Source organism: Microcaecilia unicolor, chromosome 8 (assembly GCF_901765095.1).
Source record: "Microcaecilia unicolor chromosome 8, aMicUni1.1, whole genome shotgun sequence".
In the NCBI taxonomy this organism is placed as follows: domain Eukaryota; kingdom Metazoa; phylum Chordata; class Amphibia; order Gymnophiona; family Siphonopidae; genus Microcaecilia; species Microcaecilia unicolor.
This window is the reverse complement of record NC_044038.1, coordinates 44,400,517-44,472,605: the sequence shown is the minus strand read 5'-3', so window position 1 is coordinate 44,472,605 and position 72,089 is coordinate 44,400,517.

Below are 72,089 nucleotides of genomic sequence, written 5' to 3'. Positions count from 1 at the left end.
GTCCCTTCTATTACCTCAGGGCCAAACAAACAGTTAGCTGACATGTCAGTCTTGGTGTAGGTCTAAATGCCGACATCCATATGCATGTATTTCCATTGCAGTTATGTTCTTAAGAGATTCAATTAAAAAAAAAGAAAAGAAATTGAAGCATACCCTGTCATTCAGCATATACCATGCCTATAGCATGCTCTGTTCCAAATTTTAATAGGCTGTGATTCTAAACATGTGAATTGCAGCTTTTCTAAAATTTGGCTTCAGTGAGAATCTTCGCTGTTTCATCAGCAATATGAGGTCACTGGACTACAAGGAAGTATAAGTCATGCAGGGAAAATGACAAAATGCTGCATAGATCCTGTGGCACCAGGCCTCCACTTTGTACCTTTTCCACTTTCTACCATATGTATATTTAAATGCTTACATTAATCATTGGAGATGGTTAACTTCCTGATTAGAAAGCTTGGCCCTTTATTCCTTATCTAATGTTATAGTCTATGTTTCAATAAAAGAGACACAGAAAGTTGCAGACACATTGCTCATATACAGGACTCAATTTATAGATATTTGTCTCACAATTTATGTTTAAGGCAACAAAATAACTTTTATAGTTGGGGTCTCAATCCTTTCAAAAAGCTATGCTTCCTCTTATGCTATCATCTCGCTCCAGTGGCAGCAAAGAATCTAGTTAATCCCTTCTTACACTTCAGTGAATAAGCAAATGTGTTTGCAAAAGGAGTGAGCATAGAGCCAAATGTTTTGTTTTTATGATTTCAGTTTCAATTTACTTTGTTCTTTTTTTTTTTTTTATCTGTTTCATTTACATTGTTCATTTACATTTGTTTTTAACACATGCTATTCTTTTTACTATATACGTGTTTATACAGATACTAGATGGTAGAACATTCGTTTAACATTTAATCAAACATCAGCAAACACTGAAATGACAGAAAAGACAAAGTATTTTCCTATGTTTGATTTGGTATCAAATGGGAAATGGCATAACAAATATTGTTGAGCTTAGAAGATATCAAGTCCCTAAGGTACAAACAGAACTGATGTTCTGTTACACACTTGAGTTTTTAAAATCCTTATTAACATTCATTTTGGGTCTCATATTGAGCCCAAAGTTGTCAGTGACTTTTTAAGTGCTGACTGCTGTGGGCAGAAATAAACCAAGTTATTCAATTCCAGGCCTAAACCAGGCACCTGCATTGAATATCCAGGTCAACGGTGGACGCTGGAAGTTACTTGGGTGCCAGCTAAAATGTATTTATTTGAAGTTGACTCATGCATACCCAGATGAAAACCCAAATAAAGTTAGAGCAGCATTTTTGCTGCCCTAACTTTATCTAGGGATTGGATAGCGAACTGAAAATCACCACTAACCAGGTATTGGCTCCACCCCCAGCATGCCCCTGTCCTAATTGGATAGTGTCTTGGTGGTCTCCTCAGATTTATAGTAAGTAGCATTATCTTGTTATGTGCCACTGAAAATCCACAGATTATCCAGTCAGTGGGAGATAGCTGGGAAGTAGCTCTCATACCTCGTTATCGTCCTTTAAATATTGGCCTCTTGTTTTTATGTAAAAGATAAGTCTAAATTCAAATTGATTACACTGGCTCTTATTTGGCAGCCTGCACCTAGGGTAGTACCACGTGAGTATTGCTAAGGGTCGTGGCAGCCTTTTTGAACCCAGAACAATAACATAGGAGATGATGGCAGAAAAAGACCTGCACGGTCCATCCAGTCTGCCCAACAAGATAAACACACATGTGCCATTTTTTGTTTATACCTTGATTTGTACCTGTCTTTTTCAGGGCACAGACCGTATAAGTCTGCCCAGCACTATCCCCGCCTCCCAACCACCAGCCCCGCCTCCCACCACCGGCTCTGGCTTAGACCGTATAAGTCTGCCCAACAAGATAAACACACATGTGCCATTTTTTGTTTATACTTTGATTTGTACCTGTCTTTTTCAGGGCACAGACCGTATAAGTCTGCCCAGCACTATCCCCACCTCCCAACCACCAGCCCTGCCTCCCACCACCGGCTAAGCTTCTGGGGATCCCTTCCTTCTGAGCAGGATTCCTTTATGTTTATCCCATGCATGTTTGAATTCAGTTACCGGAGGCAAAGGGGAGTGTTTCTGCTTCATTCCATTGGACCTCTAGGGATTGGTTCTGGTTCAGATAAGTCCAGGGGGTCAGAAATATTTGCAGGAGGGTGCTTCAAGGGGGTGGGTGTCTATTCAGTGGGGGGTAGGTGGTGGCAACCACTTTAATATAAGTATGACCCCCTTAAGAAATCTTCCCAGAGGCATTGGGCCATGCACGAGCAGGTTGATGTTCCCAGAGAGCAACATGGTTTGCAAGGTTGATCACAAGTTCTTGTAATCATTTACTGTGGATTCATGATCTTGAGTTCTGAAACACAGAAAAGAAATAGGATCTAAATGAAGAAAGCAGGAAACAGCATAAACACTAGTGCTTTGCTTGCCACATGTCCATTTCCTGTAGGAAAGTGAGACTTCCCTTTTACCAGCTGCGGTAAAAGGTGGCCTCGGCACATGTGAAGAACATGCACCGATGCCAGCGCAGGTCCCATTTTGCAGCAGCTTAGTAAAAGGGGCCCTAAATTATGTGTGGGTACCTCAAATTCTATAACAACATGAATAAATTAAAGGAATGCCCCTGATCCACCCATGACACTTCTGTAGCTTAGCCCCATTTTTGGACTGAAACGTAAAATTTATGTGTGAATCCTTCCTGGGATAGAGAGGGGGCGTGTCAAGATGGCGGATTGACTGGAGGTTGCCTCTCTAGCTCCTGAACTTTTCTATGGTGCAACGTTTTTTTCTTGCTCTATTGTTTTCCCTTTTTTGCCTCAAATGCCGCACACTAAGCGGAAAGGAGCGGTCAAGAGCCTACCGGCAGCAGCTCCGGAGGCCGCTCTGTGTCAGACGATGCTCGACAGGTACGCCACCAGCACTCCACGATTTGCCGGCTCGAGTATTCCCTCAGTGAGAGATATAGGTGGAACGCCGTTCTCACAGGGAAGTACAACAACATTGTCCTCGCCGGAATTAAATCCTCCACCTTGCCCAGCTGGTCTCAGAAGTGAGCTGGAAGGCCCGGAAGTGTCCGAAGTTGGCATGAGGGGAACTCTTTCTGCCGGAGCTCACACTGAAACGTTGGGGAAAATTACTAACATTGAGCAGCAAGCTCACGAAGCGATAACCTTAGAATCTATCTGGGCTGCGATACAAACACTCACAGCAACAGTTGCACCAATCGTGAGTAAATTAGACACATTGACTATCGCTTTTGAGACTTTTAAGAAAGATTCAGAAAAGGCGAATATAGCCGTCCAAACGGATATCTCTAACCTTAAAGTAAAAACAGATATGCTTATCAAGGACACATTAATGATACACCGAAAGATCGAACTTTCCAAGAGCTTTAGAATTAACAGTGGCTGCAATGTTTAAAAGATATTTGATTGAAGTGCTTCAATATTCCCCAGACCTGATTCCTCCTTTTAGCAAAGTATATTACCTTCCTGACTTAAAGCGTGGAGAAAAATCGAAAGAACTTGATGGTTTACAAAATTTGACTGATTTTCTTGAACAGACAGATACTATAGCCCTGGAAAGGAAAACTCTAATAGTCTCGATGGTGTTTGAACAAGACTTGAACTCCTTAATGAAAATATTTTTCAGAAATTCAACAAAAATGTTTCTTGGTGACAGAATTTGGATCTACCCTGATGTGGTGAAAACCACTCAGGATAGACGTAAAGCCTTCTTATCACTTAGAGAAGACACACGAAGTTTGGGGGCTAAATTTCTTCTTTCTTATCCCTGTAAATGCTTAGTAAATTACCTTGATAAGAAATATGTTTTCTTCGAACCTGTGTAACTGAAAGAAATTTTGCAAATGAAAAAAGTTACCAGTTAGTATTCTGAGAAGAAAAACTTGGATTTATTGTTAATATGTAGATATCTCCAGGCCTTCTTTGTTATCATTCTATTTCTTCTTTTAAAATATATACCACCGATGTTTCTTAACGCCCCTACTCCTATTTTCTTTTCTGTTGTTTGAATTAGGTGGTCTAAGAAAGAGTTAATATTTCTTCATGTTGATTTCTTTAAATAATTTACTCTGATTTTCTGTTGCAAGATGTAAATGCTTGTATTTAAATTGTGAAATTTTAAATAAATAATTAAAAAAAAATTTATGTGTGAATCCTGCGCCTAAATATAGGCACAAATTTTTAATTAAAGCCCATTAGAACCAATAATTGCTTGCTAAAATTCCAATTATTGGCATTAATTAGTTTGTTATTCAATTAAATTGCACATGCAAATTTGGCACACACCCAAATTTCCACACGCAATTTAAATCACCATTTATAGATTTTGGAGGATAATGCATTTTATAAACTGCACTAAATGTACATACCCCCATATTTTATATATGGTACCTTAACTTCTGTGTACTAATTTGGCAGCATTGCCAAATTGCGCATACAACTTAATTGGTTAACAAGCCATTCAGTGCTGATAATTGGTACTTAACCAATTAGTGGCACTAATTGGCTTTAATTAGAACATACATGCACAACTTTCTAGGCATATTCTACAACATGTTGTGCATAAATTCAAATGTATGAAGTCAAAAGGGGGGCGTGGAATGGGTGGGTTGTGAGCGTTTCAAAAAACTATCCATGCTATTATGAGGATACACCCAATCAGCACCTAGCTTAGGTGCAGGTATTTAGGCCTGGTTTTAGGTGATCTAAATGGGTGTGCTTACATTTTTGTCGCAAGAATGGTGCGTGCTCATATTCTAAAAACTACGCCTATCTTTAGGTGTAGATTATAGAATTACGCTAACCGCATGGTTTTTTGGATCCAATTTTTAAGGCGTCATTTATAGAATTTGGCCAATAATCTATAGTCACACACTATTAAAATATTTGATCTCAAATTGCATTCTAAGAGAGTTAAAAACAGTTCTGCTGTACTGCAGATGATGTAGCAATGTTCATGTTTTGAAATATTGTGGGTAATCTAAATATATACAGCTAAACAGGAAAAACAAAACTAGTTCCAATATGAATAAATGATCTGCTACTTAATATTTCAGTGTATTTGTCAGGTTGATAACATTAGGCTCAGCTGCATTCAATTCTGAACCTTGCAATATCTGAAGTTTGATATTGTGCCTCACTAAATTTAATACATAGACCACAGTAATGGAGGAAATCATTTTAGCACCTGGCAGTTTGTTATGCTGTATAAAATTGACTGCCCTGCAAACACAATAGTGATAATAAAAATTGTAGTCTAGAAGGGGAGGGGGAGGGGATAATGAATTTTGCAGCCCCAGAAAAGGTCTAGATAGAATGTATTGAGGGTTTTTCTTTTTTGCCATTTGGATGCAGATCAATAGAGCTTTGCTAATAATTTGTTGAGAGATCATCTTCCAGGAACGCGGCATTTTACTTTAAAATTTCAGTAACTGTGAATGAGACATTGCCATAATAACAATTGATAATGTATTCCCACAAAAAAATATCTACCTGCTATATTTTAACTATTCCATACACACAGAAGTGAAGGACAGCTCTATAAACTGCTCCATTTATGTGTGCAGTATGCATATACATGTTTAGAATCACGTGTATGTGCAAACATACATGTGTTAATGACAGTATTTGCTTATGCATGTATTTGCGTAACTTGCAAATCTACTTGCAAAAAGGTTAAACTAGTGTTCTAGAACCCGTGAGCCTAAATTCCATTATAGAACAGGCACCTAACACATATACTCAGGGCCCCTAAATGGAGGCGCCCAGCTGTGGTATTGCTCTCTTATAGGGTACTTTGATAAAGTAAGAGCTAAGCAGTTATATTCCAGTGTCCTTTAGCTGAATTGAAGCCCCATTTTGCAAAGAATGTCTAGGTATGGGTATGGGTCGTGCATCTGATATATCACCTTTATTTAACGATTTATAAGTAGGAATTAGGATATTCTGGTTGGGCAATTCATAGTTACTCAATTATTTTATAAAAGTTTCTGCTGAACTCAACATCCTTTGAAATATTTATATATATATATATATATATATATATATATATATATATATATATATATATATATATATATATATATATATATATATATATATTGATGTTGGTAAAGGATAGTAATGTGGCATATGCTGGGATTACCAAGACAACTATTTCAAATATTACAAAACACTGCCACTCGTTTGCTAAGGGGCGGCATAATGTGGGGCTTTACATGTATAAATACATGTACAGATGCTGATTTTACAACATACATATGTATTTCCCAGCATGTACATGTGTAAATATGAGATTTCACTGGACTGTACATACAAGAGAATCCAATTAAGAAACACAGAGGGGCATTTTCGATATGATATCTAAGTCCAATTTGGGACATTTTGCACAAAACATCCAAACTCCAAATAGGAAAGAAGGTCATTTTCGAAAAAGAAAAATGTCTGTCTTTTTATTCGAAAATACTATTTCAAACAAGGTTTTGTGCTTTGGACATTTTGTTTTTTTGGTCCAATTAAAAAAAACAAACAAACAACAAGTCCCCCAGACATCCCAGGAGAACAATGGAACACCCTAGAGGGCACTTCTGTGCACTTCATAAAAATGCTCCCAGGTACACATCTCACCTTTGCTCTCTTATGTTGTCCCATGAGCCCTCCAAAACCCACCCAAAACCCACTGTCCCCTACTGTACACCACTACAATAGCCCTTATGGGTGAAGGGGGCACCTATATGTGGGTACAGTAGAGTTTTGGTGATTTTGGGAGGTGTCACAGTTTCCACCACAAGTGTGACAGGTTTAGGGAGATAAGGACCTGTGTCTCCCACTCCATAGTGCACTGCACTGAGCATTACACTACTCCAAGGACCTGCTTGCTGTTCTAATAGATCTGGCTATAACATCTGAGGCTGTCATAGAGGCTGGCAAGTCATACTTTCATTCACATAATTTGGTGGTGGAAGAGGGTCAGTGATCACTGGGGGGGGGGGGGTATTGGGGGGTCACCCCTGATTCCCTCCAGTGGTCATCTGGTCATTTAGGGCACCTTTTTGTGCCTTATTTGTTCTGAAAACAGGTCTAGACTGAAATGTCTTAGTTTTAGTTATGGACATTTTTGTTTTGTTCCATTACGGCTGTAAAATGTCCAAATGAAAGGCATGCCCTAATCCTGCATTTGAAACACCCCGACGTGCCCCCATGTGATTTGGACACACTGCAGACAAATTGCATAAATAAACACCTGCAAAATATGTTTTGAAAATACCAATTTGGACATTTTGAGAATCCAAATTAGAGACAATTAACATCAATAGTTGATTGATAACGGCCAATTACTGATTATTAACAGCTCATTAAATTAGTGCGCAGATCTGAGGATTTAACACAATTTTGGGTGCCCACATTTTGGTGCCATTTATAGAATCTGAGGGTTTTTGTATTTTATAAGGTGTGCATGTCAGTGGGAGATACACTGATGTCCCGCTTAAGCTCTGCCCATGTACGTCTCCTCACAGATGGGCGCGATGCCACTTGCATACATCCTTCTAGATTAGCGCTTAAAGTAAGTATGTAAATGGCAATTAAGGCACCATTCATTCGTGCATGTGGTGTCTAACCACTGGCACACAGTTATGGGATTCCCCTTTTAATATCAGGGGACGTGTAGCTAGTCAAGTGTGATGATCATATTTTGCCATCTATCCTGCAAGATGTTGGGTCTCGGTTCCTTAACTGGTGTATGGGATTACACATGGTGGATATCAGTTTGCATACTCAAACATGTTTAAACATTCAACTAATATTATCATAAATACTCTGATTCACACACTACTACTCCCAATTATTTTTCCAAATACTATAGTTTCTAATAGGCCACTTCTAATAATGGCACATCCCCTGTGTAAGCATGTTGAAGCAAAATCAAGATTCCTCCTATAATAGCCCCCACCTCCAGAATTTGCAGTAACCACCATTGCTCTCCTCTACTTTTCTCCCTTGCCCCCCCCCCCCCCCCACCAGTGATGGCCAGATCTCTCTTCTTACCTTTTCTCATAGTGTAGATGCTCAAGGCTCCTCACCAGCCCTGGACCATAACCACGAGAAGAAATAAGATCCAGTCATCGCGGGGTGGGGGTTGGAGGGTGGAGGAGAGCAATGCCGGTTACTGCGTGGGGCAGAGTGAAGGAGAGAAATAGTGGTCATCGTAGGAAGGAGGAGTTGAGGAGAGAAATGGTGCCTCCATTAATAGCCTACCCTAAACTTTGAAAACCCATTGTTTCTAATAATACCCCAGGCTTTTATTAGAAACAGTATAATAAGTACACTTGGCAAACCTCTAGAAAATAAAGATTCCCGACCTGGGAGTAGTCCTGAGATGATTGCCTGGCTTTTCATTAATTTCTATGGAGCTTTCCCTAAAACTACACAGAAATATGTATAATTGTAGACATTTACATCAAACTGCTTTGTCTTTCTTTCCAAAAAAGAGAACCTTACTAGTATATGCTGGGGGGGGGGGGGGGGGGACTTACTCTTTTCCACAGCTAACTAAATTGATGGACATTACTGATTGTTTGTAGGGAAACAGAAATTTGTCAGCACTTTGCAGTATGAACACTGGGACTAGGTACAGCAGAACAATTTATTTTCAATGAGCATGCACAAAATAAGATTTATGACTTTTCACAGTTCAGATGACATTTCTTACCTAGTTGCCAAGCTCCAGAAAATGAAAGGGATTCACAAATGCTACAGAGTGGGGGAGAGGGAGAGGTGTTTTCTTAATGAGGAAGAAGAGACAGAGACAATAAGAAGGCAATTAAGGTAACAATTTGTGGAGAATTAAAGTCTTTCTGTCTTTCGTTTTTAAATCTCTGCATTTAAACTTTGTAGTTCTTCATTTAATTGCCGATGTTCTCTGTATCCCCCAAAGAATATTAAGGATTAATCATCTGGTTCATTCCAACATGCGATAAGGCCTGAGCGAATTGAAATTTTTATCAATTTAACCCGTCTTCCTCCTAATATGACATGATTAACATTTTTCAATTAACTACATGTAATTATTCTGGAATCACTTTTGTTTCCATTCCGTGATGTGGCAGCTGAGGATTATTGTTTTCAGGTATTTTCAATCAGGAAGAAAAAGAGCAAACAGAATTTTTTTCTATTCCTGTTCACAGTTTGCATCCAGCTACACTGAAGTGTTTCTGTCTAGCTACATTGAGGGATGGCTGTGCTCATTTCCAGTAGAGTCTTGCTACTGATACAAATGCAGAGTTCTGGGTTGCTGCTGTTGGTCCTGAAAAAAACTGGATTCTTTTTAGGCTGTGATTTTAATAGGACCAATAGAATTACCTAAAGATGGACAGGCTAATATTCTGCAGTCACTAGCCGCTTGCAGGTCAGCAAGATGATTTTCAAAAGGATACTCCCTATGGAGTTTCCTTTTGAAAATCTACTGGTAGTGGGCCTGTGCCAAGGGATTTATTTAACCTGCATACTTTGCAAGTTCTAAGAGTGTGCATTAAATCAGTGAAAAGCAGGAGCAGAGATCTGAAAATGAAATCCTCACGTTTGCTGCTTTGGATCTGCTTTATCCCCAGTGTTACTTCTTTTCCCATAGCGGAACTGGGCATTTTTTTTTTTTTGAAGAGAGTTTACTGCTTATCTGTGGAATTCTCTTTGAAAATGTGTACCCAGCGTAAATAAGCTATAGTGATCGTGTAAATTCCTTCCTTGGATAGAATGTATCATCAAAGCTCATGTACAGCAACATCCTTGGATAACATTTCTACTATGGAAATTAAATTATTAAAACAAGTAGTTTCAATTTAATTTAAACTGGTGAAAAAAACCAGGTCTGTTTCTAGATGATGGCAAGAGGGAAAACAACATAGCGAGTCTTTTACTAAAATGTGATATGCTTGTGCACATAGGGTACCTTAACAGCAAAACTTTAAAACATGATAAGTGCAAAAGCTATGTGGTAACTGTTAGGACCGTGCCCAACATGTCCGAAGCAACTACCGCACTGAAAACTGCATTAGCATGTATAAATCTGGTTGCAATTTGTGTGGATTTTATTTATTTATTTTAGTTACATTTGTAACCTGCGCTTTCCCACTCATGGCAGGCTCAATGCGGCTTACATGGGGCAATGGAGGATTAAGTGACTTGCCCAGAGTCACAAGGAGCTGCCTGTGCCTGCAGTGGGAATTGAACTCAGTTCCTCAGGACCAAAGTCCTCCACCCTAACCACTTGGCCACTCCTCCACTGCACTTAGAACTAGATTCTATATATCATGCCTAAAAAAATCTGTGCCAAAATAAAATAGAACACGCCGCGTGCCTGTTCACAAGACTACGTTAAGTTGCAAGCAATTACGTCAAGTAAAACTTGGTGTAAATGCCATCTAAATTATGTGTGGACCGGATGTATTCTGTAACAATGTGCATAGATTTTAGAAGTTTCCATGACCCATCCATTCTACGCCCATGGCCACACCCCCTTTTCAACTATGCAACTTAGAATTTATAAGCATCTCGTTATAGAACTCGCTTAGAAAGTTCTGCACATAAATTCTAATTAATGCCAATTGGTGTCAATATTTGTTAAGTGGCAATTATCGGCGCTGATGGGTTTGTTAAGTAATTAAGTTGTGCATGCAAATCCAGAATACAACTGAATTTGTACATGCAATTTAAGTTGTGCTGTATAGAATGCGGGGGTTAGTGCATCCTATTAAGGAGGTGCTAACAAGAAGTCCTTTTACTAAAGTTGTTAGGCAGTAAGGAGCAGATTCTGTGTATGGTGCCCAAGAAATCGAGCGTATTCTATAATCGACACCTAGATTTAGGCGCCGATTATAGAATATGATTAGTTGATATTTCAGCACCGATATCTGTACACATCTATTTCGACCAACAAAAACCTAATGCTAGAGACACCTAAAGGAATATGGGTATCTCTAGTGTTAGCGTGCACTAAACTGTAGCACGCGCTAAAAACACTAGTGCGCCTTAGTAAACAGGGCCCCAAATTTGTACTTAATGGATGCAATTTTTTTTGCATGAAAACACATTAACTGCAAAATCTTCCCTGAAATTTTAGGCACCATATATAGAATCAGGCACTCACTGCTTAGTGTACTTTGTATTGTATTGTAACATTTATACCCCACGCTTTCCCACCAATAGCAGGTTCAATGCAGCTTGCAAATATAACAGGTTTACTAGATAACTAAAAAAAATGTTTGATCATTAGCCAAACAAGCATAGGGTTGGATTCAATAAATGATGTCCAAAGCTACCAACTGACCCCAAATTCTGTATATTGTGCCTTAATTTTCGTGTGCAAAAGAAAAGCAACACTGGGCCTTTAAGACTGGGACAATTGAAAATCTTTATTGATGACCCGACATGGGCCGTGTTTCGGCGTGAAACAACGCCTGCCTCAGGGGTCTGACAACATAAAACAAACATACTTTTCTTGTATGCTGTTGTACCCTCTCTATTCATGTTAATTTTCGTGTGGAAATCGAAGCGTATTCTACAACAATGCATGTAACTTAGCAAATCAGCACTGTCAATTTTATGTTAACAAGCAATTTTCAGCACTAATTGGCATTAATTAAAGTTTACGTGCACAACTCGCTAAATGTATTCTGTAACATGGTGTGAGTAAATTCCAAATCGCATAGTTGAAAAGGGGGCATGGTTATGGATGTGGAATGGGAGGGTCATGGGCGTTTCTACAATTTATGTGCATCATTATAGAATACACCCGCTCTGTACCTAATTTAGGCATCAGGATTTACGCCAAGTAAAAGATAGCCTAAATGGACGCAACCAAATTTGGTCGCATGGAGAGGTGCTTGGCGTATTCTATATACCATGTGGAAATTTAAGCTTATTGTATAACATTTAGGCATATTTTTTACCATGTGGATTTTTCAGGCGCCATATCTAGAATCTTGCCTTGAGTGACATTTATAGAATAGCACTTAGAGAGGATTCCAGTGCTAAGCTTTGGGCATGAGCACTTACGCTTGCTGAAATCTGGTATAAATTCTCACACCCAACTGATAACAAATCCAAGTATTCTATAATAGCATGCCTCTGACCCATACATGCCCCTCCAATGGCCAATCCCCCTTTTGAGTTGTGCATTAGAAAATTTAAGTGCAGATGTTATAGAATAGCGACTAGGTCAGATGTGCATCCCAATCCAAATTGATGCCAATTAACTCCAAAGATTGATTGTTGATACCTTGTTAGCTCATTAATTTGCATGTGCATCTGCCCTGCAGGCTAAGAAGTCCTAGGACCTGAATTAGATGAGCCATCATAAGAGACTGGATATTGATGAACCTCTTGTTTTCTTGACTATTCCTCTGTTAGTTTCAGCTAGAATCAAAATAACTTTATTTGATTCTAAGGCAGCCATAGGTCAATATGCACTTATATAGATAGTGGAAGCTCCTGTCTAACTATGTGCCCTAACCAGGCCTATCAATGAATATTCATGGAAAGTACTGGAGTAAAGCAAAGCAGAGCAAAGATGGAACATGGGCATTCTGTCTAACTGTTTGGGATAGGAGGCAATGTTCTGTTGTGGATTTGGAATTGGTTGATGGATAGAAAACAGAAGGTAGGGTTAAATGGCCAGTTCTTTCAGTAGAAGAGGGTGAATGGTGGCGTGCCCCAGGGATCTGTACTGAGACCAGTGTTATTTAACATATATATGAATGATCTGGAAATAGGAACAGTTACAATTTATATGTTTTATTTGTCACTTTTGGCTTTTGTTTATGCGATAATGTAGATTTGTATAATATTTTAGGCATTCTGGGAGAGAGCACAAAGTATTAAATAATTTTTTTCTAAATAAACAAATATATAACTAATTGTAAATTATTTGGCATCTCTTTTAGTTTTAATAATAGTGATGATGATGATGATGAATCGCTAATTCTAAGTTACTATTTCGTGTTAAGTATGGCTTCTAAAAGTCTATAAAAAAAACCTAAATCATACAGAGGACACTTTGAAACTGCTAGATCCGTGACACATAGACAAAATATGATGAACTAATGTCAAAACCCATGTTTCTATACCTTTAATGCTCTTTCTGCCAGGTTGATGGCTGTCACCACAATAAGGGCTAATGTGTGAGTGTCTTTTCTTGAACACTTGTCAGCCATCCACAGATTGGTTAGTTGATGGTATAAACAGTGTAGTGTTGTCATCAGATGCCTTACTGAAGAGATCTCATGCATTACTAACGTGACCTGCCTCTGAGATTATATCTCTGAGCCAACATTCAACTACTGAGTGCCCTGCACCTTGTTACTTGGGCAAAGAAAACATACATTTCCTAGAGTTCTTTGAAATCCATACCCTTTTAGGATTCTATCATCTATAGATTATTATTATCAGTGCCGTAGTGAGGGCGGCTGACACCCGGGGCGGGTCGCCACTGCGCACCCCCCTGGGTGCAGCACGGTGCACCCCCCCTCGGCGTGTGCACTCTCCCCCCTCTGGCGTGCATCCCCCCGGAGTGCATTCTTACATGCATTGAGAAGCGAGGAGCGGGAGGGAGGGCCGATCCGCCCCCGAGTGCACGTCGCTGGGAGCTGCGTCGGCTCCGCTGGTTCCCTGCTCTCTCTGCCTCAGAACAGGAAGTAACCTGTTCCGGGGCAGAGAGAGCAGGGAACCAGCGGAGCCGACACCCCCCCAGCGGTGTGCACCCGGGGCGGACTGCCCCACCGCCCCCCCTTCCTATGCCACTGATTATTATTATTATTGTTATTATTATTATTATTATTATTATTATTATTTTACCCTATCAAATGGCATTGCTTGAATTTAGGTACAATAGTTTCTTCCCCAAAGAACTTACCAAGGAAGTTAATACCTTCTTCACAAAAACAAGTTTATAAATACCAAAGGAATTAAATAGAAGAGAAGGAATTTCATAATCAATTTTCATTCTATAATTTGGAATAGGAATCATTCCCCTAATTTTATAAAAGTCACCAAATTGTGTGTGCAGATCTGGGCACACAACCAATTTGCATGCACATATTCAATTGAATAACATGCCAATTAATTCAAATAATTGGCTTTCTAATAAGCAATTATTGGTGCTAATTGATATCAATTAACATGTATGTCTGATCCATACCTCGATTTTACATGCATCCTGGAAAAGGGGACACAGAGATGGAAGGGTCATGAGCATTTTGGGGTGGAGCATGGTTATGGATTCCACTTATGTGCACAATTATAGAATACGGGGGATCCACATGTAAATTTAGGCAAGGGCATTTGCACCACATTTTTGTTGGTGCAAATGGATGTGTCTCGATTTACATGTGACCCCTGTGCTTAACCACTATTCTATAAACTGCGCCTAACTTAAAGTATAGCTTATAGAATAGCACTTAAGCATATTTTTGCACCAATTATTTTAGGCGTGATTTATAGTATTCACCCCATATGTCCGAACTAAGCAAGAATCAAGCCAGTAGAAATGAATTATTTAAGTGTTTCAAATATAGGACCATGTTTACTAAATGACGGTGCTCACTAACTGCTGATACTGTAGGAATAATGAGAGTGAAGTGGTAGTGCATACTAACATTCAGTAAACATGGCCCATTGTAGCAGTTCAGACAATTTAGTTTTCGAAACATAGAGCTGCACTTGCATGCCCAAAGTACATTGGCACTAAGCATGACTGAATCAAAGCCTTTTTCTATAATCTCTCAGCCTTTAGTACATTTTTTGATATATGGGTAAAGAACCCCTATGCCTCAAGAATGTGAGTTGAGTGAAGCTCACTCCAGAGTCAGTTATTGAGGTGAGGGAGAAACGAATCCATCAATGAGACTGTGCATGTTGGTTAACTAATTTTGTTAATCTTCTATTGAGTAGAGGGTTTTCTGTCACTATGAAACTTGTGCCACTGAACCCTTAGAAATCTTCTTTAGACCAGGTTTATGTGGCAGTTATAGATCTTTGGCTAGACTGATATTTCTGTCCAAACTGACTGAGCATTTTGTAGCTAACAGTTATTATTTTACTTGATCCATCTCAATTTGGTTTCAAGAAGGGCTGCAGCACCAAATTGATGCTGGTGGCTCTCCTGGAAGAGATGAGGCTGTCATTAGACAGTATTGGTTATGCAGAAAGAGTAATGGAATTCAAAAATATGTGGGATAAACCCAAAGAAATCCTATATAGAAGGCATGGAACCAAACGAGCTTAGTGGTGATTAGATGGCAACACCAGTAATTGGGAAGCAAAGCCAGTGCTGAGCAGACTTCTGCAGTTCATGCCCTGATTGTGGTTGGACAGATAGGCCAGTGCAAGTAAAATGTGAATTATGGAAGCATTTTATAGGAGGCCCTAAAATGCTTCCATAATTCACATTTGGACTTGTCATCATTGCAGGAAACAGTTTGCAGTTTGAAATTATAGATATGTTACAGCATTCTCTAACCATCTAGTTGAGCCTGCTTGTAGAATTGCTTAAGGGAGTTTTTTCATCCCTTTTGTCTTTATTTTCGAGTGCGTCTAAATTATTGGACCCCTGAGGCAGCATTGGTACACTGAAACACGACCCATGTCGAGTCTTTATGAATAAAGGACTCTCGATTGCTCCAGTATTGAAGGTTCTGCTGTGCTTTTTGCTTTTGCTGGGGGAGGAAGTGACATCACCAAATAGAATGGCTGCTTTAGAGCTTAGCTCCATTCAACCCCAAAGCTTATCAGTACAATATTGGTGCAATCCAGAGAGGTCTCATTGCTGACTAGAAGGGACCAGTGCGCGTGTACTCCTGGTGATCATCTGAATGAGTGCTACATCGAGATCACCGGATCTTACCGGGATTGCCTATACCGGGACCTCTGCAGCCAACCGTATGGTGGAGGCAGGGCCTAAATCAGTTTTGTCCACCTCGCTGAGTGTACCACTGATTTAAATGGACTTTGTTTTACCTTACATGACTCAGCTGGACAACCTGAAAGAGATCTGATAATGGAGATATGCAGTGGCGTAGCAAGGGCGGGGCGGTGGGGGTGGTCCACCCCGGGTGTCAACGGGTGGGGGGGTGCATCCGTCCACTCCCCCCCGGCGCAGCGCCTCCCCCCCCCGACACGGTCCCCACCTGCCTACGAGTTCCATCCATCTGCAGCGCTGCTGTAAAGAAGAAATCACTTCGTCGGCCCTTCCCTCACTCACTGTGTCTCGCCCTCTGACGTAACTTCCTATTTCCTCAAAGGCGGGACACAGTGACTGAGGGAAGGGCCGACAAAGCGATTTCTTCTTTACAGCAGCGCTGCAGATGGATGGAGCTCGTAGGCAGGTGGGGACCGTGTCGGGGTGGCGCTATGCCGATGGTGGGGGGGGGAGTGTCGACACCGGTGGGGGGTGTCATGTTGGTCTGCACCCGGGGGGGGGGTGCAGCGGCGATCCGCCCCGGGTGGCAGTCGCCTTCCAAGATGGCGCTGTGAGTGGACGCACCTGTGTTTGCTCCTGAGGCTGCTTCGGTTTTCAGCTCCGTTGGTGCTTCTGCCGCCTCGTTTTTCTGGATGGGGAAGCGGAGGGGAAAGGTTAAGGAACATCCCTCGGTTCCTGAGACCTTTTCAACATTGAAGCAGATGACCTTGCAATTCCCAAAGCAGCAACTGGGTCCTCGGGGTACTTCGACCCCCACTGCAACTCTCGACGCATCTGCGTCGATTGAGAGTCCTAACGGGGCTTCCTTGAGCCCTGTGGATCGTATTGCTCCGCCTCAACCTGGGAGAGAGTTGTTTGCAGCCCGAACAGCGACGGAAACCGAAGTGGTTCAACCGAACCTGGTCGAGGGAAGGTTTGCAGCTACTGAGTGTGGATCTCATGAACAAGAGCAGTTAATTCAATCAGCTTTACAGGTACTGCCTCAAGACATTGTTTCTAGATTATCTCGAGCTGAGGCTCAACCTCAATCTCTCCCGGTCTCTAGTGGCATGGTTAGACCAGCAATAGTGACACTTGAGTCACTGTGGGACATGGTTTATGGCATTCAGGTCTCTATGCAGAATACATTGAAAGAAAACACTGGTGATATTAAAACTTTGTCTGAAGCTGCGTTGCTCCAAGCGCAAGTGACTGCACAGCAATCCTTGAAATTAGAGAAAGTGAATATTGAGCCTCAAGAAATGGGGAATTTGGAAACTGCATTGGTTAAAGATAATAATATCATGCACAAGCGAATGGAATACCTGGAGAACCAGGTTAGGAAACTTAACCTTAGGTTTCTTAATTTCCCCAAATCTCCTTTAATTTCTCCTTTGGAAATGGTGAAAAAATATATGGTTGACGTTCTTGGAATGGATAAGGACTCACTACCTCCCATTACACGGGCCTATTACATCTGGAACCCGAAGGGGACTGATGGAAACCCCCTCCCCAGTAGTGGGGGATGGAATGAATCTTACTTCCTTCCTGGATAGTTCACTGGAAATAATTACTCAGAGGTCAACTATGCTGGTCACTTTTGTACTGGAGCCTGACCGCAATGCTGTTTTAAGACTTTCCTTAAGACACTTAGAAAACTTGTTTTGGGGCTCAAAGGTCCGAATTTTTCCAGATCTCTCAAGGCCCACACAAGTAAGGTGCAGTGCTTTTTGGAGCAGCGCCCTAGAGCGTTGGCACTGGGAGTAAACTTTGTATTACGATTTCCTTGTATTTGTAATGTATTGCTTGAGGGTAAACAGTTTCATTTTGTAGACCCAAAACAGTTTAAAGAATTTCTTGATGCTAGAGTTGATGTGAATGTTGTATGCCCTCCCTAATTAGCAGGCTAGGGTCGGTCACTCGAGGTAGCAACCGCTAAATTTTCTTTAATTCTTTTTAGATTTTTGAATTCTTGGAACCTAATTTCTTTGTTTGTGGACAAATAGGCTGGAGATATGTTCTTGGCTGAAAGAAATAAAAATGAATGTGAAAGTGGTACGGGAAGAGCTACTGGCCCTTGGTGCAGATCTCCACAGAGAGATAAAAGAGCTAGACCACATATTTGAGGAATAACAGATATTCAATAAATAGGAGGATCTGGAGAACTGGAGCTGCCAGTATAATTTGCGTTTCTGAGGTATTCCAGAGACCCTGACTTACAGTGATTGTGAGTTGGTGGTTCAACAAATGATCGGTGCTCTATTCAGTGATGCTCAGCAGGAACTACCACCGGAAATGATTTGCCTGGAATGAGCCCATCAGGCCTTGGGAGCTGCAAGGAACAACAAACCTAAAGACATTATTACTTGTTTTAGTGGCTATAAGATGAAGGAACGAGCGTTGCATATGGCTCGTACAACAGAGAACTGTTGCTGGGATACCTATCATATGGAAATTTATCAAGACTTGGTGGCGGCTACTCTCTGACAACGATTTGAGTTACGGCCTCTGGCCCAATACTTGTGACCTCATGATATCCAGAACCAGTGGAAGCATCCATTTGCCCTATTATTTTATAGTGAAGGTAAACTGCACCAGGTACGTTCCTTGATGGAAGGCTGCAAAATATTCTCGGACTTTGTTACTAGTTCCAGGGCCCCTTCCCAATTAAAAGTAGTAATGGGGCCGTGAGTGACACCTAAATGGTAACGGGTCCCGAAGAACAAGTGTTTGACATGACAACAATTGGACACTACTCTTTTGGGAGCAGGAGTCACATGATTGCGGATCCAGACCACTAGTTCCTGTTTCTCTCTGACATGCTGCCAGCTCTGTCGACTTCAGTTTGGGGGGGGGGGACCCCAGATTTGCACCTTGTAAGGATTGTATTGAACAGCAAGGAGATCCATTTATAGTAATGTTGGACTATAATTTATTTGGTTGGAGTTAAATTACTATTTAATTGCATGGATGACTTTTCAGCAATGGTTTGTACGACCTATGGGATATCAGATTCATGGCTGCCAGCAGTGAAACTCTTCCTCCGGAGATGCCTAATTCTAGGTGAATGGGCTTGAACATTATGTTGATACAGGGAGGGGTTGGGGGATGGGGCACGGATGGTTGGGGACTTTAGGAAACAACCTTGGGGCTCTTGTTTGGGTATTATATGAGCATCAGTTGTTGAGATAATGTGTTTTGCTTGCTTTCATTTTATTGTGTTGCTTAATGGTACAGCTGACCTGTGTAATCCTTAATGTTTGGGTTTGAACTCCCCTTAGAAGCATCAACTTATGTATAAGGAACTGCTACAAGTACTAGGAGGTTTGGCTCTGATTCAGGAGAACAAAAAGGAGGAGGAAAACCCTCACGCACAACAAAAGCAATGGATAAGAATGTGAGGACTGCGCAAAAAGGATCTCAGGAAGTCTTTAATATCAACAGCCTACATGAGGGGTCTATTGGATCTCTTGTGTTGTGGCTAATAGCTTAACCAAGAGGGGTATAGCTGTGTGGCTTCCGCAGATTAAAAGAGCTCTGTGCTGCAGAACGCTGTGGCAGCAAAACTCATCTGTGAAATCAATGATGGTTAAGCTATTAGCCACAACACAAGAGATCCAATAGACCCCTGATACAGGCCTATGTGCCGAAACACAGCCGTGTTGGGTCGTTTTTTAGCTGTTGATATTAAAGACTTCCTGAGATCCTTTTTGCGCAGTCCTCACTTCCTTATCCATTGCTCTGTTCAGGAGACACATCTGTTCCCCCTACATGAGTGTTTATATATTCATAAGAAATACTCAATATTTTTCTTTTCTAATACAATTCGGAGGAAGACAGGGGGAGTTCTGATAGCTTTATCATTCTCACAAGTATGGGACTTTAAGAAAGTAGTGTGGGATAGAGGTGGAATATCTCTTACTTATTATATGAGTAGGTGACAGCTGTTATACACTAGTAAATATATATGCTCCCAATGAGACCTCACAGACTTTTAGGGATGAATTAACCAGACTGTTTTGGATAACTTGGCACAGGCAGTGCACTATGCTCAGGTTGCACAAGATCAGTTTAAGAGTTTTCTGGCCTGTTGGAATCTACTGGAATTTTGGAGGTAACTCCATTCAAATCAGCCTGACTATACATACTGTTCACAAGTGCATGGGTCTTATTCCTGTATTAATTACTGCTTTGGTCACCCCTCCATCCTTTTTAAGTTGCTGTCTTCTCAAATCCACTCACATACTTGATCCAATCATGCCCCTTTCTTTGGATTTAATCCCTACTAAAGTGGGAGTGTGATATTGGCAATGAAATTAAGCCATTCTAAGAACCCCTGAATATATGACACAAGTAAAGATATAGTGGAATACCTTCAGTTCAATGATGCAGGCGAGGTGACCCCAGAAATATTATGGGAAGGGATGAAAACTGTTATTCGAGGTAAACTGTTAGCATTACAGGCTTATATTAAAAAGACTAAAATGGAAAAGGAGACTGGGTTGCTTGCTCAGCTGGACCAATTAAAACTGAGAGGTAAGCAGCAGTGGTTTACCCAGACTCTGACAGACCAAATTCATCAGAAATAGCTGAAGTTGTAGGAGATCCATTTGGCAGAAATAGCGGAGAACTTGCAGAGAGTATGTCAGTTGAATTTGGGAATAGAGCAACCACATACTGGCTTCTAAATTGCAAAAGCAAAAAACTAGGAATTTCATTTCATCTTGTAGGGGTGTCAGATACAAGCTTCATTTTGCCTTTTCTTTCCACTACTCCAGCCCAAAGAATTGGAATGCTTTACCCTTGTTCTTAAAATCACAAGCTGATCACCATCTCTTCAAGAAATTGCTGAAAACATTCCTCTTTGAAAAAACTTACTCCATCAATAACTCTGTTGTTTAGTCATTGTTATTGTGGTTCGCGTTACCTCAGTCTTCTTCTGTAATCATCCATGTATTGTATGTTTCATCTTTTATAATTCATGTAGGCCGCATTGAGCCTGCATTTGTGAGAATCAGGGGCGTATCTGAACTGCGGCGGTAGGGGGGGCCAGGGCCAGAGTGAGGGGGCACATTATAGCCCCCCCCCCCCGCCGCCGCCGCCGCCGCCATTGCCGATCCCCCTCCCCCCAGCCGCTACCATTGCCAACCCTCCCCCTCCGTTGCTCGCTTACCTTCGCTGGCGGGGGACCCCAACCCCCGCCAGCCGAGGTCCGCATCCTCCTGCCGCTGCCGCTGCCGGCTGCCTTTGGTGCTTTCATTTGTCCATTGAAGCTGGCGCCAACTAAAGTTTCTTTTGACTCTGACGTCGCTGCACGTTGTACGTGCAGGACGTCAGACTCAGAAAATGTTTCTGAGTCTGACGTCCTGCACGTACAACGTGCAGCGACGTCAGACTCAAAAGAAACTTTCATCGGCGCCAGCTTCAATGGACAAATGAAAGCACCAAAGGCAGCCGGCAGCGGCAGGAGGACGCGGACCTCGGCTGGCGGGGGTTGGGGTCCCCCGCCAGCGAAGGTAGGCGAGCAACGGAGGGGGAGGGTTGGCAGCGGTAGGGGGGTCCAGGGCGAAATCTGCGGGGGCCCAGGCCCCTGAGGCCCCACGCAGATACGCCCCTGGTGAGAATATGGGGTAGAAATGAACCATAAATAAATAAATAACAGATGAGAGTGGTCTGATCCACACTGAGACAAAATCTATTCATTATGTGTTTTTGCGATTCTGTTCTCAACTTTACACTCCTGACATCACACCAGCAGAATCTGATCTAATAGATTATCTTGATAGGAAACATTTACCTGGCTTTTCTACGGCCGAGGTGGGGACATTGTCTGCTCCGATTACAATGGTTGAAATACACAGGGCCAGGTAAAGCTCTAGGATATGATGGGTTTTCTGGCAGGTTGTATAAATATTTTGAAAATATTCTGGCACCGGTATTACTCTGTGTATTTAATATGTTGGCAGAACTGCCTGAGCTACCTTTATCTTGGTGACTGGTGTTGATTTCTGTTCTTCCTAAGCCTGGGACAGATCTTCTGTTATATACATCTTATCAGCCTATTTCTCTTCTAAACACTTATTATAAGCTATTTACAAAACTCTTAGCCACTCGCCTCCAGGGGTACCTCCCTGGGCTCATTCATGAAGACCAGGTTGGGTTTATTCAAGGCTGTCAAACATTTGATAATATTCGAAAAACACTTCATTTAATGTATCAGGTTAAGGTAGAGCATACCCAATTCTTCTGCTTTCCCTCAATGCAGAAAAAGGTTTTCAGTGTACTGGCCCTTTTTGTTTCAGGAACTTCGTTATATGGGGCTGGGGGGGGGGGGCAATTTATGCACTGGTTAAAGTTGATCTACATGAATCCACTGAGTAGTCTTAAAATTAATGGGGCTTTGTGTATCTGCTTTTGATCTACATAGAGGCACCAGGCAGGGTTCTGCCTTGTCACCCCTGTTTTTTTAGTTAGTGATCGAATTTCTATGTGATACAGAGCCAACCAGGGGGTTGTGGGCCTTTCAGGGTCTTGAAGAATATAAGATTCTGCTATTGATAGATGATATCTTGCTCACCCTGACAAGACCTAGGGACTCCGTGACTTGTATGGTGGACTTATTACATTCCTACGGCCAGGTCTCAAGCTTTAAAATCAATACACATACGTCTGAGATTCTCAGTATTACAGTAGACCAGGCAGAGGCTGCCATGTTGCAGCAGCAATTTCCTTTATGTTGGGCTGCTCAGTGGATTAGTTACCTAGGGATTAATATCACCCCCACTATTGATAAATTTTACGAAGCTAATTTTCCTTCCAAATTAAGAGAACTATTTGCATAGCAGGACAGATGGGAAGGTCTAGGTTTTTCATGGATAGGCCGGATGCAGGCTATTTTGATAATGCTTTTGACCAAGCTACTTTATTTGTTTATGGCACTTCCCCTGCCTATACCTGAGGTGTTCTTTAATCGACTACACAAGAGAGCTTTTACCTATATTTGGAGGAGGTGCCCTCTGAAGGACTGCAGATCCATTCTATATCAACTTAAAGCTAAAGGGAGCATGAGAGTCCCCAATTTTAAACTGTATTTTCAGACTGCTCAATTGCATATACTGGTGGAATGGCTTGGGTACGCATTGAACAATCTTGGGTGCGCACTACTTCACTTTGGACAGTAGTGTGGCTTCTGAGGAAGAATCTAACAGTTCCTTTTACTAAGGTGCCCCCAAAAATGGCCTGTGCTGGTGTAGACACTTGTTTTGGATGCGCACAGGTCCATTTTTCAGCGCACCTGCAAAAAAGGCCTCTTTTTTGGCCTAAAATGGACATATGGCAAAATAAAAATTGGTGCATGTCCATTTTAGGCCTGAGACCTTACTACCACTCATTGACCTAGTGGTAAAGTCTCACACATTAAACAGGTGGTAATGGTCTATGCGCGTACAATGCCAATTACCGCCCAGTTTCCGGCGCACCTAGTGGACATGCGTAAAAAATGAAATTACCGCCCGAGCCTCATGGTAGCCGGGTGGTAGTTCAAAACTGAAATGCATATGTGCCTACGCGGCTTAGTAGAAGAGCCCCTAAATGCACTAGTACAGACAGTCCCACCTGGTCTAGGCTTCCCTCTTCGTATGTGGAATTCAGTGCGGGATAGATGTTTCCTTGATCGGTTCTATTTTTTACAAATGGCTGTTCGCTATGTCTGAGGCTTCCAGTCAGGTTGTTTAGATATCATCTATAGGAGATGGAAAAAGCAGAGGCTCCAAACTTTGGTCCAGATATAGGAAGAGTGGGAATGTATACCTTTTTCCAAACTTCAGGATGAATATGGACACCCTATGACCCAGCAATTCCAATATTTGTAGTTACGGGGTTTTATTACTCATAGAGATCTGGGGGGAGCTTAGTTTAGTATTACTCAATTGTATAAAGCATTGCTTCTTTCAAACATCCCTATCATGTATTATGTTCATAAATGGGAAAGAGACCCAGGGACGCAATGGGAACCACGTCAATGGGAAATTACTTTTTCACATTTGTTCAAGGTATTGATTTCTAGTAGCTTAGTGGAAAATGGTTATAAAATGTTATATCAATGGTACTACAGCCCCCGTCGCTTCAACCAGATTTATAAAACAGGAACTGATCTCTGTTGAAGGAATTGTAGCTTGAGTGGGAATATGTACTATATTTGGTTGACTTGTCCGGTGATACAGCCCTTTGAAAGTTTGTTCAAAAGACCCTTCAGCAGATTCTGAAGATAGCCTACCCAGTTCAAGCTGAGTATTGCTTGCTCCAGTTTACGCCTCTAGGTGTGAAGAAAGAACACCATAAAATAGCTAGCAGTTTGTTCTTAGCTAGCAAAATTGTCTTAGCGGCTGTGTGGAAATGACCTTCTGCACCTACTCTGGCCATGGTCCTTTCCAAAATGGATTATATCTATCAGATGATCAACCTTACCACCATATTGAATGGACAAGTGCTTTCCTTTCATAAGATTTGGGACAGCTATCACCACTGGCAGATGCTTGGGCAGGGTTGCTCGCTGTGCCTCCATGAACATGGCCCCCATGGCAGTACTTGACATGGTTTGGGTTTTTGTATTGGAACTGGTGCTCATGGGTTATGGTTTGGCTGTATGAGGACAGGGGAGGGAAGAGGAAGAGAGTGTGAAATGTTGCGATGATTGATGGATGGCTATTTTGCTGTTTTACGGAACATCTGTTTTCAATTGCTTGTTTCTAATAAAGTTAAAAATAAAATAAATCTCACTGTGGCTGTTAGTAATCCTGTGCAAGTCACTTAACTCTCCATTGCCTCACATACAAACATATGACTGTAAGCCCTCTGGAGACAGGGAAATACCTACTGTACCTAAATGTAACTCACCTTCAACTACAAATGAAGGTGTGAGCTAAAACCTAAATTCCTTCCCCTTCCTGCCCCATTTTAAAACAAAATAATTGTGTAAGATATTTGGGCTCATTTTCAAAGATTACTGTACCCCTGATTCTGTTAAGGTTGCCAAAAATTGTGTGTGCTAATTTAGGCATCTTCCCAATTTGTGCACGCAATTTAATTAGTACCAATAATTAGATTTAATTGGGACCAACGTGCGTAAATTTAGGGGTGCGGGCATGGGAGGGTCATGGGTGTTTCAGGGAGGAGCAAGGGAGTGGCTTCGAGTTATATGCGTAATTACTGAATCATGGTGACCTGTGCATAAATTTAGGTGTGGGAATTTGCCTGTGGCTTGCCATTTTAGTGTGTATTCTATAAACCACACCAAACCTTAGACATAGGTCTTTATTGCATTTTTTTAGGCACCATTTTTAGAATTTGCCCCTATGTAATTTTGTAAATCTAAGTGATTTGGAAATACGCCTCATTGTCCCATTACATTTACAATACATTGAATAACATGGTGTTAACCTGCTGAAGTTTAGCCAAGGCATGCCATAAATAGCATTTAGAAGCCTATCATATACTTTGCATCTAAGTGTGTGTAAAGTTATATTAAAATGCATTTGCAAAAAACCTTTTTCCTTATTATGAAACGATCTAGATAGCAACAGTCTTTCTATGTATTTTCTTTCACCCTAATCTCTTTCCTGATAATATGGTTGAACCCTCTGGAGATATCACATCAGACTGTACATGGCTATTGTAATGATCAAGCAGGACTCCCATGGGGTCAGGCAGTTGACATAGATCCTTTATTTCAGAACTAATAGAAGAAAAAACTGCCCTATTAATATATGGCTTCATGGCAAGAGATCTTTGGGAGGGACATTGTTCTGTTTGTCAGTTAATTGCCATAAAACAGTACTTGAATACATGGAGTGCAGTTTTTATACCTTGCAGAATGTGGTAAGTCATTTGCTCTGCAGTTTTTTTTTCTAAGCTATTATTTCTTTTATGCCCTTAGGGACTGTCCAAAACATCTCACTACTGTGGCCATAGAGAGGCCTGCTGCCCATTTTTATAGCTCTACTGATGAATACAGAATTTTCATCAGAACAAACATCTTTAAGATACTTAACGGGATTTTAGGCACCTCATACTTGCACACCTCACTGTGGGGGTCTTTTACTAAAGCCCATAGGAATCAAATGGGCCCTGCTGTAGATAACTCAAGCTAAGCTTTAGTAAAAGACCCCCTGTGCTCTTATCTGATACATTTCAAACTGATGTAGAGAGACTGATGTTGTTTTATAGCAGAGAACGGCTTGGAAAGACTAGTCTAGGCAAGGAGTCTAGGTGTCATTCACAAATGTAAAGCACTTGACAGGGTTCAGTTTCCAACCTCTTGATATTCAAAACAATTTAACCGGCGCAGATTCTATAAGAATGCATGCAACTCTATTGGCTTAATAAGCTAATGAGCACTGATAACAGCACTTAACAAGCAATAATGAGTACTAATTGGCACTGTTTAGAATTTAGGCACACAACTCGCTAACCTTATTCTGTAATGAAGTGCACTGAACTTCCAACACGCACAGGCAAAAGGGCTGTGGTTATAGGTGTGGAAATGGGCATTCTGAAATTTGCATGCCTATTTATAGAATATGGCCCAGTGTGCCTAAATCTACAAGCCGGATTTATGCCACTTTTCATTGATATACATGGATACATGTATATTTAGGCGCTGAAATATCAAGTGTATTCTGTAATAATTTATTATTATTATTTGTAACACATATACCCCGCGCTTTCCCACTTATTGGCAGGTTCAATGCAGCTTACATAATATAACAGGTTTACAAGATAACATAGAATGGATAACAGCTTTAATATATTGTATAAAAAGGCGGACAATTAGATATGGGTAAGTAAGATGGGTAAGGGAGGAGGGTGGTAGAGGTAGGGAATGGGAGGGGGAGTATATTGGGATAGTGTGTTGTTAATTAAGGACGAATGTATAATGAGGGTTGGAAGGAGGATAAATTCAGAAAGGATTAAGTAGCGAAGACTAAATCTAGGTGCTGATTATAGAATACACTTAGTCGGCACTGATTTCAGCGCCGATTTTGTAGGCGCCATATATAGATTCTCTCCGCAACCGGCTATGTTGAGCAGTCAAAATGGGCCACTTAAATAGAAGGTCTGTCTTTAACCGCTAAAAGTGCTGAATATAGGCATAGTCGGTTAACTTTTTAGCAGACAAATAAACCTGGATGTTCAATGCCGGTCACCGGATATGGCCTGGCACTGAATATCCAGGTTTAATGCAGGCAGAAGACAGCAAATGAACAGCCCACTGTGGGCTGAATGTTGAGTCCAAAATATATTAAAGTTTATTATCACCAAAAATATCAAGACCATTACATAGTGGTACTGGCACTACCATTCCACATTTTTTCAAGTGATATGGGGGTAGATTCTACAAAGGATGCCAGAAATATGGGCACTAAGGACTAGATTCTATATATCACGCCTAAAAATTGGCACCAAACGAAAAATGCCTAGGCATCCTATATAATAATTCTCACCTCCAACGTTCTGACTTGCTGCCTGGGACTGTGGCTTATTCTGAGTTGGTCTGCTAGGCTCCGTAGATCAGGCTGACATCACCGTAACCATTATGATGTCTACTTCAGAACCCGGGGGAAAAAAAAACATGCTTCACAGCTGATCCATGTCCAGAGGAGGGTCGCTGGACATGGGTGGCTGCAGTGGGCGCAGGGGGAGAGGAGGGTCGCTGGACATGGGTGGCTGCATGGGGGGCAGGGGAGAGAGGAGGGTCGCTGGACATGGGTGACAGGAGGAGGGTCAGGGGAGACAGGAGGTTCGCTGGACATGGGTGGCTGCAGTGGGCGCAGGGGGAGAGTAGGGTCGCTGGACATGGGTGGCTGCAGGGGAGCCGAGGAAAAGCTTGCTAGCGCCCATTTCATTTGTGTCAGAAACGTGCCTTTTTTACTAGTATTCTTTAAAGTACACCTAAATCTAGGCATACTTTATAGAATAAGCCTAAATTCGCATATGGTTTATAGAATACGCCAAATACCCATCCGCAAGAGTAAATTTAGATGCAGGCAGTTACGCCAAATAAAACTTGGGTGTAAATCCCAATGCCTAAATTAGGCGCAGACCGATTTTGGAAACGCTCACAATCCACCCATTCTATGCCCATAACCATGCCTCCTTTTCAACCATGCGACTTAGAATTTATGCACATCATGTTACAGAATACGCTTAGACAGTTCTGCATATAAATTCTAATCAAGTGGCAATGATCAGCACTGATTGACTTGTTAACTAATTAAGCTATACTCGCAAATCAAAGAATATGATTGGACTTGCATGTGCAACTTAAGTCACGCTATGCAGAATCCAGGGGTAAGTGCTAATTTCTGTAACAGCAATTGCACACAAAATAGCATGCACATGCCTAACTTTAGCGTGAACAATTCTGTCTAAGGCTGGTGTTAATGCTGGTACCTAACGTTAGCAGTTGCACATGTAAGTGATAGTATTCTGTAACTTATATGTGTAATTGCAAGACACCTCTGAGCTGCCCCTAGGCATGTCCCCGTTGTAGTTATGCGCTATAGCATTTAGGTGCCTAAGTGTAGCTGTGCACCTAACTGCAAATTAGTTACAATTAGCACCAATTAATACCACTTAAGTGCTATTATTGGTAGTTAATGCCTATTGGCACTTAATTTGACAATTAAGGGGCCCTTTTACAAAGTGGCAGTAAGCCCAATGTGGGTTTACTGCACGCTAATCTGGAGCTACTTCCAGCCCAATGCAGGTGCCAGCAGTAGTTCCAGCCCCAATGTGCGCCATTTCCCACGCAATGGAAATTCAACCCATATTTTTTAGTGTGGCGCTAAACCGGCGGTAATCAGGCAGCACTGCATGCTACCCAGTTACCAGCAGGTTAGTGCGGGAACCCTTACCACCACCTCAATGAGTGGGGGTAAGTGCTCCCCCTCATATGGCCAGGTGGTAAGAGCAATCTTACCGCATTACCATAGCTATTTTCAGCTGTTTTTACCCGCTATGGTAAAAAGGGCCCCCGCTGCTAGCGCAGGGCCCTTTTTATAAAGCTTGGTAAAAGGACCCCTAAATTAGGTGCACAACTGGCACTATTCTATAATCTGTGTGCCCAAATTTACACATTAGTTGAGAATTTGGGCAGTCAATTTTATGGAATGTGAGGGATCGTACTCAGGAGTTATAAAACAGGCCAGCTATGATTGTTTTATTTTCCAATCATTTGTTTTCATAAATTTGACATTTAGGGTGAAGAAACAAAAGGAGAGTCCTGATCTGAGATTATGTTTGGCAAATTTGTTTTATTATTCTTATAGGGATTTCATTTACATATCTTAGAAGAGAGATGATGCTCGGTATTTTATCATTATTTTTCTTCTGATTTATGCTTCATTTTCAGGATTGCAGAATCTGACCTGCTATACATTTATTCATGATTGTATAATATAATATATAATTGTATTTACATGCCAAAGGGTCTTGATTTTCTGCCCAGTGCAATTCCACCTTGACAAATGGAAGTTCATATGATTGAGAATTGTTAGTAGTCTCTGTGAAAAATAGGAGTGGGGCAGAGGGAATGGAGGTTGATTTCTTGTGTAGGGAGTTTTGGATTTTGGGGTTCAGGTAATCAAGACCTCTATACAAAAATCTATACATTAGGATCCTATTGAATGTAGAGTCTAGAAAAATAAAGGGGGTAGCCGTCTTGTAAAATAAGTAAATATTATACAATACAATACAAGTTACCAGTACCTTCTTTCATCACACAGAACTAGAATATCTGAAAGCATTTTACTTCTTTCAGAAAAAGTCATTCAAATCCTGTTTTAAAAGCAAGCAAAACAGATTTTTGTACAAAGAGTTGATTTTGAAATTCTTTCCTCCATTCCTACAATCGTTCTTTGCTATTTCTAATTTTAAAAAGTCACATACTATGATCTGTGGGCCATATATGCAAAACATTATTCTCATTTCATGCTATGGGAGAAATGTTTAGTACATGTGAAGAGGTATTTTCGATATGACATCTAAGTCCGACTTTGTACATTTTGACCACTTGCTAGATAGTTTTGTGCTCTGTACATTTATCTTTTTGGTCCATTTTTGAAAAGAAAAAATGTCCAAGTGAAAAACATAGAAAATCAAGCCATTTATCTAAACCCATCCCTCTGCTGGAGAGTTTCTGTGGAAATGCAGCCTGGTTAGCAAGGTTAGAAGAAGGTTAAAAGCAGGATTTTATTTTCACTTTACTGTCGCCCTCTTAGTTATAGTTGTTTGCTCTGTGTGAACAATGTTCTCTTTCCTATTTGTTATGGAGTCCCTTTACTACTTTTGTAATTTTTATTTTATTTCAATTGTACATCGCTCTAATGTAAAAAGAGCAATTTATCTAGCCTGGATAAACATAAATGTTAACATTCTTGCTGCTCTAATAGGAGTAGGACTAGCTATAACATCTGAAGCTGTCATAGAGGCAGCTATGTACTGTTTCATTCACATCTTTGGGGGGTGGGAGGGGGGGTCAGTGACCACTGGGGGAGTAAGGAGGGTCATTACTTTATTCCTCCAGTGGTCATCTGGTCATTTAGGGCACTTTTTGTGGCTTAGTCGTTATTAAAGCAGGTCTTGCTCAAAACGTCTTAGTTTTAGTCTTGGATATTCGTGTTTTCTTACTTTATTGCAGAAAAATGTCCAAGTGCTAGAAATTTCCTAATCCCAACTCCAACATGCCCCTGACATGCACCCTTGTGATTTGGTCACACTGCAGACGAACCGCTTGGATAAACGTCTGCAAAATAGGTTTCAAAATTAGCGATTTGAACGTTTTTGGCAAGCAAAACACACACACACATACACGTGTGTGCATGTGCGCGTATATATGTATACATATACCTAGTTCTTCCAACAGCTTGTATGCTTCATTCAAAAATAACATTTTTTGAGATCACATAAAGCAGAAATATATAAAGATATATGTTTTTCCTCCTTCATTCAATCTCATAAAATGTTATTTCTGAATGAGGCATACAAGCTGTTGTACTTAGTATTTACATTGGCTAATTGAAATGTTCATTACCAGATCAGATTGCTGTTTTTGTCAAAGTAATTTGATAATTAGCATTCCAAAATGAAAATGTGCTGATCTAAAAAAGTAAATTTGGAAAGGTAATATCTAATTAGCTCATCATTAGCTATACATGCTAATGAACTGCAGTGCAACAGTATCAAGAAAATGTAGTGTTGTCTACTGTTATGTGAACTCAACCAAGTGTGAATTGTTCAACACAGCTATTACTGATTTATAACATTGCCATACCTGGGAAGCTTTTGAGTAGGTTTGTGGGAAGTGAAGTAGAAGGGAGTGGGCTGCTCTTTCTTTCTTTTCTCTCCCCCCCCCCCCCCCCCCGGAATAGCTTTTTCACAAGTCTGCCATTTCTTTCCATACCCCTCTTCTTTTGTTTCACTGTCCCTTTCTGTTATCCTATATGCGAATGCCAGGAGCCTAAGAAATAAGATGGGGGAGTTAGAATATATTGCACTAAATGAAAAATTAGATATAATAGGCATCTCTGAGACCTGGTGGAAGGAGGATAACCAGTGGGACACTGTCATACCGGGGTACAAATTATATCGTAGTGATAGGGTGAATCGGATTGGTGGAGGGGTAGCATTGTATATTAACGAGAGCCTTGAATCAAATAGATTGAAAATTCTGCAGGAAGCAAAACACTCCTTGGAATCACTGTGGATTGAAATTCCATGTGCAAAGGGGAAAAGGATAGTGATAGGAGTGTACTACCGTCCGCCTGGCCAGGACGAACAGACGGATGCGGAAATGTTAAAGGAAATCAGGGACGCAAACAAACTGGGCAACACAATAATAATGGGGGATTTCAATTACCCGCATATAGACTGGGGTAATGTAACATCTGTACACGCAAGGGACATAAGATTTCTTGATGAAATCAAGGACAGCTTCATGGAACAGCTAGTTCAGGAGCCGACAAGAGAAGGAAAAATACTAGACTTAGTCCTTAGTGGTGCTCATGATCTAGTGCAGGGGGTAACGGTACGAGGGCCGCTTGATAACAGTGATCATAATATGATCGGTTTTGATATTGGCATTGAAGGAAGTGAAACTAGGAAATCAAGTACGCTAGCGTTTAACTATAGAAAAGGTGATTACGACAAAATGAGAAAAATGGTGAAAAAAAGACTGAAAGGAGCAGCTCGCAGAGTAAAAAACTTGCGTCAGGCGTGGATGCTGTTTAAAAACACCATCCTGGAGGTTCAGGACAAATATATTCCACGTATTAGAAAAAAGGGAAAAAAGACTAAACGTCAGCCGGCGTGGCTAAACAGTAAGATAAAGGAAATCATTAGAGCCAAAAAACAATCCTTCAGAAAGTGGAGAAGAGAACCAACTGAAAGTAACAGGATAGATCATAAGGAATGCCAAGCCAAATGCAAAGCGGAGATAAGGAGGGCAAAAAAGGACTTTGAGAAGAAATTAGCGTTGGAAGCAAAAATACATAGTAAAAACTTTTTTAGATACATTAAAAGCAGGAAACCGGCCAAAGAGTCGGTTGGGCCGCTGGACGAAAATGGTGTTAAAGGGGCGATCAAGGAGGACAAAGCCGTAGCGGAGAAATTAAATGAATTCTTTGCTTCGGTCTTCACCGAGGAGGATTTGGGGGGGACACCGGTGCCGGAAAGAATATTTGAAGCGGGGGAGTCGGAGAAACTAAACAAATTCTCTGTAACCTTGGAGGATGTAATGGGTCAGTTCAGCAAGCTGAAGAGTAGTAAATCACCGGGACCTGATGGTATTCATCCCAGAGTATTAATAGAACTAAAAAATGAACTTGCGGAGCTACTGTTAGAAATATGCAATCTGTCCCTAAAATCGAGTGTAATACCGGAAGACTGGAGGGTAGCCAATGTTACTCCGATTTTTAAGAAAGGTTCCAGAGGAGATCCGGGAAATTATAGACCGGTGAGTCTGACGTCGGTGCCGGGCAAGATGGTGGAGGCTATTATTAAGAATAAAATTGCAGAGCATATACAAAAACATGGACTGATGAGACAAAGTCAGCACGGATTTAGTGAAGGGAAGTCTTGCCTCACCAATCTAATGCATTTTTTTGAGGGGGTAAGCAAACATGTGGACAATGGGGAGCCGGTTGATATTGTATATCTGGATTTTCAGAAGGCGTTTGACAAAGTGCCGCACGAAAGACTCCTGAAGAAATTGCAGAGTCATGGAATCGGAGGTAGGGTATTATTATGGATTAAGAACTGGTTGAAAGATAGGAAGCAGAGAGTAGGATTGCGTGGCCAGTATTCTCAGTGGAGGAGGGTAGTTAGTGGGGTCCCGCAGGGGTCTGTGCTGGGTCCGTTGCTTTTTAATGTATTTATAAATGACCTAGAGATGGGAATAACTAGTGAGGTAATTAAATTCGCCGATGACACAAAATTATTCAGGGTCGTCAAGTCGCAGGAGGAATGTGAACGATTACAGGAGGACCTTGCGAGACTGGGAGAATGGGCGTGCAAGTGGCAGATGAAGTTCAATGTTGACAAGTGCAAAGTGATGCATGTGGGTAAGAGGAACCCGAATTATAGCTACGTCTTGCAAGGTTCCGCGTTAGGAGTTACGGATCAAGAAAGGGATCTGGGTGTCGTCGTCGATGATACGCTGAAACCTTCTGCTCAGTGTGCTGCTGCGGCTAGGAAAGCGAATAGAATGTTGGGTGTTATTAAGAAGGGTATGGAGTCCAGGTGTGCGGATGTTATAATGCCGTTGTATCGCTCCATGGTGCGACCGCACCTGGAGTATTGTGTTCAGTACTGGTCTCCGTATCTCAAAAAAGATATAGTAGAATTGGAAAAGGTACAGCGAAGGGCGACGAAAATGATAGTGGGGATGGGACGACTTTCCTATGAAGAGAGGCTGAGAAGGCTAGGGCTTTTCAGCTTGGAGAAGAGACGGCTGAGGGGAGATATGATAGAAGTGTATAAAATAATGAGTGGAATGGATCGGGTGGATGTGAAGCGACTGTTCACGCTATCCAAAATACTAGGACTAGAGGGCATGAGTTGAAGCTACAGTGTGGTAAATTTAAAACGAATCGGAGAAAATTTTTCTTCACCCAACGTGTAATTAGACTCTGGAATTCATTGCCGGAGAACGTGGTACGGGCGGTTAGCTTGACGGAGTTTAAAAAGGGGTTAGATAGATTCCTAAAGGACAAGTCCATAGACCGCTATTAAATGGACTGGAAAAATTCCTCATTTTTAGGTATAACTTGTCTGGAATGTTTTTACGTTTGGGGAGCGTGCCAGGTGCCCTTGACCTGGATTGGCCACTGTCGGTGACAGGATGCTGGGCTAGATGGACCTTTGGTCTTTCCCAGTATGGCACTACTTATGTACTTATGTACTTAATGTACTTTCTTGTTTTTCTACACTTTCCCCTTTTTCATCTTCTCCCCCTCCCATTCATTTTATGCCCTTCATGTCTTCTTTACTCTTTCACTTCTGCTATGTCTCCTGTCCTCTCTTTGCTGTCTCTTCTCCAGCCCAACCCCTTTTCTCTTCCTCTTTACTCTTCAAGACTCATGCTTGAACTTCCTTTATTCCCTCATGTTTTCCTCTTTACTATTTTACCACTTCATCCTCTCCCCCTTTACTCTCTTATCCCTAGTATTCGCATTTCCTCTCTCTCTCTCTTCAATCTGCCTCTCCTTTACACTACTACTACTGCTACGTAATGTTTCTCTAGTGCTATCAGGTGTATGCAATGCTTTCAGCTGATATACAGAACAGATTAAATAAAGACAGTTCCTACTTAAAATATATAGGACCCCTTTTACCAAGCTATGGCAAAAGGGGGCCTGTGCTGGCATTGGAATGTGTTTTTGACGCACGCTGAGGCCCACTTTTATTGTATTGGGGAAAAAGGTAGGTCTTTTCAGGAAATGGCCTTGTGGCGAGTGAAGTACTTGCTGCACAGCCATTTCGGGAGAGAGTCCTTACCACCACCCATTGAGGTGGCAGTAAGGGCTCCCATGCTAACCCAGCGGTAACCGGGCAGCTTGCTGCACTGCGTGATTACCGCCGGGTACAAACTGGTGCTACAAAAATACAAACATTTTTGTGGCACTGGATATGACACATGCTGGGAGTGGGAACTACCACCGGGCTGCTGTGGTAGCCCAGTGGTACTTCCTTTTTAGCGAACGGTAAGCCCGCATTGGGCTTACCTCCGCTTTGTAAAAGGGGCCCTTAGTGCTATCAGGAATACATAATGCTACAGATATGGATGATATAAAGACACTTTCTGCTCCATGAAACCTAGTTCACTTCTCTTTGCATTCTAGAGCTTCAATGTGTATCTCTTTTGCTTCATACTCCTTTTGGCTTTTTTCTCCTTTAATGAATCTCTCTTAACATTTTTCATTTATTAATTTACTATGCCATCGCTTATTGCAGTGCAAATCAGAATGGTTTACAAAGTGATATACACTAAAAACAATTATAAATTAAAAAGAACCCCTTTTAAAATAGGAAAGAAAACATACATACCTTTCATACTAGAGAAACACTAAAAAAAAAAAATCATCCCAACGTGTTTATTTATCAAATCACACACCAAACCTAACATGTAGTGGTTATTTACTCCAGTTGCAGGGTTCTATCAAAAGGTTTAAAAGAAGATTTAGGTCCCTGATTACTAAGCTGCGCTGTAGGCACGCTATCTTGTTAGCGCATGCTAAAAATTGGCAAGAGCTAATTATAGAGACGCAGCTTAGTAAACAAGGCCCTTAATCAACAGTGGGGGGTCAAACACTACTTGAAAGTAATATGTCTTTAAGGCAGCATGAAAGAGAGGATAAGATCTTTCCAGCCTAATTGGTTGTGGCAATGTGTTCCATAGTGCTGTTGAAAGGAAATGTGATGGTAAGACCAGTCTGTTATTGGTAAGTGAGCGGAGAGTACGGACTGGTATGTAAGGAATAGTTAATGTAGCACGATAGGATGGAGTTGCAATGTGAAGGGCCTTATGTGATAAGGTTAAAATCTTGAATTTAATTCTGTATTCGATAGGAATACAATGAAGGCGTTGAAGGAGGGCGGTAGCCCTGTCATATCTAGATGCTCGACAGATAATGTGGGCTGCAATGTTCTGAATCATTTGTAATCATTTTAAATTAGTTTTCATAATACCAGCATAAATAATGTTACAATAATCATATCGTGTGGTAATGATTTCCTCCTTTGCTGTTCTTTCCTTTGTTATGATTCTGCCGGTTTGGCAGGGGAAGAGGGTGGACTTCATTCCTGATTGGCTGTCAGGGTTGTACTGATGTCAGGGGGTAGTACTTTAGCCTGCATGTCTATGCTTTCCCTGCTTTGGCGTTACATTTCTTTGTGACTAAAAGCCGGTGCAGGTCTCTGCCAGTACATGGTGCTGTGTTCTGGCTTTGATCTGTGTTTTCCTGTTCAGGGATTCTTTTCCTTCCCCTTTGTTTGCGTTAGTTGGTTACAGTGTGTGTGTGTGTGTAATCAGTTCTTGACTCCAGCTGAGCTTTCCCTCGCTGCTTGCAGTTCTCTGTGGGAAGCCAGCTGCGTGTTTGTTCAGTGGGGGGCTGGGCTCCCGTTTGGCCGCCGACTCAGCAGGCTGCTGATCGGCAGCTTTCTCCCTGGTTATTTGTTTACTTAAAGATCCCTCTCACTCGTGTTCCTGCTTGCTGGCTCAGTAAGTTTAACCCCCTATGTATTGTGGCTCTGCCTCTGTCTTCTGGCAGAGGTTTCCTTTCTCTTTTACTGTGTCTTTTCCATGGTATTTGGTTGGGCCTTAGGTTACCCTTTTGTTTGCTGCTCCTGTCTCTGGCTTGTGGGGTTGGTGTGTTCATTCTCCCCTCTGTCCTGGGGTGGGGGTCCCAGGCTTTGGGGTCCCCGGGTCAGGAGGGTCTTTTGGGCTGTTGTCTCCACATCCGCCTATGGTTACAGGGGCCTTCCTGTATTAATTACCCTGCCCTGCCCCAGTCCTCTGGGAGGATGTGGCCCCGCTCTGTTTTCCCCTGCCCTGTGGCTGGTGTACAGCCCGTGGCTGGCACCTCAGAGTCCTGGGGGGACTCCTGGGTTCCTTTCTCCCCTCCCTGGGTGTGTCTGGGTTCCAGTTCGGCCGTGAGGCCCGAACGAGTGACTCTGAGTGTCTGGGTTCTGGTTCGGCCGCAAGGCCCATTTGTAAGCCTATTTCCCTTTCTTCCTGAGGTGCTGGGGGAAGGGGAAGGCTAGGGATTTGGATAGTTGGGGCGTGCGGTGGGGGTCGGTCTCCCCTTGGCCTTGGTCTGCGATCTGTGGGCCTCGGCCGGGGCTCAAGGGCTCACGACCAACCCAACAGATTACATCCCTCCAGTGATGTATCATTTAGCCATCCATTTGGTTATCCCAACTGACTGTTCCACATATCTTGTCCCCACCTATATATCTGCATTTGGCCCCTCAGCTGTATGGTAAGCTGTATTGTAGAAAAACATTAGTATAATAGCAATGTTATTTGAATGTTCTAATTGTGTGCTTATTAGATATTTCATTAGTATTATGCTTACATCGTATTATATCTATGTTATTTGAATTTTGGTGCTGTTAAATGTGCATATTTTTTATCCGGTTTCATGGTAGTCCTATTATTAGGTTTCATTTTGCTGTTTTCAAGTTTTCCTCTTTCATTGTATTTATGTTCATATGTGTTCATTTTACTATTGTTATATTGCTAGCAAAATTATAACTTTGATCTTAAACTGTACCTACTGTATAATGCCTTGGGTGAATCTCTTCATAAAGGTGGTTAATAAATCCCAATAAATAAATTGTGGGGAAAATTAGTGATTACTGTGTAACAACCAAATACCCAGTTCTAACTTTGTAAAATAGGTTGACAAGTTAGACCCGCCCATGGAATATGCTTATCATATTTTAAAGCTGTTTCCAAGCTATAAATCCAGTTAATGGAAGCTGTCCAAGTTCGTGGTTTAGGCTGTACCCGTAGCAGCTGATGGATTGCCACTGTGAAGGCTATGATGCCCCTTTAAGAATTATATTAGCCTTATGATTTCTTTGAGGAATATGTGGTGCTAAAGGCCAGACAGGGATGTGGAGCCAATTATTTTCATTTTGTTCAGGTCTTTGTTACTATTTTGGGATATTTTTCATTGTTTCAGGATTTTCAAATTTTTTTTTTGTTACATTTGTACCCTGCGCTTTCTCACTCATGGCAGGCTCCATGCGGCTTACATGGGGAAATGGAGGGTTAAGTGACTTGCCCAGAGTCACAAGGAGCTGCCTGTGCCGGGAATCGAACTCAGTTCCACAGTTCCCCAGGACCAAAGTCCACCACCCTAACCACTAGGCAACTCCTCCAATAGTGGGCCCAATATTGAAAGGATGTATACTCCTAACTTTGAGAGTTGTGATCATCAATTGGCCTCTTTAAAAATTTACTAGTTGGTGGGGGGGTGGGGGGGGTTACCCATGGTGGCCAGCATTAAAAATAAAACACTGATGTGTGGTCTTAATATTTATATCTACATTCTGAAAGTTTGTTCATTTCCTGCCCCACTGCTTGCCATGTGGGTGAGCATAAGAGCCAATTTTTCAAAATTATTGGGGGTGCTAAGCCTAATGGAAATAACCTTTCCCTGGACACATACAAGGAATCTTCTCAATATTGGGGGTGCTCAAGCACCCACAGCACCCACAGAGTCGGCTCCTGTGGGTGACAGTTCCTAAAAGTCTTTCAGTAACCGGTATTAGGTACCACTGAATAAAGGTTTCACAGATATAGAAGCTGATGATTTTTATTCCCAGGTTGCAGGATAAGATAACCAGATATGTCTCCTAGTTCTTGACTCTCATTACACATCCACTTATTAGAACATAAGAATAGCCATACTAGGTCAGACCAATGGTCCATCTAGCCCAATATCCTGCTCCCAGCAGTGGCCAATCCAGAAACCCAAATAGTAACACCATTCCATGCTACCAATTCCAGGACAAGCAGTAGCATCCCCCATGTCCATCATCTATCACTGAACAGATATTCAAACTAATATAAAGTTAGATCAGATGTTTAGATGAACCTGTATATATATAGTATAGTATTTACCTGCGAGAGTTCCAGACATTGTTCCTGGGGGGGGGGGGGGGGAGGGCATAGGCAATCTATTGAACAGCAGATCATAACTATAGGAAGAAGTTTTCAACTGAAATTGCAAGAGCTTGGTTCTTAATCACTGGCCTCTTTTGTACTCAAATTATTTTATAATTTTCTTGCATTTATGAATTATTTTTTCTACTTATATTCAAGGTGATTAACAATATTGGCCAACAGCTAATGACTTTATATAAAACACCCCAATTCTCTTAGTCATAGTTTTAATATATTGTAATAGATATGCATTATGGGATCACATCAGTTAAATATTACATATATTCACATTTTACATTCTGATATTTGATATGCTCTTTATTTTGCATTGAGGTCAGGTTCCATGCTATATATATTTTAAATTATTATTACATTGAATATAATGTTTATTTTTGCAGGTCATTTCCATTAGGTGAAAAGCTTTCCTATCACTCCGTGTAGCATAAGATAAATTAAAAATTTATCCCATTAAAAAAACATAAAATTCATGAAAAGATTTTGCAGCAATAACTACCGTTTAAAAGACTACTCAAAGCAAAATTGGTTGCCATAAGTTAAATCAATTAGAATCAGAAGTCATTTGTAAGAATCAGGCATTGCTTTTAAGCACAACCAGTTTCTTCAATAGCTTTGGCATGCATGCCTGTTTTTAATAAATCCTGTTATCTGTATTAAATGAAAAGATCAAGGCATTCTGGATGGTCAAGGCATTCTGGATTAGAATCCATAATTAAGTGAAAATTGAATGTCAGAAGTCCAGAAAAGTAAGATCAGCTTTTTCAACGTGAGCTAGGTGTCAGAATAAACTAGGAAAATAGTGGGCAAGGAATTTTGGGGAGAAGTAATCAGGAAATCAGAAAGGTCTGAAGTCATGCAATATGTCATAAAGGAGCAATATGTAAGTTCTGTCAGTTAACTCAAGTGGATTTTTCAGGTCTATTTAAGCTTTTCTCTAGATTTACTAGGAAAAATCAAATACGTTCCCCCAATGGCTTTAGAACATGTTCTCCTCGTTAACTTGGTGAAAAGCTCAACGGAACTGCCTGTAGGCCCTATAGGAGCTCGTTAATTTTGCTGGCAAAGTGTTAAAGTATCCACACATCTATATTCCCTTTATAAGACAAGAAGAGGACTCCAGTGTTAGTAGTTTAGGAGAGTAACTAGCTAGGCAGCATATTACTAGGTTGCTAGTTCCCATTAATGGTGAGATCTGGTGACAACATAGTGAAAGCAACTAACCCAATCACCCCTCAAAAATTCAGAACATATCCAATGAAATAATTCAAAATACCCAACCTGATAGTCAACTCTGGTGATAACATGAATATTTTAATATAATTGGGACCATCAGAAAAAAAATGCTGGCTGCTACAACTGTAATTATCATAATATTGTCTGTGTACAGCTTGTGTTTTCACTCATCATTTCCAGAAGAAATTTATGTGATGTTTATGTGAAATCCAAATATGTCAGAAGCACTTACTTTTAATGAGCTTCCAAAAACGTAACATCAACTGTTTACCCCCAAAATCTATAAATGGCGCTTTAAATTGCTTGTGCAAATTTGGCTGTGTACCCACTTTGCGTGTGCAATTTAATGAGACAATTAATGCTGATAATTGGAATTTTAACAAGCAATTATTAGTGGTAATTGGCTTTAATTAAACGTTATCCCTCGGATTCTGTATAGCACGCCTAGAGTTACTTCTGTATGTATATCTAGGTGTATTCTATAACTATGCACATAGATTGTTTTAACAAGCTAAGTGTTGTTAACATATCTTAACAAGCAATAATGAGCACTAATTGGAAAAAATTTGAATTTACGCACATACATTGCTAAACATATTCTGTAATGTACTGCACCTAATTTCTAACATGTGCAGGCAAAAGGGGCATTATGTGGGCATTCCAAAATCTATGCACGTTGTTATAAAATATGGGCCAATGCGCATAAATCTTTGCAGGGATTTACACCAGCTTTTCATTGGTGTAAATGGATGCACATAGATTTAGTTGCATGAAATACACCTAAGCATTTTCTAAATACCCTGCGTAGATTTACATGTGGTGTTTAGAATACCCTTAGGCATAATTGCCTAATGCATTTTAATTTTAGGCGCCAAATGTAGAATCGGTCCCTATGTGTCTATATTCAGGTACAGGATCTGCATGTAAACTTTACACGGGGGTCCAAAAAGGTGGCATGGCCGTGGAAGGATCATGTGTTGATCAGTAGCATTCCTTTAATTTATGCACATTGTTATAGAATTCAGGGGATCTGTGCTTAATTTAGGTGTGGAGATTTGCACCAGGGTTTTGGTGGTGTAAATGGCTGTGCCTAAAAATAGTCATGGTTCCCAGCACTAAACGCAAGTCTAACTTTAAGTGCCAATTTATAGAATAGTGCTAAGCGTTTTTGGCAACATTTATGAAATTTGGTAAATTTGGAAGGGGAGAGATTCTTCTTTTAACGTGGATTTAATGTTTCTATTCTAAGATACATCGACCATAATTTTGAAATGTTTGTATGCACTCAAGATTTAACGTTTACCCCTGCTTAATGCCTTGGCAATGTAGAGAAAAGAATACACCCCCTCCCCCTATACACCTGTGAATTCCTGCTCCAGAGGGTATTTACCCGAATTATTACAGAATGATAGGCCCTGGTATAATAAGCATTCAGCTTGACTTCCTGTGCTGACCCAGTTTTTGCTAATTCAGTTAACGGGACAATAAATAATAATCCTGTTTTCATCATCCTGTTTTATTGTTACCACTGGTAGCCCATTATAATTTTCATTGGCAGCACATATGGTGGGTGATAAACTATACTGTAAAACTGCCACATGGAGTGCAGGTCTGCTTTTACTTTCTGATGATCGCTTCTTTCATCTGATGCATAATTAATGTGCAGATTCAAAAATGTTTTGTGTATATGGTTTCAGATTGTTGATATATTCAGAGCTGTAAATTTTGTGGGCATTCTGGGGTTTTGTTTTGTGTTTGTCTATTTTAAATAAATCAGTAAATTTTACTTGCTGGCTTTTCCTCTAAACAAGATTGTCAAGGCTCATTTTTTCCCAGACATTTATTTCCTTTTTTTTTTTGTACTAGGAAAGCTGCCTTCTATTTCTTTTGGCTCTGCTTCAGTAACTTTCTTTTAAAGTGCAATGTGATCTTTATGATTTTGTTTCCATGTATAGTTTATTTACACTGTGAATAATACAGGGACAGTTATAAGGTATAGCTTATCAAAGCAGGCTATTATCACACTGGATTGCTTACCAAAACGTTTGAAAAAAAGCTGAAGGAAACTTTGTTGGGAAAGAATTGAACTCCTTGGTACAGAAGTTCAGGGGTCCTTTTACAAAGGTGCTCTGAAAAATGGTTTGCAGTACTGTAGGTACAAGTTTTGGCCATGCACCGATCTATTTTCAGCGCGCCTGTAAAAAAGGCCTTTTTTTGCTGAAAATGGACGTGCAGCAAAACCAAAATTGACGTGCGTCCATTTTGGGTCTGAGACCTTACTGCCAGCTATTGACCTTGCCGTAAAGTTTCACGCGGTAACTGGGAGGTAATGACCTACACATGTCAAATGCCACTTGGCGCGCGGCTGATATGTGCGTACAAAAATAAAAATATTTTTCAGACGCGTGTATTGGACACATGCCAAAAATAAAATTACCACAAGAGCCAAGTGGTAGCCGGGCAGTAATAACAAAAAGAACGGAAGATAACCAAGATAGACCCGAAACAAACCTCAAAGAGTAAGAGCACCAAAAATCTTTTTATTAGGACCCTACACGGTCCGTGTTTCGGCCAACCGGCCTTCTTCAGAGGTCTTCAAATTGATGTATACATATGTGCCTCCAGAATTCTCATGGAATAAGAGATACAAACGCTGGTACTATCCGATATCAAGCATAGACACGAATGCCTATAAAAAAACCGGGCAGTAACACCATTTTGGCATGCATTGGGCACCGTAAACGTTTACACAGCTTAGTAAAAGGACCCAGCAGATTTTAGAAGGAAACCTCATAGTTGTACTAAATGTCGCAGGCATTTAATAACATATTGTACCTGATGTGACATTGATCCTTGTTTCATCTCCATTCGTATTATGAAATCCAGTTAAATATAATTAATTAGATTTTGCTCTTATGCTTAATTTTTTCCTGATTTGGTATTCTCTAGACCTCTAGGTTGTAAAAGTAAAGGGAATGGGACTTGATATATCACCTTTCTATGGTTTTAGAAACTACATTCAAAGCGGTTTGCATAGTTTATACAGGTACTTATTTGTACCTGGGGAAATGGAGGATTAAGTGACTTGCCCAGTTTCAAGGAGCTGTAGGTAGGAATTGAACCTAGTTCCCCATGATCAAAATCCACTGTATTAACCACTAGACTACTCCTCCACTCTGGAAATGTGCTGCAGAAATGTGATGTACTAGTTTTTTTTCTTGGATGGAAAAGTCTAATACAGCGTATTCTTCAAATCATAGTCCATCATTATCCCCTGAAATAATAATTTTGTTGGCTTCCACTGGATCATACTCTGGATAAAATGCACTAATTAAATGCTATTGTCACAGCAGAACCAGATAATTTATTCTCTTACTGTATCTTCTTAAGCAATTCAATATCCAGGCAAGTCCTAGGCCCATTGGTCTTACCCAAATCCCCACATATATCATTAACTTTAGTTTGATCACCCACCCACTCTTCTCATCAGCTGCTACTCCAGTGCTACAAATCAAAGAGATTGGAATACCAGAGAAATAGTGCTACAGCTTTTATTAATTCCCTTTTCTATGACACTGTATTGGTTTTTACAATTGTCCTTGGTAAATGATGAGCTTTTCATTCTTAAGTATATTTTTTGAGAATTATATTTTACATGTCACAGTCCCAAATGTTTGTGCTTGTATCACTTTGTTGTTCTCTCTGTCTTTTTGTAGTGTAAACTTTCTTTTAGGTGGTAATACTTTCTCTGTTTAATGGAAGGTAAATGTCAGCATTTTCAACTTCGTGTTGAATGTTCTGATGTGTGCTTATTAGATATTTAAGTGCTGTCAAATGCATATATTTTTGATCCTGTTTCATGATAGTCCTAGTATTAGGTTTCAATTTGCTGTTTTCAAATTTACCTCATTTATGCTTATATTTGCTTGTTTTACTATTGTTATGCTGTTAACAAAATTGTAAGTTTTATGTTGAACTGTACCTACTGTACACCGCAAGAATAGCCATACTGGGTCAGACCAGTGGTCCATCTAGCCTAGTATCCTTTTTCCAACAGTGGCCAATCCAGGTCACAAGTACCTGGCAGAAACCCAATTAGTAGCAACATTCCATGCTACCAATCCTGGGGCAAGTAGTGGCTTCCCCATATCCATCTCAATAACAGATTATGAACTTTTCCTCCAGGAACTTGTACAAACCTTTTTTAAACCCAGATACGCTAACCGCAATTACCACATCCTCCAGTATTGAGTTCCAGAGCTTAGCTATTCTTTGACTGAAAAAAATATTTCCTGCTATTTGTTTTAAAAGTATTTCCATGTAATTTCATTGAGAGAGAAGAGATTACATCAATAGGTAGAGGAAGGATATTGATGACTGGATATTGCCTGATGTATGTGGAAAGATGATAGAATTCACATTTTAACAAACAGAGAGTAGCGTAGCCTAGTGGTTAGAGTAACAGGGAAAACCAGGATTCCAGGTCTGCTTTTCACACAGATACTTATTGTGGCCTTGGAAAGTGACTTTGCCCTCAATTGTCTCAGGTACAACAATTAGGGCATTATTTATTAACATGCATGGACTGGGTAACACATATTAATATGCATAAAATTGAGTTAGGTACATAGTTAATAAATAGGTCCCACTGAGAGCAATGGGCTTTGGGTTATTTAAGGGGGGGGGGAGTTGTTATCAAGGTGCGGTAAAAATAAGCTTTACCATGCTTTGATTTACCACTGGAGTCTCCAACCTGTGGTATCACTGTATTGCAGGAGTCCTCTGCTAAAGTACCAACACGGCATACAAGCCGCCTTGCTCGCAGGGTTAGTCCATTGGCCTGGGAGCTTTGGACCTCAAAGCGTAGCTAAATACTCTCAGGCTATATCATAAAAGGCCATGGAGTTCTCCTTACCATCCTCAAACTTACGTCACTGAAAGGAAGGCCCATCTGATCAAACCCCCTTGATAGGAAGGTCCCCTGATAGGAATCCCATGATAGAAAGACCACTCTCCCTCATCTCAACCTCCCCAATAGAAAGGTACCTCCACTGGTTGCACCTGCACCCCTTCAAAGGACCCCTCCCACACATACATACTCACACACACACACACTCACTCCCATGGGACTAGGGGTAATACCATAAGACTACTGCTAGGCACACTATTTTGAGAAGTGGCACAGCAAGGAAAGGAATGAATGGAGGTTGTTCTGCCAAAGAACCCCCTATACCTCCAGGTTCAGGCCCGTAGGCCCCCAGGGGTGTTCTTATCAGGGGGTTGAGATTGGGAGGGACCTTCCTATTGGGGAATTTTAAGATCAGGGAGCCTTCTTGTTATGGTTGAGATTCAGGGGTTAGTGTGATCATAGAGGCTTGTTGGGGACAGAACCATGGTCTTTTAAGATGTGGCCCATAAGCCTTGGGTTAAGCTTTGAGATCCAATGCTCCCAGGATGGTAAAATAACCTTTATCTAGCTATCACACAACATGTAGTGTTCAATGCAGGTCATATTATAGATTTGCATAGTACCAATACCAATACAACACTTATTGGACGCTTTATCTCACTTCAGGTCCAATGTAGTTTACAAAATAATAACACAATAAATATAATACAGATTACAAAATAAAAACAACAATAAAAAAAAAACTATAACAAGACCCTAAACCATCCTGTTCAAACTTTACCAAATAAAAGAGTTTTCAACTTTTTACAGAATGATATATAATTTGAATCTGTTCTTTCAAATAAAGATAGAGAATTCCAAAAAGAAGTCACATAAAAAGAAAACAAAGAATAAAAATTCCCCCCAAAAAACAAACTCCTTTGGATGTGGGTGGGCAAAGCAACAATTGATCCTGTAAATGAGAAAAATGACTTAAAGATGGAACCATCAGCAGGTTGAATACTAATTCAGAAGTTAGACCATAAAAATTTTGAAACACTAAACAAGCTGATTTTAAAAATATCCAGTCCCGTCCATGATGCCAGTGTAGTTTTGCTAAAAAAAAAAAAAAGGTGAAACTATCACTTTTCTTAATCCTACAGATTAACCAGGCTGAAGAATTCTGGATAAATTGAAATTTATTTAGTAACCTAGTAGATAGGCCTAAATAAAGAACATTACAGTAATCAAGCTGAGATAATAGCAGCCTCTGAACCAGAAAGGCAAAAGATATTTCATCAAAATAAGTTTGAATTTAATGTAATTGTTTCAGTTTGAAAAAGTTTTTTTTTTTTTTTTTGCCAGAGATGATTTATCTGAGGCTCTACCGAGAGTAACAAATTTAGGATAATTAATTCCAAGAACTCTCAATTTGTCTTCTACTGCTAAAGATTTACCAGAAAATAGTAGAATAATTTTGGGTACATCTACCATAGGATTCTTGAACCAAAGGAATTTGGTCTTATTGGCAGTCAACTCCAGCATATTAGTTAAAGCCCAATGCTACATCCTATTGATACAAGAACACAATCTATTGAAGGAAAAAGAGCCCTGCACTAACAGTTGGGTTGTTTATCCTGAATATTAGGGCACTTTTTACCGCAGTGGGTAAAAAAGCCCCCAGCACACATGGCCATGCGGTAAGAGAACCTCATGGCCATTCGGCAGGGAGCCCTTACTGCCACCCATCGAGGTGGTGGTAAGGGCACCCACGCTAGCTCAGCAGTACCTGGGCAGCACATGACGATGCCCGATTATCGCTGGGCTATCGCCGCATAAGCCATTTCCAGGGGTTTTCTTTTTCCACCAGAAATGGTGCGTGCTCGGGACAGGACTACAGGCGGCAGCCACGTTGGGCTGGCAGTACTACTACTACTACAAATCATTTTTATAGCGCTACCAGTCGTATGCAGCTCTTCACAATTGAACATGAAGAAGAGACAGTCCCTGCTCAAGAGAGCTTACAATCTAAATCAGGACAGACAGACAGGACAAATAAGGGACAAGGGTAGGACCGACAGACACATAGGGATAAGGGGCTATTGAAGAGAAAGATAAGGTAAAGGTTACGAACAAGTGAAAAAGTTAGGAGTCAAAAGCAGCATTAGTCCCAGAAGACCGAGTGGTAAGCCTGCTTTGGGCTTACTGCCGCTCTATAAAAGGGCCCAAACTGGCATCATTTAGGTCATTTATTTTATGGGAACCCCTCTCTAGGCAATGGTGAGATTGTTTTAAGATATATAATTTCTCTGTATACCATGGAGAGTGTTTTTTTTTTTTTACTGTGGCTTTTTTTTCATTGTCAAAAGAGCAATTTTATCTAACACAGCTACAGAGACAGTATCCCAGTAAGATTTCATTGTGACTGGATCAAAATGCTTACAGGTCAACATATCAATCATCTGAGGCCAGAAAATATCACCATTAATCTTAAAGAGCTATTTTACATGCATTTCTATGTTTTGCATCTCATGACTGTGTAGTGAGGAACCTTGGAATACAGTTAGATTCAACACTTACTCTGATTCCCTAAATCCAAGCAACCTTCAAGAGCTGCTTCTACTATTTGTTACAGCTACACTGCTTCTCCCCTTACATCAAGAAGGTAAATCTTATCCCAGTTGTGCATGCCATGACAACATCAAGACTGGATTACTGTAATGCACTCTAAAACGGTCTGACTACAAAGGGCCTGCACTAGCTCCAATTGATTTAGAATGCTGAAGCAAGACTAATAGAAGGTCGCAAGCAATGTGACCACATCACACCATTTTTGCAAAAACTTCACTGATTACCAGTACATAAGTACATAAGTACATAAGTAGTGCCATACTGGGAAAGACCAAAGGTCCATCTAGCCCAGCATCCTGTCACCGACAGTGGCCAATCCAGGTCAAGGGCACCTGGCACGCTCCCCAAACCAGGTCAAGGGCACCTGGCACGCTCCCCAAACGTAAAAACATTCCAGACAAGTTATACCTAAAAATGAGGAATTTTTCCAGTCCATTTAATAGCGGTCTATGGACTTGTCCTTTAGGAATCTATCTAACCCCTTTTAAACTCCGTCAAGCTAACCGCCCGTACCACGTTCTCCGGCAATGAATTCCAGAGTCTAATTACACGTTGGGTGAAGAAAAATTTTCTCCGATTCGTTTTAAATTTACCACACTGTAGCTTCAACTCATGCCCTCTAGTCCTAGTATTTTTGGATAGCGTGAACAGTCGCTTCACATCCACCCGATCCATTCCACTCATTATTTTATACACTTCTATCATATCTCCCCTCAGCCGTCTCTTCTCCAAGCTGAAAAGCCCTAGCCTTCTCAGCCTCTCTTCATAGGAAAGTCGTCCCATCCCCACTATCATTTTCGTCGCCCTTCGCTGTACCTTTTCCAATTCTACTATATCTTTTTTGAGATACGGAGACCAGTACTGAACACAATACTCCAGGTGCGGTCGCACCATGGAGCGATACAACGGCATTATAACATCCGCACACCTGGACTCCATACCCTTCTTAATAACACCCAACATTCTATTCGCTTTCCTAGCCGCAGCAGCACACTGAGCAGAAGGTTTCAGCGTATCATCGACGACGACACCCAGATCCCTTTCTTGATCCGTAACTCCTAACGCGGAACCTTGCAAGACGTAGCTATAATTCGGGTTCCTCTTACCCACATGCATCACTTTGCACTTGTCAACATTGAACTTCATCTGCCACTTGCACGCCCATTCTCCCAGTCTCGCAAGGTCCTCCTGTAATCGTTCACATTCCTCCTGCGACTTGACGACCCTGAATAATTTTGTGTCATCGGCGAATTTAATTACCTCACTAGTTATTCCCATCTCTAGGTCATTTATAAATACATTAAAAAGCAACGGACCCAGCACAGACCCCTGCGGGACCCCACTAACTACCCTCCTCCACTGAGAATACTGGCCACGCAATCCTACTCTCTGCTTCCTATCTTTCAACCAGTTCTTAATCCATAATAATACCCTACCTCCGATTCCATGACTCTGCAATTTCTTCAGGAGTCTTTCGTGCGGCACTTTGTCAAACGCCTTCTGAAAATCCAGATATACAATATCAACCGGCTCCCCATTGTCCACATGTTTGCTTACCCCCTCAAAAAAATGCATTAGATTGGTGAGGCAAGACTTCCCTTCACTAAATCCGTGCTGACTTTGTCTCATCAGTCCATGTTTTTGTATATGCTCTGCAATTTTATTCTTAATAATAGCCTCCACCATCTTGCCCGGCACCGACGTCAGACTCACCGGTCTATAATTTCCCGGATCTCCTCTGGAACCTTTCTTAAAAATCGGAGTAACATTGGCTACCCTCCAGTCTTCCGGTATTACACTCGATTTTAGGGACAGATTGCATATTTCTAACAGTAGCTCCGCAAGTTCATTTTTTAGTTCTATTAATACTCTGGGATGAATACCATCAGGTCCCGGTGATTTACTACTCTTCAGCTTGCTGAACTGACCCATTACATCCTCCACGGTTACAGAGAATTTGTTTAGTTTCTCCGACTCCCCCGCTTCAAATATTCTTTCCGGCACCGGTGTCCCCCCCAAATCCTCCTCGGTGAAGACCGAAGCAAAGAATTCATTTAATTTCTCCGCTACGGCTTTGTCCTCCTTGATCGCCCCTTTAACACCATTTTCGTCCAGCGGCCCAACCGACTCTTTGGCCGGTTTCCTGCTTTTAATGTATCTAAAAAAGTTTTTACTATGTATTTTTGCTTCCAACGCTAATTTCTTCTCAAAGTCCTTTTTTGCCCTCCTTATCTCCGCTTTGCATTTGGCTTGGCATTCCTTATGATCTATCCTGTTACTTTCAGTTGGTTCTCTTCTCCACTTTCTGAAGGATTGTTTTTTGGCTCTAATGATTTCCTTTATCTTACTGTTTAGCCACGCCGGCTGACGTTTAGTCTTTTTTCCCTTTTTTCTAATACGTGGAATATATTTGTCCTGAACCTCCAGGATGGTGTTTTTAAACAGCATCCACGCCTGATGCAAGTTTTTTACTCTGCGAGCTGCTCCTTTCAGTCTTTTTTTCGCCATTTTTCTCATTTTGTCGTAATCACCTTTTCTATAGTTAAACGCTAGCGTACTTGATTTCCTACAGGGCTAAATTTAAAACTCTGTCTGATCTTTAAGGCACTTAAAGGAAATGGCCCTGAGTACCTGAAGAATAGGATGATCCTCTACACACCTCTAAGGACACTAAGGTCCTCTCAAAGACTATTACTAACCACACCCTCTCCAAAAGACATTACACAATGTGATACCCACAAACGAGCCTTCTCCTTAGCAGCCCCCACACTCTGGAATACAGTCCCTGAAAGGCTCCGCTTAACATAAGACTATCTCTACTTCAGGAAGCAGGTGAAAGCTTGGCTCTTCAATCAGACCTTTAACGGAAGAAGTAACTAACTTGTTAGTCTCACTAACACACACACACACACACACACACAAGGAGTGACACGGGCTGCACATGCTGCAGCAGGACATGTTTATCCACTCCTACCCTAGCTGAGATAATATTTAACCATATCTCTGACCTCATGTGCAACTTTCTTTAAATCAGTCACCTTATTTTCTAACTCCTCTTACCTATCTATATGTTCCATCTTTGCTTTCACCCTACACTGTCAATTAAAATGTTCTATTACGTATTGTGTTGATATTGTAAGTAGTATATTGTGCCATACATCGTATTATTATTTGAATATTTTTACTGCTGTAATTGTCTATTGCTCATGCTTGATGTATTCTTACTGTACACTGCCTTGAGTGAATTCCTTCAAAATAAATAAATAAATATTCCACAGTGACTTAGGGCCCTGTTTACTAAGATGCATTATAGGTGCGTTAGCGTTTTTAACGCATGCTAATCAGATACGCACTTTAACTGTGTGCACACCTACAATATCTCTATAGGCACCTAAACAGTTAGCACAGGCGCTAATTGTAGGCACGTTAAAAAGGCTAACGTGCCTTAGTTAAAAGGTCCCTTAGTTATCACTGTGTTATGGTAACTTAAGCCACATTAGAGCTCTTTAAAATACATTAAGGGGCAAATAATGGGCCCTGTTTACTAAGCCACAATGTTTTTAGGCTGCACTAAAAATTAGTGCATGATATCAATAGAGAAAGCCATTATATTCCTATAGGTGTCTCTAGCATTAGTGTACGCTAATTTTTAGCACTGCCCAATTACCGACGGGTACACTCCAGCATTACAAAAATAAATACAGTTTTGTAGTGCTGGATATGATGGCACGCTAGGGGTGGGAAGTACCGCTGGGTTGCTCTGGTAGCCTGGCGGTACTTCCTGTTTAGCGAGTGGTAAGTCCGCATTGGGCTGGATGAATATTAGGCCCAGTGTGGGTATTTCTGCTTTACTGTCTAGACATTGTCATTCATACCTACTCTGAAGTAGAAATGAGTGGCAGCTGTTTATTTAGACGCAGGCTTTGCACTAGTGATAAAGGAGAAATTTTGCTTACCTCTCTGATATTCAAAATGACTCTAAACAAGTTGTTGTTGTTGTTGTTTTTAACTTGGTTGCTTAATTGACTTGCCAGCTTATAATTGAAAAAGAAAAACGCCTATATTTCGACCCAAATCGGGAGATAGACGTTTATCTCACAAAAACGAATAAAGCGGTATAATCGAAAGCCGAATTTGGACGTTTTCAACTGCACTCCGTCGCGGATGCGGACAAAGTTGATGGGGGCGTGTCAAAGGCGTGGTGAAGGCGGAACTGGGGCGTGGTTATTGGCCAATCAGAGATAGGCGCCTTTTGCCGATAATGGAAAAAAAAATATGCGTTTTTAGCGAGAATTTAGGGCACTTTTCCTGGACCCTGTTTTTCTACGAATAGGGCCCCAAAAAGTGCCCTAAATGACCAGATGACCACTGGAGGGAGTCGGGGATGACCTCCCCTGACTCCCCCAGTGGTCACAAACCCCCTCCCACCACAAAAATATGCCGTTTCACAACTTTTTATGTTCACCCTCAAATGTCATACCCACCTCCCTGGCAGCAGTATGCAGGTCACTGGAGCAGTTATTACGGGGTGCAGTGGACGTCAGGCAGGTAGACCCAGGCCCATCCCCCCCACCTGTTACACTTGTGCTGGTAAATGGGAGCCCTCCACACTGCCCCCCAAACCCACTGTACCCACATGTAGGTGCCCCCCTTCACCCCTTAGGGCTATAGTAATGGTATAGACTTGTGGGCGGTGGGTTTTGAGGGGGATTTGGGGGGCTCAACACCCAAGGGAAGGGTGCTATGCACCTGGGAGCTCTTTTACCTTTTTTTTTTTTTTTTGTAAACGTGCCCCCTAGGGTGTCCGGTTGGTGTCCTGGCATGTGCACTACGAATCCTGGCCCCTCCCACGAACAAATGCCTTGGATTTATTCGTTTTTGAGCTGGGCGCTTTCATTTTCCATTATCAATGAAAAACAAAAACGCCCAGCTCACAAATTGTCGAGTAAAACATGGACGTCTATTTTTTTCAAAAATACGGTTCGGTCCGCCCCTTCACGGACCCGTTCTCGGAGATAAACGACCATGGAGATAGACGTTTTTGTTCAATTATGCCCCTCTTGATCTGGTAAATCCCATTTCCATAAAATTCAACACTTATGTGCATAGGTTGCAACTTAAGCAACATGGAGGGGCATGGTGGGACCATACCTTGAATACTGTGTGCAATTCTGGTCACTGCATTTCGAAAAAGATATAGTGGAAGGGCAACAAAAATAATAAAGGGAATGAGACAACTTCCTTATGAGGAAAGGCTAAAAAGGCAAAGGCTCTTCAGCTTGGAGAAGAGAGGGCCAAGGGGAGATATAATAGAGGTCTATAAAATACTGGAAAAGTTAGAGAGGTAAATCACTTGTTTACTCTTTCTGAAAATACTAGGACTAGTGGGCATGCAATGAAACTACTAAGTAGTAAATTTAAAACAAACTATAGAAACAATTTCTTCACTCAACATGTAATTCAATTCTGGAATTAATTGCCAAAGATTGTGGTAAAAGCAGTTAGCTTAGCAGGGTTTAAAAAAAAGGTTTGGCTAATTTCCTAAAAGAAAAGATCATAAGTCATTATTAAGATGGACTTGGGAAAACTCCACTGCTTATTTCTAGGAAAAGCAGCGTAAAATCTGCTTTACTGTTCTAGGGTATTCCCAGGTACATGTGACCTAGATTGTCCACTGTTGGAAATAGGATACTAGGCTTAATGGATTTTTGGTCTGTCCTAGAATGTCAGTGCTTATGTTCTTATGATCTTATACCAAATAAATAACTGTTTTGTGGTTTTTTTTAATTACTGGAAAGAAAAAGAAAAGCATGAAAAAAAAAACCATCAGAACATTTGATGAAATATAAAATTTGAAACTGATGAAGATGTTGAGAAAAAAATCTATACATGAATTATTGACTAGTTTCAAGCAAAGAAGAATACAAGGATTATAATAAACAATTGTACTCTTAGTAGAAAGATATAATAAATAGTGGTCCTTCAGGGCTAAGGTTTGGATCTGGTACACTTCCACCTATATATCAATGACATAAAAGAGAGTGCAGAGTACTGGCTAGCAAGGTTTGAAGCTGAAATCAAAATGCACTGTGGATACACCAGAGTACAGTTTATTCTTCCTTCAAGACTCAGTTGGCTAAAAGATGGCAGAGGAGATTAATTTTAGTAAACATGGCATGATATACTTGGGGAAGAATGTTGGAACATATCATGCTTTGAGAGGGTAAGTTCTAAAAGTTATTGCTGAAAAGAATGTTCTTAACCTCAAATAAGAAAGACAACATACTAACTTAGAAACTATAAAACAGATCATCAGAGCCCATAAATAAATCAAAAGAACATTTGCATGCCAGAAACAAAAGGAAGCTATGCACAAGGTCAGCTAAATGACAAGTAAATAGTTTGGTGAGCAAATAGAATATAATGTGAAATTAGCAATGAGGACAGAGTACACCAGCTCAGATATATGGATTCAATTGAGATGTGCAGTATCTAATATTTTCCATTCAGTGCCACATATGAGATTATCTTCTATTTGGTGAGAAATCATTTTAAGCACTTGATGCAAAGAGCTCCTGGATCTCATAGAATGAGTCCGATCTCTGGAGACTAGAGTGACAGACTTAGAGGAACTGAGGGAGACATAGATGTATATAGAAGAAACCTACAGGAACACAGTAGAGAAATCCACATTCAGTCCGGCAACCTGTGTGTGCTGCCTTACAGAAAAGAGGTCTCGTGAAAGAAGATTATTACCTTGATGAGACAGGAAGAGATCTTGTTGCCAGGATTGGTCCTCCAAGGGAAGTAATATCCTTTCAACACCAAGGATATCAGCCGGAAGGGGAATGGTTAGGATGGCTGTTTAGTAGGATATTTGATCATTTGGCACGTAGATAGCTGGTAGGTTGGTGGGGTATGAGGACTGCTTGGTCACTTGCCTGCCTGGTATAAAAGTGGCAGACCTCACATGTCACCTAGATATGACTTATCTCTATATATAAAATGCACCTCCAACGTTCTGAAGCCTCCACAAGTCCCAACGTTCTAAATACATGGTGGTGAAACCAGGAATTCGCCCATGAGTGTTTGTTTATTTATTTATAGCATTTGTATCCCACATTATCCCACCTTTTGCAGGCTCAATGTGGCTTACAATTCATCGTGGATGCTGAACATAGAAAAGAATATACATTTGGTTTCACAACAGGTATTGGTGCATGGTGGAGAGATACATGGTAATGGAAGTAGAAAAGAATAGACATTTGTGTTAGCAGAGGTTTTGTGTGTATGATGGTGAGATACTTGATAGTGTTAAAGTTATGGGCATTAGGTACAAGATAGTGAGAGCAAAAGGCATTAGAGAACGTTCCTGGATCTCTTAAAGAATGTAGAGTTACGCGTGTTGTCCATTGTCGCAGGCGGACCAATGACACTCAACCAATCGCATCGTGAACCCGTTACTAAGCGATGGAACATGACATAAGACACAACGCGGAACAATGAAAACCAGCAGCAACAGTTGCTACGCGACGTCAACAGCAACGCTAAAAGGACCATATAGATCTCTGCTCTCCACACAAACAACGGATACGGAGGGCATATGAGGGAAGGAAAAAAGCCAGCACATACACACACACTCTTACTCGTAACTAGCTATAATGAGCAACTGACCTGCCACTATCACAGGGACTGCTAACACCTCTCTCTCTCTCTCTCTCTCTCTCTCTCTCACACACACACACATACACATGGGACACAGAGGGCATGGAAGACAAGGAACGAATCATTGGGTATGGAGGGGTCGGCAGGGGAGATAAGGCAAGAACTGCCTCAAATGTTTGTGCTCTGCTATTTACAATTATAATGCTGTCTCTTCATTTTGACCCTACCCTTCCACACTCACTTTCACACACATGCACACACACACACACACGCACCCACACACATATACACACTCTCTCACACAGACACACAAACACGCCTCAAATGGTTCAGCTGTCCTATGTAAAATTTCACTGCTGTCTCTTCATTTTCACCCTACCAGTGCACACTCTCTTTCACACAGAGACACACACACACACACACACAGACACACATACATATACACACTCTCACTCTCTCTATAGCCTTGCTAGCGCCCGTTTCATTTGTTTAAGAAACGGGCCTTTTTCACTAGTTTATTTATAAGGCTTGATATACCACCAATCACACATGTGTAGTGTAGCTAAGTGGTTCATAAATGGCAAAATTAAAAGTACAATAGATAAAGAAGCAAAGGGAAAAGGTAAGAATAATAGAGAGTAGGGTGAAAAAGAAAAACATACAGAAAAAAGGAATGCAGGTGATAGGGATAATACAGGAAAATTATATACTAGAAATGGTAAAAGTGCTATGAAATTACCAAATCTTGTTTCTTGAACTTCCTGAATAAAGGCTGAAGTCTGAATTCAAGTAGCAAGTAGTTCCACAGTTGTGGACTAGCATAGCAAAAGGCTGTGTCATGAAACACATCAAGATGAAAATAAGATGATGGAGGAAGCAATAGAAAAGCCTACTGAAAAGAATGAAGACTACAGGATGGGATACAGGAAATAAGCAAATTTGAACAATAATCCTGAGAGAACTTTATATAACACTAGTAAAAAAGGCCCGTTTCTGTAGGCAAGGAAACGGGCCTTAGGCAGGCAATTCCCCCCCCCCCCCCGCGCTACGGCCCAATCGAACCCACCCCCTCCCGCGAACCTGTCGATCCCCCCCCCGGAATGCCGAAAACTGCCACCACCGCCGCCGCCGTTGTTGTGCTACCTTCCCTTCCCTTCCCATAGGTTATTCAATCATCTTCTTAGAAAGTTTAACTCCGTGCGTCTGACGTCAGACGCACGGAGTTAAACTTTCTAAGAAGATGATTGAACAACCTACGGGAAGGGAAGGGAAGGTAGCACAACAACGGCGGCGGCGGTTTTCGGCGTTCCGGGGGGGAGATCGACAGGTTCGCGGGAGGGGGTGGGTTTCGAGAGGGCCATAGCACGGGGGGGGGGGGGTGACAGCTGATTACGAGGCAGTAGGAGGAGTAGGGAAACTACTCCTCCCCTTGCCTTGGAATCAGCTGTGTTGACGTCAGTGACGTCCGTGCGTGTCTGCCTCGCAGACCACTTGCAGCCAGGGAGCCATGGTCCCAAGCATAGAACGTTGGAGGTGAGAATTATTATATAGGATGGTCAAAATTTTTAATTTGAACAGCAGTGTGGAGGAACCAGCTGTCTTAGTAAATGTGGGTACCAATGGTATGGGAAAGTCTGTGATGGAGATTCTGGAGGCCACATTTAGGGGGAAAGTAATCAATGTGGGCTACTGTTAAGATGAGAGAGTTTATTCTTATCCTGGTTTAGTAGTAATGAGCCAGTCAATATTCAGCCTGCAGCAATCAACCTCTTTTTAAACACTGACCACCATTGGCTAAATTATCAATGGATATTTTAGGCCATGCCATGAGCAGGCACCGGTATTGAATATCTGGCTCTGACCAGACAGCTAGTGTCCATTGAAACTTATACAGGTCCTGGCTGGGACCCGCATCAGAGACATACATTGCAGTGCATCAAAAACACACAGTGCAAAAGATTTATTGCATGTTATGAGGCTTAGAGGCATATTTTCAAAGCACTTTGGGAGGCTAAGTTCCATAGGTTTCTATGGAACTTTGGGAGGCTAAGTGCTTTGAAAATGAGCCTCTTAATGTTCTGTCAACAAAACTTAATAGATGAACTAACTAGAACCTTGAAAGATGAACAAATAACAGTCTCGCTTGAAATTTAAGTATCTGAGAGAAGTTTAAGGGGTCCTTTTACTAAGGTGTGCTAAAAAATGGCCTGTGGTAATGTAGGCACGTGTTTTGGGTGCGCACAGAATTATTTTTCAGCACACCTACAAAAAGTGCTTTTTTTTCGAAAGCGGACATGCGGTGAAATCAAAATAGCCACGCATCCATTTTGGGTCTCAGACCTTACCGCCAGCCATTGATCTAGTGGTAAAGAATTTGGACAGTAATGACCTATGCGCGTCAAATGCCACTTGGTGCACATCCATTACGCGTGCCTGAAAATAAAAAAAATTTCTAACGTGTGTATTGGACATGTGTCAAAAATGAAATTACTGCAAGAGCCACGCAGTAGTCAAGCGGTAACTCCATTTTGGTACGTTGGGCACGCGTAGATTCTTACGCGGCTTAGTAAAAGGGCCCCTAAGTTCATTAGAAGTCAGCAATGGAGAAAATAGAGGATCTCGTTTCTGCAAAATTAACTTTTGCCAAAGAGGGTATGGTGAGGTGTTAAGTACGTTCAGAACTAATGGATCTACTAAGCTGTTATACTTTCAACCTGGGCAATAACTGATGTGGAACATGGTTTTGAATTGCTTTGTGAATTAGCACCAGGATCTTAAAGGTAATGTGAGATTGTACAGGCATAACCACATTGATACAAAATGGAAACAAAATGAGTACACCTGGCCCTCTAACTGACTTTAATGTATTTTATTGATATTTATCTTTAACAAGCAATGCAACTTATAAGAGCAAAATCTCACTGGAAAATATAGTTGTGCTCATTATTATTTTTGGTTGTGTAGAATGGCATTTTTTGTTTTGCTTTGTATTAGATTTATTTTTTTCATGTTGCATTTGGGAGATTATTTTTTTATGTTAGCATTTATTAAATCATCGTCTTAGGGGCCCTTTTACTAAAATGTGGTAAATTTGGGGTGGATCTAGACTTGAGGAGGGATCTGTAAGGAAGGACATGGACGTTGGGAGTGTTTTGGTATGGGAGTTGATATTGGAGATGTGGGTTGGTGGTATGGGTATCTAGCCGGTGATTGTGGTATGGGTGGGGCTTGTGCTGCTGGTGGGATGGGATCAGGGGTACATGGATATCAGGGGCAGTAACTTTAAGAAAGTTGTTCCTATGCATTTTTGATGGACAGCAGACATTCTTTTTCCCCATGAAGAGCTTTTTAAAATTGCTGTTCCCACTGGACTTGGTGAAACATTGATGTGCACTTCAGAGGCTTGGCATTTGGCATAGCCTTTGTAAGTAACACACTAGGAAATTTCTATGTCCCAACCTGCATGTCTTAATCCCCCTCTCCATGACCTAAAATTGGCCTTTAATTGTGTTAAGTCAACCGAGTAATCTACCAAAATTATCACACTTCAGTGCATTGATCTCAGTAGTATCAATACTTGCTTGAGTCTAGCCCAGAAAAAAGAAATCACTGTCTTCAGCCAGTTTAAAAACCCTACAGCTGTGTGTAGGTGGCAGAGAGTTATCATTTTATCCATGGAGACTCAATTATGAGAAGTGATAGCTGATCTGGATTCTCTCATGACCTACTGCCCATTTGCAGAAATGTTACATTATCTGTACACAGAAGTCTATTGAAGTATGTTTCTTTTCAGTGGGAAGTCCATTTCCCTAGAGATATGACATAGGAAAGCGGCTGAATTCTGAAGGCATGGCTGTCAGAAATCTGATCCAGGTTTATATGCTTGTATTGATTCATTCAGTGGATTCTTTTGTTGATTTTATTGGGTAGTTCTTTGCAGGCTGATGGATGATTTGGTACAATATGTAGTGAGGCTCTTATCTTAGCCGTTGTGAGAACAATGAAGCAGGTCTTTGTTGCATTAAGTGCTATGACAGTTAACACACAATTGTTGATTAACAATTAAACTTTTTTTGCCTTAGAAAACTAGGTTTACCTGAATCCTACAATATTTTACATATAATAAGTAACACTAATGTCATGTAATAGTCTGGAACTGCATACATTGTGATTTTAAGTGTATTAGCACATGAGTTGATACTATGCTGGTGTAGAAATCCCTTTTTAGGAAAAATTAAACAACATTCTAGGGGCCCTGATTACTAACCTATGCTGTAGGCGCACAAAGCTTTTAGTGCGTGCTAACGCTAAAGACATCCATAGGAATAAACAACAAAGTTTTGTAATACGCTAAATAGCTACTGACAACTAATATGGCTGTTGAAATTGGATCTACGTGGTCCCCTTGGCCTATACAGATTGTGGTACTTTGAGACCACTAACCTGCTGCATTGACTTATCCAGTCTCTGGGGTGTTGTAGCTTTATTTACATAGAGCCTGATAATTTGTATAAGTGTCACTGGCTGGAGCCGTCTATTGATTTTCAGCAGCACTGCCCTGAAAGAGTCACTGAAAACCATGGCACACTTATCTGGATGTGGCACCAGTCACTACTCTATCCAAATATTCAGGACAGGCCACTATCCAGATACTGGTGGTAAATATCCAGATTTTTAAAATTAAATTAAATTTATTTAGTATTTAAAAAATATTGAGTATGGCTAGGATTCTGAATTCTGATATGCCCTTAAGACAAACTAACATCTGATGATCACAGAAAGAGAGGCTCACCCCCCCCCCCCCCCCCCCCCCCCCACACACACACACTTTTTTTGGTAGTTGCCTTGGCATAATACAGAAGTGGTTTGTCATTACCCTCTGAGACATGGAGAATTAAGTGAAGTGCCCAAGACCACAAGGAGGCGCTGTGGGACTTAATCCTGGGTTTTCTGGCTTCCAATCCACTGCTCTAACAATGAGGATACTCTTCTGCTCTGTGATTGCTGAATATTGGCCTGATATTTGCAAATTTTTACCAATAAATAATAAACATCACATTGCAATATATAGCAGTCAGGATGCCACTCTTTTGGATCTTCGTTATTATTTCTACACAGCCTTTTCTGTTAATTACTGAAAGTCCTATGCTGTTTGTAAGAAAGATCAGCTGCAATCAGTCTGCCAGACAGATCTGGCTGACCCCCCCCCCCCCCCCCCCAAAGTTTTAAGCAGTCTTTTTGAGTCATCATTCCATTATTATGTCCAGATCAGGATACAGCCTTCTGACCTAGCAACTGACAATCAAAATAGTGTATTACTGGTACTGGAAACTCAGGGCTTCTTTTACTAAGCAGCGGTAAGCTCAACATGGATGTACTGCTCGCTATACAGGAAGTACCGCCTGCCTACCACAGCAGCCCAGTGGTACTTTCTACCCTTAGTGCACCATCATTTCCAATGCTACAAAAATTTATTTTTGTAGCACCGGGCATTACTGCTGGGTTAACGTGGGAGCCCTTATCGCCACCTCAATGGATGGTGGTAAGACACCCCCCCCCCTCCGAAATGGCCATGTGGCAAGTGCTTTACTTGCTGCCTGGCCATTTCCTGTAGGAAAGTGAGACTTCCCTTTTACCAGCTGCAGTAAAAGGGAGTCTTGGTGCACGTGTAAATCACGTGCCAATGCCAGCGCTGGCCCCCTTTTGCCACAGCTTGGTAAAAGGGGCTCTCAATGTCTGAGTTAAAACTTTGTTATGAGATTTTAACTGAATCCATTGTAAGACAATCATTGAAATATGGCTAAGGAATATATCTGTTTAAGCTGTGATATGCTTTTTGATTCATTATTACCTCATGTTCTTTATTCAATGCAAATATGTATGGTATGTGACTGTCATTTCTATATATTGTTGTACATGTGATTTAATAAGAATATTAAAATAAAAAGTAATAGTAGAATTACTTCAGGCATCTAATTCTATTTATACCTTGCTTTCTAGCATGGTTTAAACAGTCAGTATTCCATAATTTCAATAACCATACGCATACACAGAACACTTTAAAATGGTTGTAATAGTATTGCACTTTAAACTTTAATTCTTCTGAGTGATTTAAATATTCTTTATGAAGGTTTCAATGCAGATCACTTTACCACAGAAAGCAATTTTGTAGAATTTGAGCATTTGTCTCCTTTGGCTACTCAACACTTGGTTGATAAATTACATTATTCTTTACACCTCTCGAATGCTTGTGGCCACAAAATTAATGTAAGGAAAACTCAATTGAAAGCTTGTTTTTGTAGCTTTTCACTGTACCCTTGAGCATTTTCTGAGTTTGTGTTTAATCACAGAATCTTGGCCATGATGTTTTTGACAGGTAATTTCCTTAATCCAGTTGACAGAGATGGATTACAAGGATGCCTATTGGATCCCATGCTTTTGTCTGAAAGTGATAAGAGTAGAATAAGGTTATCTCTCCTTGAATGCTTGGAACAAAGCAGCTAACTAATAAGTCCCTCGGTAATATGGCAAAGATTTTTGGGTTCAAAAATCTGTGACTGAATACGATGCACTGGTCAACCAAACTATTTATTGTGCTTTGGATACACCTAGCCATTTCTATATTTGGCCACCATAAACGAAACAGCCATCTAAAAACTGATACTGAGTTATGTGTTAGAATTATTTAATTAATGGCATCTAATATAATTATTGCATTATGCAGCATATTTCATGTAACAATATCTTCAAGCACTTTACAGTAATGCTACCAGATACAATAAAATATTGTATTTTATGAGATGTCTGTTCTTTAGTATCGTAGAAAGTATACTGCTACATTGGGGATGCTGAATTTTATGGCTCATAAAATTAAGGACATTATTTTTAATTGTATTAAAGTTTGAACACATGTTGTTCAAAATAATACATCATTGCATCTACTTTAATGAAAACAATATCGGACAAACTGATAGAAAACCATAGGGATGGTGTATTATTGCCTCAGTAAATTTGGGCAATATCTGAATAATATGGGATTCAGTGTACTGCATGATGTAACGATATATTCCCTAAACTCGTATGCGTATTCAATAAATGGGATTTTCGGGATATTTATTTATTTATTTATTACATTTGTACCCCGCGCTTTCCCATGCATGGCAAGCTCAGTGTGGCTTACATAGCAACAATATAAATAATTACAAAGTCATAAGAAGAAACTAATGGGGTTAACGGAAAGTAAGTTAAACATAGAAGGAATTAGGTTCAGAAGCAAATGAGTGTTGGGAGGTAGGCGTAGAAAGATGGAAAGGAACGGATATGGGGTAGCAAAAAGGATAAGTGTTCATCTGGGTAGACAATCAGAATTCTTAAAGACAAAATCACAAAAAGAAGGGTAGGCTTTAGCCCACTTACCATGCAGGAGCCCTACCGCCGCTTGATAAATGGGCCCCATGAAAAGCATAAACATTTCTTTGTTTTTTGAAAGCATAGAATACAAACTAAAAATATAAAATACAAATTAGGGTTGGTGGAAACCCAAGAAAAATTGAGCACCCCTCCATCTGAAACTGAAGAATGCATCCTTACTTTTCTCATTTTTATTATATATTTCCTCTCTTCACAATTTTCCTTCAAATTCTTTTAATGCTTTTTTTTAAATTTTCATATTGAAGTACTGTGTTGATCAAGGCATTAAATAATAGAGCATTAATTGATGTTCACATCAATCATTACCTCCTTCTTTTCATCCTTTACTGCTTTTGTATCCTTGTTGACAAAAAGCAGTAAGCTTGCAAATTCTTCTCTGATGTAAAAAAAAATTAAGACTAGAAATGTATTGCAAATTATTAAAATACAGTTACAGGCTTTCCTCCTTTGTTGTTTGATGAGTGTCACCTATTGGTATGATCCATACTGTAAGAAGCTGTAAATGGTCGCAGTAAATACATTTTCAGTGTATATTCAGTGGAGTGGTCATCGTATGTCTTTGTATGGATTTCTAGTCAGTCTAACCATATGTCAGATCTTAAATATGTGGTCATAACTTCATATAGATAAGTTGCTTATATATCTTTAGCCATATAGCTGTACATATATAAGTTATCCATATATAGTCAAGACTTCTATTTCTACATGCAGATTTAAAGGGGTAGTTATTAAGGATCCTTTTACTAAAGTGCGCTGAAAAATGGCCTGTGCTAAAGTAAGCACGTGTTTTTGTAAGCACGCAGATCCATTTTTCAGTGCACCTGTAAAAATGCCTTTTTTTATTTTGACCGAAAATGGATGTGCGGCAAAATGAAAATTGCCGTGCTTCCATTTTGGGTCTGCGATATTACTGCCACCGAATGACTTAGCAGTAATGTCTCATGTGTTCACTGGGCAGTAATGGTCTATGCACGTAGAATGCCTTTTACTGCCTGGTAGCACTGCACACCAGAAAATAAAAATTATTTTTCTGGTACACGTAGTGGACACGTGTAAAAAATGAAATTACTGCCCGGGCCACGTGGTAGCCGGGCAGTAATTCCAAATTGATGCACGTTGGGTGCACGTAGGCGCCTACATGGCTTAGCAAAAGGGCCCCTAAAACACTTATTATGCAAAGTGAATATCACAGCGTGAGTGTAACCTCATGAGCTGTGTTAGTTATGGAAAGAAAATACCAGTTTCAGCTGGCATTGTATTTCCTCCCTGGGAGCACTGGGCCACTACTGTTCTCATTGAGACTTTTAAAGGGGCTGTGAAAGAAAAATCTATGGAACTCCACCCCCTGATACTCCATTCCATATATTCCTTCCCGGTCCCAAACTCAGACCCCCAACCCTTCAATACCCCTCCTTGACACAGGGGCTTTCCTGTGTACTGAGCAGGAATAAGGCATTCCCAGTCATGGTCATGTGCCTGGGTTCAAAATAGTGCCAGGAACTGAATATTGGGAAAGTATTTTGTTGTTATAGTTTGATGGTGTTTTCCCTGATGCAAGTGTATGCTGAAACCTGGCCGTGCTGGGTCTCTAACTGTTGCTTTTACTTTTATATATAATAACTAGTATAAAAGGCCCGTTTCGGTAGGCAATGAAATGGGCGCTAGCAAGGTAATCCCCCCTCCTTCCCTCCCTGTCTCCCTCCAGATCCCCCTCCCTTGTTCCAGACCTCCCTCCCTCCTCCTTTCCTTCTGAGTTCCAGACCCCCTCCCTTGCTTTCCTTCCTTCTGAGTTCTAGACCTCCCTCCCTCCCTTCTGAGTTCCAAAACCCCCTCCCTCCCTCCCTCCTTCCCACCCACCCAGTTCAAGGGCCCCTCACGCCCCTCCCTCCCTCCCAGCTGGTTACTCACTGCATTAACTGTGCTGTTGCATCTACTCCAGCTTCCCTCTCACTCCGTCTCCTTCCACTCCCGCCTTAACTACGCGCCCTTGGCTCGGCTCGCTATTTTATCTCTCCCGCGCATTTCCCAGAACTCTCACGAGAGCCACACAGCTGCTCACCACCCATGCCCTGCCCACCCCGCGCGCCTGCGCACCAACCTCCTCGGACGGAGCAGTAGAGAGGGGAGGGGAATGGAGGAGCCGCCATCTTGTTCTCCGGCTTGGCTTCCCTCAGCCTGTCAGAAGGGCGCTGAGTGAAAGCGGGTGGCGGCGGGAGCATCCTGTGCACAGCCGGGCATCGGACGGTGATCAGCGCGACCTCAGCAGCATGAAGAGGGCCCGGTGAGTGCCGCGGCGGGTCCCCAGTGAGGCGCGGCCGTTTCCCTCTGCTCTACCTACGCTCTGTGGCAAGCTTTGCACATTGCCACCATCCTGTGTGGCTCGAGCCTTCGGCACCCGGTGGGACGTGCGCTCCTTGAACGGGATGGGAGGGGGGGGAGTGACGTGTGTGTGTGTGGGGGGGGTGTTGATGTTCTTTGGGTGGGGGGTGTTCTGTGTTGCCCCGCTCCCTGCCACTTGCTCTGAAGTGGCAGGGAGCGGCGCACTGACAGCTGATTCCCAGGCAGGGGGAGGAGTAGGGAAACACTCCTCCCCTTGCCTTGGAATCAGCTGTCAGTGACGTCACTGACGTCAGTACATTCTAAACTGCCTAGCAGACCACTTCCGAGGGATCCACGGTCCCAGGCACATTAGAACGTTGGAGGTGAGAATTATTATATAGGATGTTCTATGTGGTTAAGCAGGTAGGCCTTGATTCCACTGCCCATTTTATGTTGCTTTTTGTGGTTCGCTGCCTCTCTCTTGTAGTGCCCAAACTTTTTAAAAGATTCCACATGGTGGAAGAGTTAAAGAGCATAGATCAGTGGTACCCAAACCTGGTCCTGGAAGCACATCAGCCAGTCAGGTTTTCAGGATATCCACAACGGAGGCAGTGCATGCAAATCTTTCTCATGAATACATCCTGAAAACCTGACTGGCTGGGTGCCTCCAGGACCAGGTTTGGGAACCACTGGTATAGACCATCAATATAGAATTTGTTAATATGAGAATCCAAAATGTAAACTGACATGCCTAAAATCAAATTCATAGTTTTGTCTATTTTATTATTAATCATAAATATTTGTCAAAGACTAGTATATTTTTTGGTCTAGCTGCCTCTTTCACACACATTTGGTAGATTAGATTGCATAGCTTCACAATTAATCTCATTCAGAATTTGATTCTCACAGTATTACAGATCTTCTAATTAATCTTTAACAACATCCTTTAATTTCTCCTGTCATATGGTACAAGGGTATTTCTTAAATCCTTCCATAAAACTCTGTACACAATTTGAGGATTCTGTTCCTCTCGGTAAAGATATATATATATATATTTTTTTTTTTAACCCTGTCAATTGTGGCCCAAAAGTGTAGTGGAAAGAAGTCCCATTTCTGTTCTCATTAGTGACCCTTGAGCAGAGGGCAGATCAGTCAACAGTTTCCCCAAGAATTGATTTTGTGCTTTCAGAAAGGCAGGGATAAGGTGTCACATCCCTGGGTGACAACTTCTAACATGAGCAATGATCTGGAACTGTACCCAGCTCTAGTCTCAAACACACATTTAAACAAGGGCCCCATTAGAACTCTATGAATCAAAGTGAAACCTAATAAAATAATTATAATGTAAATATGCACAAAATTAGACCAAAGATGGAATTCTGAATTATTAAAGCAGATTTACGAATTTCAGACATACTGGTTATACTTAATTCATGTGTTGGTATAGTTAAAGAGAATACAGTTTTAACTTTTAATTGGATGAAATGGTTACAATAAACTACATTTCTCTTGTCTTGGTACAAAATTAGTTGATAAGCCAGGCATTAGTTAATGCAGTTCTTGAGTATTGAGATGATATTGATCTCTCTAATCCTGCAGAATAGCACATTTACAAATGATTGCTTTATTGTTTGTACTAGAGCCAGTTTATAGGGTCTATAAAGCTTACCATGCACAATAAAAAGCTTGCTGCACACAAAGAACCAATCTTGCATGTTGAACCGGTCTGAAAAGATGTTTGAATTTTAGATTTAATTATTGCCTTTTCACATCGAAGCTTGAGGCAAGTTACAATCAGGTTCACCTGTTCTTTCCCTGTCCAAGTGGACTTGGAATCTTAGGGGAATCTAATGGCCTGCGCTGTTGAAGACACATGTATTGGATGCGTTCAGGTCCATTTCTCAGTATGCCTGCAAAAAAGGCCTTTTTGGGGGGCTGAAAATGGACGTGCAGCATAAAATGAAAATTGGTTTGCGTCCATTTTGGGCCCCAGACCTCACCGCTACCTATTCACTTAGTGGTAAGGTCTCACAAGTTAACCGGACGGTAATCGTCAGCGTGCATACAATGCCGATTACTGCCTGGATAGCGCTGCATGCCGGAAAATAAAATATATTTTCCAGCGTGGATACTGGACACGCGTAAAAAATGAAATTACCGCCCAGGCCACATGGTAGCCAGGCAGTAGTTCTGAATTGGCATGAATTGGGCACACGTAGGCGCCTACGCAGCTTAGTAAAAGGACCCCTTGGTTACACCTGAGGCAAAAGAGAATGAAGTGACTTGCCCAAAGTCACAAGGAGCACCAGTTGATAGAAGCAGGATCTGAATCCTGGCTTTCCCCAGTCCACAGTTGTTTGATTGAAGCACTGGAATCCCCTACTTTCCACTGTCAGCATAAGTAAGATAAAATATGAATATACATACACATAAATGAAGGACAGTCAGAAGCAAATAAGACCGTAAAGTGATTATTAAGTTGTGTGGCATTCTTTCCTACATGCACTATTCAACATATGCTTTCTAAGACCATAAATTAAACACCTGCTCTGGAGGTTATTGATGGAAAGGTGGGGCTGTTAGAGAAGCAGATTTTCAAGAGCTGTAGAATAGAGAACTGGGAAAAGATAGAGGAGGGTCCCCAACATATGCTTGGGCACTTCCAAAAATTCCAAACAAAACAAATAAAGGAGGATAAGTAATTTCTGCATTAATATTTTGACTAAAACGTACTACTTCCCATTGTTTTTAATTATATGGCCCGATATTCAGCTGGCACCCGCTTTGAATATATGTGTTTTTTGTGGCTGCTGGATGTTATCTGTGTGCCAGATAATATTCAGACTTGTGCTCAGATAACTGGTGGATAAAGTTAGGATAACCTTTTTGCTTTTTAATCTTATCAGAGTATTAAGGGGCCCTTTTACTAAGTCACATAGGTGCCTACATGCGACCAGCATGCGGTAATTTGGAACTACCGCCCAGCTACCGCGTGGCCCGGGCAGTAATTTCATTTTTTATGCGTGTTCACTATGCGCGCTGGAAATTTTACAGTGCGCGGCTCTAACTGGGCTGTAATCAGCAGTGTACGTGCGCTGATGATTGCCACCGGGTTAACATGTGAGACTTTACCGCTAAGTCAATGGGTGGTGGTAAGGTCTCAGGTCCAAAATGGACGTGCACCAATTTTTATTTTGCCGCACGTCCTTTTTCGGCCAAAAAAAGAAAAGGTCTTTTTTGCAGATGTGCTGAAAAAAAAACCTCAGCGCGTCCAATACACATTCCTACACCAGCTCAGGCCATTTTTCAGCGCACCTTGGAGTGTAAATTTTAAGGGGCTTCGAAATTAGCTTCAGAACTTTTAGTACAGGAACAGAGCTGGGCAGACTTTTACGGTCTGTGTCCTAAGAAAGGCAAGGACAAATCAAACTCTGATATACATATAAGGTATTACATACCATGTAAAATGAGTTTATCTTTTTGGGCAGACTGGATGGACCGTTCAGGTCTTTATCTGCCATCATTTACTATGTTACTATATGTTAAAAGGACCCCTTAGTGATTTGGTCTGAAAATTGCCACTAACCAGGTAAATCTTTGCTCTGCCCAGACTCTGTTCCTGGACCATCCCGACACTAAACAGACAATGCCGTGGCATTCTCTGGTTATATGCTGCTGACAATTTGGGGATCACCTGACCACCATAATCTAACCAGGCAAAAGCCTCTCCTTGATTAAATCATTTAAAATATCAGTCCTATAGTTGATACTTTCTAGTAACAAGATATCATCTTATTTTCTTTTCTGTGCTTTATTTTATTTCTATTGATTACCTTGAGAAGTGGACTAACACGGTTACCACATCACTCTACTCTAGTGACAACTCAAAACTGCATTTCAAGGATCCAGAGGCATTCATGGTCTGCACCACTCAACAAGAATATTGCTCTTCACGGATGACCTAGGAAGTGGAAAAGATTGAATGTTCAGTTTCCTGTTGGTGAATGGATAAATTCTGTCCGTAAATACTGACACAATGTTAAAATGTTTCTTCTTAAGTTGAAGAAAAGCCAGGTGCATTATGGAGGCACAGAAAGCAGAAATTTTCCCTCTCTCCTGGTAACTTTAAAGTGGACCATGAGTCCCACCCTCAAATAGATATATTTTTTTTTAGCTTAAGATCCCATATTAGGCTATTCAAGTTATTCTGATAGGCTGCCGTAAAACGTGCATACAGGTTTCCAGAGAAATTATCCTCTGAGTTGCTAAATATTGTTCCCTATATAATTATTAAAATTTAGCAAAATGAATCGATGAACACTTCAGACCTCACTGACTTCTTTTATAAAAGTTAACACAATCTTGGAGCTGAATAAAATGAGAAATAGTAGTAATTGTGGGTTGGGATTTATGTGCCTCTCAAAATCCTGATGTGACTGGGGAAGTCCATATTTGACTGAGGCAATACGTTAAGACATAGCCGTACAAAAGTCTCACTTCTTGATTTGCCCTGAGACACATAGATTTGATTGTTATTATCATTTATTATATGTGATATACTGCCTATTTTGCCAGGCAAGTGAAAGCGGTTTACAGAAAACATTTAAATAAAGAGTTAAAAGCTGAACTCCGGAAAATAAAGGTAAAGACACATTTATTCAAGAATCACCATTCATAAGAGACAGGATTAAACCAAGATCACAGTGCTCCATAAGATCTGAAAACTCTATGCCAGAAAACATTTTTAAAAAATTCTATTAACTGCTAGTTTGAAAAAATATGTTTTCAACATTGCACGAAATTTAATGTAGGATTTCTCAAGTCAAATAAAACTTGGAAATTTGGTAACCCATTCCATGATGATGATGGGGTCCCAAAATATGAAGCACTAGCTCTTGTTGACTCCCATTTGACCATTGACAGATGTGGTATTACCAATTTATTGTCTTTCAGGGTCTTTTTACTAAACCACGGCAAAAAGTGACCTGCAGTAGTGTGGGTGCGTGTTTTTGGTGCACACCGGGCCAGTTTTTATTGTGTTTGGGAAAAGGGCTGTTTTTCAATGGGCTGAGAAAAAGACCTGTGGTAAAATTAAAACTAGGATGCACCTATTTATGGCCTGAGCCCTTAACGCCACCCATTGATTTAGCTGTAAGGGCTCACGTACTACATGTGCAGTGACTGGTTGGCTTGTGCCAGGGGCGTAGCTACGTGGGCCCTCGTAGATTTGGCCCTGTCCCCCCTGCCACCAACCCCTTCAACCCCCCTCCCGCCGCCGCTGCCGCCGGATACCTTTGCTGGCTGGGGTCCCCAACCCCCACCAGCTGAAGTCCTCGTCTCCGGCGCGGCCATGTTGCTGATCTGCAAGGGCAGGCTTCTGTTTCTGTGAGTCTGACGTCCCAGGATGTCAGACTCACAGAAACAGAAGCCTGCCCTTGCAGATCAGCAACGCAGTTGCGCTGGAGAAGAGGACTTCGGCTGGCGGGGGTTGGGGACCCCCACCAGCAAAGGTACCCGACGACGGCAGCTGAGGAGGGTTGGCGGCGGCGGAAAGAGGGGATTGAAAAGGTTGGCACTGGGGGGGGTCAAAGGTGGTGGTGGCGCCAGGGAATTAAAAATGGTGGGGGAGGGTTGTCAGCAGTGGGAAGAGGGGGTCAAAAGGGCTGGTGCCGGGGTGGAGTCAAAGGTGGTGGCGGCAGCGGGGGGGGGTCAAAAATGGCAGCGGGGGTTGGACATGGCGGGGGTCGGCGGCGCTGGGGGGGGGGGCCAAAATGTGCCCCTCACCTCAGGCTCTGGACCCCCTCCCACCAAAGTCTGGCTACGCCCCTGGCTTGTGCCAACTGCTGATTAATGCCGGAAATGCTGCGCGTGGTAAGAAATAAAAAATAATTTGTCCTGCTGGTATGGGAGCACGCCAGATCCAAAATTACCATCAGGGGGATGTGCTAGCCTGGCAGTAGTCTCATTTGCTGCATGAGTGTAGAGCCTACTGCGCCTTTATAAAAAGACTCCTCAGAAAGCAAATTAGGCACGAGGGTGCATATGGAATTACTACCGATGCTAAATAAGCTGGTTCTCTATCATAAAGTGCTTTGTGCACCAAAGTTAATATTTTGAATTTTATCTTGTATTCCATTGGGATGCAGTGTAGGTTCCTAAGCAGAGGAGTTACATGATCAAAACTTTTGCGTTGCAGAGGTTCCTAGCTACAGCATTCTGTAAAGTTTGCAGGCATTTTAAATTTGACTTTGAAATACCTGCATATGTTTTATTACAGTAATTCTATCTGGCGTTAATGAAGACACAAAACAACAAATAGAGACTATGGTGCCCAAAGAATTGGTGCCAAAAAAGTGCTATTCTATAAGCCACTCTTAAAGTTAGGCATAGTGCTTATGCCCGGGAATCGTGCCTGGCCATTGCACCAAGTAATATATGGTGCAAATGTACACACGTACATTAGGTGTGTATTCCCATTATTTTATAATAATATGTATTAATTTCAGGAATGCTCCCATTCCATCCATGATCCTCCCATTTCTGTGCCCCTTTATTCAGATTGCACCTAAAATGTAGACGTAGATCCTTTTCCTAAATATATACACATAAAGTTCAATTAAATTGTTAAAAAGCCAAC